Raw genomic sequence first — 51,300 nt, forward strand, 5'->3', positions numbered from 1 at the left:
CAGAAGAAGAGATCAAGAAAAGGTGGCAAGAATATATGGAAGACCTGTATAGGAAGGATAAAAATATCAGGGATAGCTTTGACAGTGTGGTCAGTGAGTTAGACCCAGACATCCTTAAGAGTGAGGTTCAATGGGCCTTGAGAAGCATTGCTAATAACAAGGCAGCAGGAGACAATGGTATCCCAGCTGAATTGTTCAAAATCTTGCAAGATGATGCTGTCAAGGTAATGCATGCTATATGCCAGCAAATTTGGAAAACACAAGAATGGCCATCAGATTGGAAAAAATCAACTTATATCCCCATACCAAAAAAGGGAAACACTAAAGAATGTTCAAACTATCGAGCAGTGGCACTCATTTCACATGCCAGTAAGGTAATGCTCAAGATCCTGCAAGGTAGACTTCAGCAATTCATGGAGCGAGAATTGCCAGATGTACAAGCTGGGTTTAGAAAAGGCAGAGGAACTAGGGACCAAATTGCCAATATCCGCTGGATAATGGAAAAAGCCAGGGAGTTTCAGAAAAACATCTATTTCTGTTTTATTGACTATTCTAAAGCCTTTGACTGTGTGGACCACAACAAATTGTGGCAAGTTCTTAGCAGTATGGGGATACCAAGTCATCTTGTATGCCTCCTGAGGAATCTGTATAACGACCAAATAGCAATGGTAAGAACAGACCATGGAACAACAGACTGGTTTAAGATTGGGAAAGGAGTACGGCAGGGCTGTATACTCTCACCCTACCTATTCAACTTGTATGCAGAACACATCATGCGACAAGCTGGCCTTGAGGAATCCAAGGCTGGGGTTAAAATTGCTGGAAGAAACATTAACAATCTCAGATATGCAGATGATACTACTTTGATGGCTGAAAGCGAAGAGGAACTGAGGAGCCTTATGATGAAGGTGAAAGAAGAAAGTGCAAAAGCTGGCTTGCAGCTAAACCTCAAAAACCAAGATTATGGCAACCAGCTTGATTGATAACTGGCAAATAGAGGGAGAAAATGTAGAAGCAGTGAAAGACGTTGTATTTCTAGGTGCAAAGATTACTGCAGATGCTGACTGCAGCCAGGAAATCAGAAGATGTTTAATCCTTGGGAGAAGAGCAATGACAAATCTCAATAAAATAGTTAAGAGCAGAGACATCACGCCGACAACAAATGTCCGCATAGTTAAAGCAATGGTATTCCCAGTAGTAACATATGGCTGCGAGAGCTGGACCATAAGGAAGGCTGAGAGAAGGAAGATAGATGCTTTTGGACTGTGGTGTTGGAGGAAAATTCTGAGTGCCTTGGACTGCAAGAAGATCAAACCAGTCCATCCTCCAGGAAATAAAGCTAGATTGCTCACTTGAGGGAATGATATTAAAGGCCAAACTGAAATACTTTGGCCACATAATGAGAAGACAGGACACCCTGGAGAAGATGCTGATGCTAGGGAGAGTGGAAGGCAAAAGGAAGAGGGGCCGACCAAGGGCAAGATGGATAGATGATATTCTAGAGGTGATGGACTCATCCCTGGGGGAGCTGGGGGTGTTGACGACCGACAGGAAGCTCTGGCGTGGGCTGGTCCATGAAGTCATGAAGAGTCGGAAGCGACTGAACAAATAAACAACATTTTCATAAAAATATTTTATGTAGTATCTATTTTTACATGAGTCAATAAATAAATACTCTATGACTGCATCAATTTTAATTTTTAATATGGTAAACATCAATAAATACAACCCATACAAACAACAGCTCTTTTGTGGTCCTCCATAATTTTTAAAAGTGGGAAGAGGTCCTGAGAGCAGAAAGTTTAGGAAACACTGTTCTACAGTTTTCTGTGTTGATCAGGCTCTTGTGTATTGTTTCCAGTTCTGGACACCACACTTTTAGTCAGATTCAGACCAAGAATAAGAAGTTCAGAGTTGTCTGAGAGAGGATATGTTGATCTGTTCCCACTGCTTCTTTAGAACTTAGAATCAAAACTGATGATTAAGGATGAAATATTGATAAATTTTCAATGGGTCAAGTAGTGCAAACAGTCCAAAGTATAAAAATTGTAAATCTGTTCCTAACTTTGTCATCTGTATGGGGGTAATGGTGGAATGCAATTTATTATTAAATATTTAGGCCATATTGACTACAATATTTTGGATTAGAATGAGGGTGGCCTTCAATTCAACCCTGATATAATGACCCTAAGGTACATTAATTATCAGCAGTTTGGAAGTGATGTCATGTTCGCCGTTTCAATGTCTTTGATACATCGTAACGTTTCGCATGTCATTAGCTGGATGCGTGTTTCATCTTTCTCGGGAGGATGGGAGTAGTTATCTTTTGGCTTTGCTTTGGAATGTATTTACATTATCTACTGCGCTCAAGGTTACTTTCCCAGGCTAGCAACTCTGACGATTGCTAGCACCTGTGCCGGGCGGGGCTGTTACGAGGGAGGCGGGATACGTTTGCACCAAGGGTTTAAGTTTGTATTTGGCGCGCTTTTGCTCATTCTCAGCTTTCTCTGTATTTGCCTTTAGTTCCTTAATAAATCAGATTTCATAAAGCAGCCTCTTGTGAGTCTGAGTATTTGGGCTAGGGCAATCATTACATAAAGCTGAGAATCTAAGATCCTAACTCCGCTGGCCCCTGTCCAGGAAAAGACAAGTTGTCTAACCCTGTGAGGGAGAGCGCCAGCGATGACCGAACCCGACATCGTGAGGATGGAAGAAGGGGAACCGGACTCGACCGTGAGGCGGCCCGACCGACCGCCCCAGGGAGGGGAGCTGTCCGCCATCCTAGAAGAGGCGAGCTCCGAGTCGGAGGGTGAAGCCGAGGGTCTGAAAACCGCCCCGGAGACTACCGTAAATTCTCCGGGCGAACCGGTCACCTGGGATGAGACCCAAGGGGATGCCACGGTGGCGGGGGGCCCATCCTGGAGGCAGAGATACCCATTATCCCCCAACGTGGTGCAGGTGCAGCCAACGGAGGGCTCCCCCACCCCGGATTGGATCCGAGTGCTGGAGTCAAAAATGGACTCGTTAGAAGCTATACTGAAACAGCTGAGCTTAGATGTGACCTCGTTGCGGGAAGTCCGGGAAGAATCAAGCCAACGGTATTCAACCCCTTCGTCCCATGTGCAGTCCCCGGAGCAGCGACGGCCGGTGCGGAGGCGTGAAGGGGACCAGTCGGTCCAGATGGAAATCGCGGCATCGCCAGGGCGACCGCCCCGGGGCCCCGCGCCGCCGCGAGCCAGGGAAGCACAAACCCCTGCAGCACCGGCGGCGGGGCGCAGCCCGGCTGGAGGCGGGATGAGAGACTTCCCGGTCAAGTTTGATGGGGACCCGACCAAACTCTCATTTTTCTTGACGAATGCTAAAGCCTACATGGAGGAATGGGGGTCGCTTTTCCAATCGGAAAAGGCAAAGATCATTACCATTGCCACCAAACTGAAGGGGAAGGCGGCAGACTGGTATGTCCAGATGTGCCAGTCGGAAGCGCCGGAACTGGGAAAATTCGATGAGTTCCTCTGGGCATTGAAACAACACTTCGAGGATCCTTTGGCGAAAGAGAGGGCAAAGCGAGCCCTGAAGGAACTTAAGCAGGGGTTCAGATCCGTGGCGGATTATGCTTTGGAGTTTAAAGCGCTGGCTGGGAAGGTGGATGACTGGTCCCAAGCCACCATTATCGAGCTATTCAAGGATGGCCTGAATACAGAGGTGCTGCGCTGGTCCTTGGGGAGGGACGACCCATATACGCTGTACGAATGGATCCTGCTAGCGGGGAGGGCTGAACATGCCCATGAGATCTTCGCCCATCGAAAGACCGCCAAATCGGGGCGGGAGGTGAAGCCCAGCCGCCCATCGAGCACCGGGGGAAAACCAGGACAACGACCCTGGGACGAGGAGCGAGAGAAGCGGTATGCGAAAGGCCTGTGCCTAAGATGTGGTAAAGAGGGGCATTGAGTGGCGGCGTGCCCGAAGGCAAAGGGGGAGGAACGGCTCGGAAAACCGCCGGCGAAGTCCCCTGCCTTGCCGAGGAAGCAGAAAGCCGCGGTGGCTGAAACCGAGGGAGACGATGCGATGTTCTACGAGGAGGAGGGTGAGCCCGAAATCCTGCAGCCGGCGGGAAACGCCAGCCACCTGCTTTAAAGGGCGCCGCAGGGCAGGTGGTGGAAGAAGGGTGCGAGCCTTCATCGGTGAGTGGTAGTTACCGCATTCTCACGGTGAAATTGAAGTTGGGCTCCCAAACCAAGACTGTAGAAGTATGGGCCATGATTGATTCGGGGTGTTCCCGGTGTCTAATGCACCCCGATGTGGTAGCGGCTTTGGAGCTACCTACTTTCCCTTTACAGCGACCCATCGCCTTTACACAGCTGGATGGGTCCATGGCAGGGGGCAAACCGGTCACCCATTTCACAGGGCGGGTAGCCTTGCAGCTGGGCAGCCATCGGGAAGGTTTGTCCTTCGTCGTGGCTCCAGTAGGGGGTCCCTTGGTGGTGTTGGGGGTGCCCTGGTTGGTGCAGCAAAACCCCCAAATCAACTGGGTTTACCGGACTATCACGTTTAGGGATGGCTTCTACCAAGCGACTGAGGGGAAGGGTGCCCCAGAGGAGATGGTGGGGGTTGCGGCAGCTGCGACTCCGCATTGCCCGGCCCCTCCTCTGGAAGGCTTGCCGGCGGATTACAGGATGTTTGCTGATGTGTTCGGCGAAAAGGAAGCCGACCAGCTGCCTCCCCATAGAAAGACGGACTGTGCCATCGAACTGCTTCCCAACACCCAATTGCCCAAGCCAAAGATTTATTCCATGACACAGAAGGAGTTGACTTTGTTGAGAGACTTTGTGGACAAAAATTTGGCGCGCGGATTCATCGAGCCGGCGAATTCACCGGTGGGGGCGCCAGTTCTCTTTCGCCCAAAAAAGGATGGGACATTGAGACTTTGTACCGATTTCCGCGGATTAAATGCCGTCTCAATTTCCAACAAATATCCCTTGCCATTGATAAAAGACATGTTGTCACATCTGGCTAAGGGAAAGATCTTTTCTAAACTTGATTTAAGAGAAGCATACTATCGTGTACGAATCAAGGAGGGGGATGAGTGGAAAACTGCATTCAATTGCCCGTTGGGAGCCTTCCAGTATAAAGTGTTACCTTTTGGGTTGGCTGGGGCCCCTGGGGTATTTATGCAATTGATCAATGAAGTACTGCATGAACATCTGTTTAAAGGGGTCTTGGTGTATTTGGATGATGTATTGATTTATACTGAAACCATGGAAGAGCATGTGGCTCTGGTAAAAAGAGTACTGAGTAAACTCAGATCAGCAGAATTGTATGCCAAACTGTCTAAATGTGCATTTCACCAGACCCAAATTGACTACTTGGGGTATAGAATTTCAGATAAAGGCATAGAAATGGACCCTGCCAAGGTGCAGGCTATCATGGACTGGGAAAGTCCCCGCACCCGCAGGCAACTTCAAAGTTTCCTGGGGTTCAGCAACTACTACAGATTATTCATAAGGGGGTTCGCTGAAATTGCCTTGCCACTCACCGAACTGCTTCGAACCAAGGGTGTGGGAGATACTCGGAGAGTAAAGAATCCAGGGGCGCTGTTGCGCTGGACGCCTGCTTGTCAAACGGCGTTTGAGCGGCTAAAAGCAGCTTTTGTCAAAGAGCCCATTTTACAACATCCTGATCCCTCAAAACCTTTTGTGGTGCAGGCGGATGCCTCAGATTATTCCATTGGGGCATTGTTGATGCAACAAGACGGGACAGGGTGCCTCAAGCCATGTGCCTACTTGTCCCGCAAGTTCTCCGAGACTGAGAGACATTGGCATGTATGGGAAAAGGAGGCATTTGCAGTAAAAGCCGCATTAGAAGCCTGGCGGCATCTGTTGGAGGGGGCGAATCATCCCTTTGAAGTATGGACTGATCACAAAAACTTAGAGGCTCTTAGCACCCCTCGAAAACTGAGCCCCAAACAGGTTCGGTGGGCTCAATTTTTCAATCGATTCAATTTTCAGTTGAAATTTATTCCGGGGAAAAGGAATTTCTTGGCTGATGCGTTGTCCAGGCAACCTCAGGACTCCGGGGCAGCGCCAGAAGTGGTCAGCACCCTGTGGACAGTGCCCCAATTGGGTATGCAGGCTGTGACGCGTAGCCAAACATGCGCGCAGCAGCCTCCCACTGCGGACGCCGCCCAGCCGAACGCTTTGTCAATTCCCTCCCAGATGCAACAAAAGTTTCTAAAAGAACTGAAAACGGATACTTGGTTACTTGCTAATAAAAACAATGTTACTTTTGACCGAGGCTTCGCTTGGAAATCTAATCGCCTCTATGTCCCTGAAAGCCTCAGAAAAGACGTGTTACTACGTTCACACGATGACAAACTGGCAGGTCACTTCGGGTTTGTAAAAACCCTGCACCTGGTTCGGAGACAGTTTTGGTGGCCCACATTACGTAAGGATGTTAAAGACTACATTGCCTCCTGCACTGTTTGTGCCATGTCTAAACGCAAGGTGGGCAAGCCCCAGGGACTGCTGCAGCCGGTGGCTGCCCCCTCTTGCCCCTGGGATGAAATCTCCATGGACTTTATTGTTGAGCTACCACCCAGTCAACGCAAAACGGTCATTTGGGTGGTCAAAGACTATTTCTCAAAACAAGCCCACTTCATCCCTTGCATGTCCATTCCGTCGGCACGTCAGTTGGCCCGCCTATTTCTGGTACACGTGTACAGGCTACACGGATGTCCCTCACGTTTGATTTCGGACAGGGGCACACAATTTACTTCACAATTTTGGCGTGCGTTCCTTAAATTGTTAGGCACGAAGCAAGCCCTGTCCGCGGCTTGGCATCCCCAAACGGACGGGGCCACAGAGGCTTTAAATTCTACTCTGGAGCAATACCTCCGAGCTTTTGTGAATTACCAGCAGGACAACTGGGTAGACCTCCTCCCTTTTGCTGAAGTAGCGTACAACAATGCAGTGCATCAAAGCACTGGCCAAACCCCATTTCGTGTGGCCCAAGGCAGAGACTTTGTCCCTATCCCTGATCTACCGCAACCTACCGGCGGATCGGCCACTCCGGATAATCGGGCAACGCAACTGGCAGACTCCTGGCCAATGATTCAAAAGGCACTAGCTGATGCACAATTGGATTATAAACAGTACGCTGATCGGAAGTGGGCCCCTCAGCCGGCATTTCAAGTAGGGGACTCGGTTTACCTTTCCACCAAGTTCATAAAGTCCTCACAACCTTCCAAGAAACTGGCTCCTAAATTTGTGGGTCCTTTCCCAATTACCGCTCAAATTAACCCTGTGACTTTTAAACTTGACTTGCCTCATAACCTCAAACGCTTACACCCTGTTTTTCATTGCAGTTTGCTCAAACCGACTATTCCTTCTGACCGCTGGCACCGCCAACCTCCACCTCCAACCCCCATCATGATTGACGGTCAGCAACACTTTGAAGTTAAAGAAATTTTGGACTCTAGACGCCTTCGCAATACTCTGCAATACTTAGTTCGCTGGAAACATTTCCCTCATCCAGAGTGGGTCACTGCACCAGATGTGGCTTCCCCTGTTTTAGTTGCCCGTTTCCACTCAGCTTATCCCACTAAACCGGGTCCCTAAGGGTATTTTTAGGGGGGCGGTATGTCATGTTCGCCGTTTCAATGTCTTTGATACATCGTAATGTTTCGCATGTCATTAGCTGGATGCGTGTTTCATCTTTCTCGGGAGGATGGGAGTAGTTATCTTTTGGCTTTGCTTTGGAATGTATTTACATTATCTACTGCGCTCAAGGTTACTTTCCCAGGCTAGCAACTCTGACGATTGCTAGCACCTGTGCCGGGCGGGGCTGTTACGAGGGAGGCGGGATACGTTTGCACCAAGGGTTTAAGTTTGTATTTGGCGTGCTTTTGCTCATTCTCAGCTTTCTCTGTATTTGCCTTTAGTTCCTTAATAAATCAGATTTCATAAAGCAGCCTCTTGTGAGTCTGAGTATTTGGGCTAGGGCAATCATTACATGTATCACTCCAAATATGCAACCAAATACAATATATTCTGGAAAGCTGTGGCACTAACTACACTAGAAATAAAAGCATAAATGTATGAACTACAAAGGAAACAATAACTTGGGGTCAAGAATCCTTGCTCTACTATTACTCAGGAGGAAAAGAAGTAAAATATTTGATTGAGCTTATAACCTTTTGGATAATTTGAAGACTGTATTATGAATGGAGTATGTATTATTATGTATTATTATTGTTTACATTAGGTTTGTAAAATAACAGGTTAGGTCTCACATCCATTCTGTGATTATATTTTAGTCTGAAGAAGGCCCTGTAGAATACAGATGATAATTTGCCCCAGCCTAAACAGGATTCAGTTAGCGATAGCGTTGTTCTAGTGGCACATTCCAAGAAATACATACCTTTTGATGAAGCAATTACCATAGTGCTTAAGAAAAGGAGTGCTACAGGCAAAGTACAATATCAAATCAACCTTTGGGCTCTTCAAGAGTGCCAGTCTTGAATTAGTGGCATTCATATTTGCAGAATCCTTATATCCTCCATGACTACTGATTTTCTGTTTCTTTGCCAATTGGCCTACAGAAGTATTATCATTTTTATTAATGGGATTGGTGAGGATGTAACAGGAGTCATACAAAGCTGACCGCTTTACACTTTACCCAAATAAGAAGTCAGGGGAAGGTTAGGAGAAGAATTAAAGTCCTAGTATCCACACACATATTGTCATGTCCCCCGTTGCAATGTATACATACATGCCGACAGCCGGGGCGAGGAAGGAGATGGCAGGAGGCTGAGGCAGCACCGGGCAGAATTCACCTTGCGGAATCCGCCAGGAGGTCATCTTCCCCCCCTCCCACCCTGGGGACGCGACCGCTGGGAAGAGGCTGGAGTCGGCACGAAACGGAGGCAACGCCGCCCGGAGTCCGGCTTGAGGAATCCCCACACCAAGACCGGAGAACCCCAGCAGCCCGAGGTACGCCCAGACGACCAGAAGGGGTTTGGAGCCCACCGGGAGCGGGGGTGAAAGACTTCGAGGTCAAGTTCGACGGGGACCCAGCAACATTATCCTTCTTCCTGACAAACGCAAGGAACTACATGGAAGAATTTGGGCCATATTTCCGCTCTGAAAAGGGCAAAATTAATGCCATTGCGAACAAACTTAAAAGAAGGGCGGCTCACTGGTATGTGCAGCTATGCCACGCAGATGCCCCAGAGCTCGATAACTTCGATGAGTTCCTCTGGGCACTAGATCTGCACTTCAGAGACCCCTTGGAAAAGGAGAGAGCGAAGAGATCCCTAAGGGGAATCAGCCAAGGGCAACGATCCATTGCAGATTATGCCATGGACTTTAAAGCACTGGCTGGAAAGGTGGTGGACTGGTCGCAGTCTACCCTAATTGAACGTTTCAAAGAGGTCCTGAACTTGAACGTTCTGAGATGGGCATTATCCAGAGATGACCCAAACACTCTACATGAGTGGATACTGCTGGCCGGTAAGGCGGAAAATGCCCAGGAAACCTTCCTACAAGCCAAGAGGGTGGCACAACAAGAGGCAACGGTAAAGGGACCCCGAACCGCTGCAGGACTGGTGAGGACAACATCCCAACCCTGGAGAGAGGAGAGGGAGAGACGCTTCGCTAGGGGGTAATGCCTCTGGTGCGGGAAAGAGGACCACAAAGCAGCGGCGTGCCCGAAAACAAAGGTAGCTGACAGACCAGGAAGAACGCCGGGCAAACCACCCGCAGCGCCCAAAAAGAAGCCAGCGGCCAGGGGAGAGATCGGAGCAAAAGAACTACCTTACTCCAGTGATGAGGAGGAGAACGACCAAATAGAACCAGCGGGAAACGCCAGCCACCTGTCCTAAGAAGCACCAGAGGGCAGGTGGAGGAGGAGAATGGGCGCAGCGACATCTGGGTGAGTGCCAACTGTCCCACCCTGTACATAAAAGTTAAGTTCCAACGACAAGTCGGTCGAAGTCTGGGCCCTAATAGACTCGGGCTGTTCTAGGTGCCTAATGCACCCGGACGTGGTTGCCGATTTAAATCTCCCGTGCTTTCCACTTCAGCACCACATAGTTTTTATGCAATTGGACGGCTCGGCAGCAGGAGGGGGCCCGGTCACCCAATTCACCGGAGAATTGGCTCTACAGTTAGGCAGCCACCAGGAGAGACTGAAATTTGTTGTGGCACCGGTGGGCCACCCTCTAATCATCTTAGGCATTCCGTGGCTGGTACGAAGGAACCCATACATAAATTGGGAAACCAGGACGATCACTTTTGCAGACGGCTTCTACCAAGCACCTACAGGGGACTGAATTCCCCGTGCTGCAGTGGGGAGGGCGGCGTCTACAACCACACACCTGGCTGCAGCGGCCCTGGAGGGCTTGCCAGACAGGTACGCGGAGTTTGCAGATGTGTTTGGGGAGAAAGAAGCAGACAAACTCCCACCCCACAGAAAGACGGACTGTGCGATAGAACTGGTCCCCAACACACCCTTGCCAAAGCCCAAAATTTACACGATGACCCAGAGAGAACTGGCAGCATTGCAGGAGTTTGTGGACAAGAATTTAGCAGGAGGCTTCATCAAGCCCGCAAACTCGCCAGTTGGAGCCCCAGTGCTGTTCAGAGAAAAAAAGGATGGGACATTAAGACTCTGTATGGACTACTGCGGATTGAATGCAGCTTCCATATCCAACAAATATCCTTTGCCCCTAATCAAAGACATATTAGCACATCTGGCAAAGGGGAAAATATTCTCTAAACTGGACTTGCGAGAAGCCTATTTTCGCATACGCATACGGGAGGGGGATGAGTGGAAGACGGCTTTCAATTGCCCACTGGGATCATTCCAATATAAAGTGTTACCGTTTGGTTTGGCAGGGGCACCAGGGGTATTTATGCAATTAACGAGATCTTGCACAAACACTTGTTCAAGGGGGTCCTTGTGTATCTAGACGATGTATTGATATATTCTGAGACTGAAGAGGAGCATGAACGCTTGGTTAAGCAGGTGTTCAGGAAACTCCGCAAAGCCGAGCTATTTGCCAAGCTTTCTAAGTGCGAGTTTCATAAATCTCAGATAGATTATCTGGGCTATAGAATCTCCGAGAGGGGCATCGAAATGGACCCTGGGAAGGTCCAGGCCATCCTGGCATGGGAACGCCCATGCACTAGAAGGCAACTACAAAGTTTCCTGGGATTTACTAATTTTTACAGGGGGTTCATCAAGGGACTAGCGGAAATCGTTTTGCCCCTAACTAATTTACTCCGCACCAAGGGTTTAGGAGACACGCGCAAAGCACGAAACCCAGGAGCGCTACTTAACTGGACACCTGAATGCCAAAGGGCTTTTGATCACCTCAAAAGCCTGTTCACAGCTGAACTGGTTCTACAACACCCCGACCCCACCAAGCCCTTTGTAGTCCAAGTGGACGCCTCCGATTTCTCAATTGGGGCACTCCTGCTTCAGAGGGATTTAAATGATCAGCTGAAGCCTTGCGCGTACCTCTCCCGCAAGTTCTCCGAAACAGAACGGAGATGGCATGTATGGGAGAAAGAGGCTTTTGCTGTCAAAGCCGCCTTAGAGGCATGGCGACACCTACTGGAAGGGACCACTTGCCCCTTTGAGGTCTGGACAGACCACAAAAACCTGGAAGCGCTCAGTACCCCGAAACGCCTCAGCCCCAAGCAGGTTTGCTGGGCTCAGTTTTTCAGCCGCTTTAACTTTAAGCTGAAGTTCATACCAGGAAGAAAGAACTTCTTAGCTGATGCTCTCTCTAGGCGGCCCCAGGATGCCAGTCAGGCATCTGACATTATAGGGACTGTGTGGACTGACACACAGCTGGGTTGCCAAGCTGTCACGCGCAGCCAAAATGGAACGCAGCGGGCTCCAGCACAACTGCTCACAAGGGGAGGGAGACGCAGGTCAATTTCATCGCAATTGCAACAGCACTTCATACAAGACTTAAAAACGGATACATGGTTACAAACCAATAAAAACAATGTTTCTTTTGAAAACAATTTGGCCTGGAAACAAAATAACCTGTACGTGCCGGAGCAATTGCGAGCAGAGGTTCTGAGACGTTCTTACGATGACAAAATGGCAGGGCATTTTGGCTTTGTGAAAACGTTACATCTGGTAAGGCGACAATTCTGGTGGCCTACATTTAGGAGGGATGTGAAAGATTATGTCGCTGCTTGCCCTACATGTGCTATGGCCAAGCGAAAAGTGGGGAAGCCCCAGGGACTATTGCAGCAGGTGGCAAGCCCTTCCCACCCTTGGGAGGAAATCTCGATGGATTTCATAGTAGACTTGCCACCCAGCCAGCGGAAAACGGTCATCTGGGTGGTTAAAGACTATTTTTCGAAACAGGCACATTTTATTCCATGCGTCTCCATTCCCTCCGCGCAACAGCTGGCACGCCTCTTTTTAAACCACATCTACAAATTACACGGTACCCCCTCCCGCTTGGTCACAGATAGGGGTACACAATTTACCTCACAATTCTGGAAAGCATTTTTGAAGTTGATTGGCACCAAGCAGGCATTGTCCACTGCTTGGCACCCCCACACGGACGGCTCTATGGAGATCCTTAACTCCACCCTGGAGCAATTTTTGCGCTCCTTCATAAGCTACCAGCAAGATGACTGGGTAGACTTACTCCCCTTTGCTGAGGTAGCATATAACAATGCAGTGCACCAGAGCATGGGCTACACCCCCTTCCGGGTAGTCTATGGTCGAGACTTCGTTCCAATCCCGGAGTTACCACAGCCAACTGCCCCGCCTTGTTCCCCAGATGACTGGGCGGCTCAGCTAGCCAACGTTTGGCCAATCAGCTGGCTCTCTCCGAAGCCCAAGCAACGTACAAGCGTTATGCAGACAACCACAGGGCTGCGCAGCCAGACTTCAAAGTAGGAGATAAGGTCTACCTCTCCACTAAGTTCATTAAGTCGCCGCAGCCCTCAAAGAAGTTAGCCCCCAAGTTCATTGGTCCTTTTCCAATAGTGGAAATAATCAACCCGGTAACTTTTAAGTTGGATTTGCCACACAACTTGAAACGCATACACCCGGTGTTCCATTGTGCCTTACTAAAACAGGTGACCTCTTCAAAGTGGCATAACGAAACCCCCCCGCCTCCTCCCATCATGATCGATGGGCAACAGCACTTTGAAATAAAGGAGGTTCTAGATTCCCGAAGGCTACGGGGCACCCTTCAGTACCTGGTCCGCTGGAGACATTTCCCCCACCCTGAGTGGGTGCATGCCCGGGATGTCTCAGCGCAACGGCTTGTCAAACGCTTCCATGCAGCGTATCCTTCCAAACCGGCGCCTTGACGGTTTTTCTGGGGAGGCAGTATGTCATGTCCCCCGTTGCAATGTATACATACATCACAATGGGGAACATGCCTTCCCGGGGAAGGGGAGGAAGGAGGAAGGAATCAGTGAAAATCTTATAAGCACTGAAAGTCAAATGCAAATAAAGGACAAAGGAGATATACCTTTGCCCTGACCTGAAAAGCCATCATCCTATCTCCCTGACATCTCTGCATTACCACAGGGGACACACCTGCTCCAGACACAGGAAGAGGACAGAGGCAATCAGCGCTAATCCCCCTGATCGCCCATCAAGACTCCGGAATCGCCCCGATCGCCCATCAAGACTCCAGATCAGGACTCTGGGACAATAGGGGGTGGGGAAGGATCAGGTCCGCACCGCGGGTATTTACCGGCTACCTCGCACGCCATGTACTCATTCCTGTCTTTTTCCATGTATGCATTCTATTCCTAATAAACCAGAAATCCTTAGCCTTAAGTGAGTCTGCATCTCTTTGGGAATAAGGCAACCATCACACATATTCACATGCAATCCCTGTACTCAAGGAACAGAAGCAGGTTCTCCAAGTTGGCAAAGTTATTTAATACTCGGTTTGTCAGCAGAACATCATGACAAGGGCTGACTAGCTGATTTTAGCTTCAGTTGGAGATAGTATCACAACCTCACTGTCATTATTACATGATGATTCATTAACCACTTTTAGGTACAAATGTGAGCTCAATAGCTAAAAAAAAAATCCTCTTCCATTTTCTATTTTTTAATCGGCTGAAACTATCCATATTCTATGAAGTTATTACCATATTTCATTCCATATTACTATTACCCCCAAAAAAGGTACAAGTGCAACACATAAAATGCTGCCAAACAGTCTGAAACAATTTAATTAGATGAACACAAGGAAAAAAAAGATGACCAGAATCCAAAGCTAATTAAAACCACTCCTTCTGACATAAAGGCTCTGCCTTCTTAATCACTGCTAGAAACTAGGAACCCTGTTGTTATTCAGTGGTGAGGCATATGTACATGATCACAGACAGATTCCTTTATTTTTCTTTACATATTTCAGATAAGCCTTGTGAGCACGTGCACACACAGTTTAGAAGTCTCGAGAACTCTAGTTCAAGCAATAGCTATGTCTGTTCTTTTCTTATGCTTCTTCTTTTACCCTTCTGCTTATGCCACAATAGATACATAAAGTCTTCACATATCACAGGGCTCATTTAACCCAACTCATTTATTGTGTGGAATAAGCAAAGAAAAAGAGTTTAAACATACCCCTTTGGAATTTCCACCCCTTTGGAATTTTTCTCCGTCTGGACTTCCTCAATATCAGCATTATTTATGATGAACAGCAGTGCTTTGGGGCTAGAAAAGAAAACTAGTATAATTGTGACTACTTGCTAAGAAAGGAGACTTGAATCTGAATACTTTGTTGGTATTTTTTCCTGTATGGGCTTTTCTGATACTCAGCTCTTATTTTCAGGAATGCTGGTTATCCTAACAAAAATAAGTATCAGCTCAGTCAGCATCTTGGACAAGCTTTTCCATTACAGTGTAAAACAGGCACTTATCAAAATTTTGGATAAAGGCATTGCTTTCTGCTAATTCTGACTGGCTAGCTCCTTTTTTAAGGAAAAAATGTAGTTCAGGAAAATCAGTGGCTTATCAGATCGATCTCTTGGGGGAAAGGATAGGATAAAAGCATAAACAAGATTGTGGTTACTTTCATATAGAAAAGAAAATCTCTGTTGATTTCTTCTGGAAGACAGAAAGTCAAAACATAGTGTTAATAGTGTTAAACTTGGGACTTCATTCTAGGTTATTTTAGATCCCAGGAAAAATGTGAGAGATGTGCCTCTGTATGTTTAAGGAGGTTCCCTCTCCTGGGATGGGAAAATTGCAAGCTCTTGCCTTGAAAAATATGATAGCATTGGCAGGAGCCATTCAGGCCATCAGTCTAGTTCCCTGCTCAGTACAAAAATTCACATTAAAACATCCTTATAGAATCATATATAGCTTTTCTCTGATATCTGAAGCACATCAATTTTTTTCAATAGCTATGTATGTTATCTATAACAAGGTTAGGGAAATATGTTTTCATCTCTCCTCTGACAGAATTATAACATTTTACTTTAGATCAGCTAATAAATGGATAGTCATTGTTCTTACAACTTCTAGTCACAGTACAGATTAGTAACTACACTCCACATGAAAAGATACATTGGAAGAGTAAAAGAAAACCTATCCTCTGGCATTCTTTATCTATCCTGTGTGCTGTTAAAGAAAAGGATGGTGAACTATTTTATTAAGGAAGCAATTAGAAAAATATAAGTGATGTGCCATTTTGGGAGTTTATCCCCCAGATAAGATACCAAAGTTGCATGAAACAATTTAATAACTTAAAAAAAAGAGATTTTACACACATGTACACATATTCTTGAATGGTAATTATTCTGGATTAACATGAAGAAGCACTAAATTACAAAAAACAATTGTTAAAAGAATGCTTTCCTGCCTTTTCAACACTTGTTCTAGTTACTGTAGATTTTGAATTATTTTCCTATGTAGTGATATTGAACAGAGAACTTTGATGGTAATATTTTTAGCTAAAAATGGGCTTCATGATAAAGGTTATTACCGATTAGCCTGTGTGTGTGTACATGCACAAGTACATATGTGCAGTACACTATATGCAATTTCCTTTCCTCCTATAATCTCTGCCTGCAAAAGCAGAAGTAGGGACTAGAATGTTCTACATGCAGTGTTAGCTCCCACACTACAGTTATTGCTCAATAATTTTCACTTTTCCATAGTAAAGAATGGGATAAAAGGACAAGCACCTTTAGAGGTCTGTGAAAAATAGCAATCCTCACTATTGTATCACTTCCTTTCTCTCTGCATCATTTTGGGATTAGCCAGATTTTGAAATGGTTGAAAGGGAACCAACCTTCTCTTCCGGAACCATAGCACATAGGAAATGTGGTGGTGGTGGTGGTGACTATTATCTCCTGTAAGGTGGCCTACAAAAATGTTACATGCAGAACAAGGGAAGCCATCACATAAAATAGAATGAGCATTAAAGCATAAATAGGACATTATTGGTTCTTCTCATCTGTGGCAGATAGCTCGAAAAGAATAAAGACAAATACATTCTGAACAATCTTATGTACTGTTATTGCAATGGGCCTTGGTTTCAAGTTTGCATTCAATAGTAATCTTACTGCATAATTTACTGATATATTCATCTAACAAGTTCAGTGAAATTTAAATTCCAAAATAGTGTGCATCAAATTGCAGCCTTAAATGCCCTACTCCTAACATTAACAAAAAGTAAAATATTGATTGTTTCTAGCATGTTTACTAATTCTTTACACTAGTACCCTGCACACCTTGTAGAGGGGAAAGGGCCAGATATCTTAAAAATAAATGTGGGCCACACAGAAATAGCTGGTGTGCTGATCAACTATTTGATCTTCCATGATGGCAGCAACCTTTGGTGGCAGTGGATTTTTTCAAAAAACGCTGAAGGGCCACAGAAGACTGCTTGGCAGGCCCCATGCAGCCCATAGACCGCATATTGTGCAGGCCTGCTTTACACTGTAAAGCAGTGTACATGACATTCTAAAAACATCTATGACTGTAAGTCCAATATTATACATATTTACCTGGTGGTAATTTCCAGAGAACTCATTTTTGAGTGTAAGATTATATTATTTAACTTTATTCTCAGGTATATGCGTATGTCAGAAGCCAATGTTATCTATAAGCCGGCTTGGTGACCTTGGGCCAGTCACTCTCTCTCAGCCCAACCCACCTCACAGGGTTGTTGTTGTGGGGAAAATAGGAGGAGGAAAGAGTATTAGGTACATTTACCGCCTTGATTTATTTATAAAAAATAATAAAGGTGGGATAGAAAATAAGTAAGTAAATAATAAATATATAAAATTCCCTAAAGATGTCTTCTATAGAATATTAGGCTATTAAGAATACCACATCAAAAACGAAAGATAGAACCACAGTTCAGATTGCACTAACAGATCAATAATTGGCAATGATTTATCTGGTTAGTTTCTGGTGCAACACTTTAATCAGGGGTGAATTTAGCAAGGTTATAGGAACTGCCTGCCATAGCTGTAGACCAAATATGATGACCTAACAGGACTATTTATTTTCTAAGAAAAAATTACTCCATCATTATGCTAAATGGCTGTTGTTGAGGCCAACAGGCATTTTGGCACCAACCTTCCTATTCCACTTGACTTAAAAGGCATTGGCATATTGCAAAATGAAATGTGAACCTGGCATAGTGTTTATTTCCAAGAATGTTTCAGAACCCCGTAAGATTTTTAAAGGAATAAAAATGGGTAATTGCAGGCCAGTGCTTTGTTTGGAAAAGTGCCCAAATACCCTGAAAAAGGACAATGATAAACAAGAGGGACTATAGAGGGGTGGAAAGCATTCAAGTGAATGTGCTCTGTAAATGTTCTTGTCAGCCGTTTTGTGAATCCTCCACCCATTTTTAGGAAAGCACCAGGATATGTTCACAAAATTTCACACCACCTCCAAGAGATTTGGCACTCCTATATTAAAATACAGAATTTACCATTTATTCTTAAATATATCCAAAACAGATTTGTCTGCATCTTGCTATATACCTTTCTTCTTTTCCATCGAATCTGAAAGGGCATTTCTGACAGGCCCGAATTTAAAATGACCGGAGGTGGAAAGGGAAAACCAAATGCACATCAGAGTATAACTAAAATCACTTTTATAAATTATACATTTTAATTAATACGTTAAAACCCAGACCAAGCCACTTTTGTGGATCTACAAGGGTTCCTCTCCTATCATGGAAGTGCAACAGGTGTTTGTTGCAGCCAGAGACAAATAAGGGACCAACACTAGATTCGGTGACAGGTGCAGCGGGAAAAAAAAACAATGAAGAAAGCTGCGTGGAGTTTGAGCTTCCGCCACAGGGACACCCCCAGAGACAGAGCCTTTACTGCGATGGCGCGCCAATCCCTGGCGCCTCCTTAAGTCTCAGCCCAGCCTCTCGCCGCTTCCCCGCCCTCGGCCCTCCTTCCCCGCCAATTCGCCAAAGTCCTAGAATAAAGTTTGCTGTTAGCGGGGCGGGTAGACTTTTAGCAAAGAAAGGAAGCAAGCCTCGCAGCGGCGGCGGCGCGGCTGCAGGACGCGCTCATCCTTCTCAGACCATGGCCTCGGCCGAACTGGCCCAAAAGCTGCAGAGACGCCTGCTTCGAGACGGCAGCACCTCGGAGGCGCCTCCTGCAGAAGAGGATGACTGTCTCGCCCCTGAACCGGCAGGGTCCGAAACGAACCCCGAGGACCCGGCCGAGGACCGCGGCGCGCTAAACGCCGCTGCTGACCCGGAGCTGAGCGCCAAGCTGAGTCGCAGGCAGGACATCAACGCGGGCGCGGCACAGCCCCGCCTCGCCCAGGTCTTCAATCCCTACACGGAGTTTAAAGAGTTCACTCGCCGGCAGATCAAGGATATGGAGCGCTTATTTAGACTGTAAGCATCGCCTTAGTCCTAAGTATCCCTTTAACCGTTCCTTTTCTAATTTTCGATTTTGGTGAACGTGGAAATGGCTGAGTAGTTTTCAGTGGTATTTATTTCCAAATTCTTCACGGATTCGAGCCTCCACGTGTTTTTAAAATAAACCACCCGTGCAGCTCGGCTCCAAGAGTGCTTTCTTAGTAACAATGAAGTCTATGGAATTGTTGACGTTTAAAGGTTCCAATCTTTAATGAGGAAGTTCAAGATTCTTGCCATTACCCGATCATGTGGTAGTAGAGGAAGGGCTTGAAAAAGTTGCTTATAGCTGCACTGACTGAGGTCAGGGTTTAATGAGAGTATGACTGACTCCAGAACAGAGTGGAGGAGTGCATGATACCTAGTGTGCAATCCTCTTTACGTTTTCCTGGAGAAAGTTTTGTTGATTGAAGTAGTAGAGTTGAGTTTACAGAACTGCTCTGTGTATCACATTTTTCCTATTGCTCTGGTGAATTGAAAGGTAATGGTAATCTTCTTGTGCTTGTCTGGTCACAATAAAACTGGCTGGATTCAGTGGAATTCATATTTAAATTAGTGTGCACAGGATTGCAGACTAAAATTAGGAGCAAATTCTGCAGATCCAGTAGCCAGGTTTCTCACATTGTAGCTCTTTTCAAAATGAATTGTAGGTGGGGTTGTTCCCTTTTTTACTTCTGTATTATCATTTCCTCAGGTGTATTATTTAATCTTCAAATTTCCAGTTCATTCTTTTGTTATTTTTCTTGCAGTGGGAAGCTGTAGTGTTTCTTTCTGCCAACTCTCTGTGTTGTGGAAAAATAAATTAAAAAGGTCTTCAGTTTGCAGAACTGAAAGGGCCAAGTCTCAGCTCACCACTGTTAAGCTTAGTGGTCTTATCTCTGTGGTGGAGGATTGGAGCAGTTTATATTTGGCCATAAAAGTCACACTGCAACAAAAAAACGTGACCTTCCCCATGCCTGCAAAGTCAACCATGGTTATATTTAGCTTGTGCTTTTAAAGTCATAAAAGATGTACTATTTGTCACTTGTTCCAATTATGTTGCTAAAACAGCAGTTGGAAAGGACTTTGGCCTGATTTGCCTTCCATTTTTTGATTGCTATTCCAACTTAATTGTATTAACAATGTAGTCATATAGCTGCTAGTAATAAAGCAAATCCTAGTATTCAATGTATGTTTAATGGAATAGCAACCTAAATGAGTACTGTAGTTCTGTGCTCCATGGAATTTAATGGGATTGGCTTCTGAATAAAGAATGCTGGGCCGTTTCTCCTTGTTCCTAACCATAATGCAAACATGCCTTGGTAACATCTTTTTTTCTATGATGTCCCTGGGATGTCTTCATCCCCTCCCCACCCCATGAGTGAGACAGGCTTAAGTTGTTGTGAGCAAGATGTAGTAACAGTAGGCAAGAGCATCCAGTGGAAGCCACAAGGTGTGTGAAATCTGTTCTGCTTTGCCACCCATTATGTCAGAGATAAGAGTCACATGACCAGTAGCAGGTGGAATTAGAGAGGTGCTTATTGCCTGTTTCGGGCTGTTGTGGCTTGTCCTTTTCCCTTCATTTTGCAGTCCACTTGTCTGCTGTCAGTCTGCTGAACACAGTGGTGCATGAAATATAGAAAAAAAAATTGCCAGGGCTTAAAATGGTATAAGGGTGAAGTGCCATAACAGGCTGAAATAACGTAATACTATAGAGCAGTGTTTCTCAACCTTGGCCATTTTAAGATGTGTGGACTTCAACTCCCAGAATTCCCCAGCCAGCAAGGCTGGCTGGGGAATTCTGGGAGTTGAAGTCTACACATCTTAAAGTGGCCAAGGTTGAGAAACACTGCTATAGAGAAATGATGGTGTTCCTGCCTCTTCCCTTCTATTGCTTCCTGATCAGAGCATTGAGGAAGTTGGTATTGGTCAACTGTATAAAGAAAGAAAAGAGACATCTTAAGTGAAAGTCCCTGTGACTTAGCTACTTTTATGATTGATTTTTTAACTTTATTCAGAATGGGGTATAGGAGGAGAGGCAGAAGGAGGAGACAGACCTGCCCCATTCCTCTTGCAGCACTGTGATTGGTGGATATTTTCCCTGCAGCCAGGTGATAGGCAGAAGAGGGAGAACAGCAAACCTGGAGGAATGAACCAATCATTCTGCTGATCACGTATGCACAAAATTAGGACAGCAACTTTCTGTAGTGAGTCAGAACAGAGGCTGTAGTGGCAGGATATGATCAGCAATGGGGGCAGCAAATTTCAGGTTTTGAGTCTGAGTAATTTTTTGCTGACTCAAAGATAGATGGCTAGATTTTAGCAGTGGGAAAAGGATTTATGATATATTGAATGTCATACTGGCATTGGGAAAACCCTGGTTCAGTTACCTACTCAGTCACTGAGATACTTTGGGCTGCTCCCTGACTGAGCTTACACACTGTGCTATGCCATGGCTTGTTGAATAAATGATCTACAGTGACTGATTTCAGATAATATACTATGCTAAACCTGTTTACATATCACATTAAACTATAATGTGTCCTGGCTGTTGATGGATTACCATGATGTGTTAACCCAGTCACTGTTTCCACTATCACCTAGCCTGACCTATTTCATAAGATTGTTGCAAGGATAACATTGTAGAGAAAGTATTTATTTAGTTGACTTATATGGCCACCTAATTGACAGACATGTGACTCAGGGCGGAATACAGCAATGCAAACTATTATAGTAAAATAAAAACCAACAAGAAGCATAGCAACACGGTCAAGACACACCAACATGTATTACGCTTCATGGGACAAATTTATCTAAAATCCTGACCCCAATGCCTGAAGGATCAACTGGCTCTTGTGGGGAGATCATTCCATAGGGTAGGCATCATCACAGAGAAGGCATGTATGTTCCCTTAAGGCTGTGGAGGAGAAATGGGATATAAATACAACATTTTTTAAATAAAAAGTGTGAAATCCTTGGGTGAAATTATAGGTGTACTTCTTACAGAATAATTGCTGTCTTAATGAACTCAACAGGAAATAGCAATTAAAATCTTAGGGAGGCATCAGTCATTCTTAAAGTTTTTCAAATTTTATTTAACATTATCCAAATTTGCTTGATGTAGTTACAGGAACAGTGATTCCCAGAAGAGAAAATGAAATGAAACAACTTATGAGGTTGAAGAATCAATGCCTTTATGGCATGTGGTATGACAGCTGGAATAATACAGAGATTCCTCTCCAACATGCATCTCATAGGAGATGTTTCTTTTGAGCTAGGAGTTAAATTCATACCTTTGAGATAGACATCTAGACGCACAAAGAACATTCCTTGCTTAAGGAAGGAAAATTGTGCAATCTATGCTACTAATGGGGAAAAAAAGAATCCTTGTCAGCTCAGCTCTCCTGTAGACAAGGAACTGAAACTGATTTTTTCCCCTACCTTCCAAATCCTTCAGCAGCAATACATTTTTTCTTAAAAGCTACTGAATCTTGGGTGAGAGATTAAAAAAACCTTTATTGGCTAGGTTCTCATATTATGTAAAGTAATATATATACACTGTTCTAAATTTCAGTCAATTGTTTATTTTGTAAGCCATAGTTAAAAGAAATGATGGCTCTGTGTGATGTATGAATCCAGTCACTGATTATGTTTGCATGACATGTTCAATAAACAACCTCAATCAGCGAGCATGCACCTAGCATCTGGGTTAAAGGAATCCAATATAGTGGCTGTTCAGGGTATGAATGCTACATTGATTCTAAAATCAGAGTTAAGACCTGCTTGTAGTTGGTTAAAAATGACGCCGTACGTAGCCTTGCTAACTGAAGTTTCTGATTGAGCATATGATGTGAACAAGATATTTGTGTCTGTAGATCACAACTGGGTATGGACAAGTGCTCAAGGATGTTCTTTCTTGTCTCTGCTTTCTAATTTGCACTGTTTTTGGAAAGTTACCTTAACAATGCATTTATTTCAATGCCTTTATTTCATCCAGACCTGTAAATAGATGCTTGCTAGCTCTTTGAGGTTGGCAAACTCAAAAAACAAGAACCACCTGGATTTCTGGAATGATTTGTATTATTAGTAGGATAATGTAACAGAATCTTGAAAGCCTGTGAAACCAGGTCAACGTATACCTAGTGTAATTCAGGTAGAGTTACACTGAGTGTTTAACCTCCTGGACGAAAAACACCTTTTTTGTAATGATCCTGCTCTGTCCATCTTCCCAGAGTCTGCTAGATTCTCCATCACATTTACTTACCTGTGGTAAGAAAACTTCACACTTGGTTGACCAAGAAGAGACATTTATATGGAAGAAAAATGTTAGTCTGTTGTTTTTTCTTTCCAGTTATTGATGTACAATAGTTATTTATAATACTAAAATATTATTGGCTGTCATTTATATTTTTGTGAAATCAACTTGTAAAACTGGTTTTGTGCAGCATGCTGATGAAATACTCAATTTAATGAAGCAGAATATATGCAGAAACAATGAACAAATGATTACTTATTGCTGAATATCCATTCTGTAGTCAGAAGCTATTCTATATACTTTCCACCATAGTCAAGGTATTCTGAAAAGATTTCAAAATTACTGAAAATACTGAAAGTTTCTAAAAGCACATTTAAAAGCCCACAAAACAAAACAATCACTAAAATGCAATAAATAAATTATATAAGATACATAAAAACTACTATTCCAGTATACATAAAATGAGACTGACAAAATTGTTGGTTTTAAGAATGTAAAGCAAATTAGATGTACTAAATAATTTACAAACGTTCATTTATATATACATAAAATGGATGCATCAGTAAAGTTGGAGATGGGTATGTGAGGGAAGTTAAATACTTCCCCATCCTCTCTTTTATTTCCATACTCTCCTTTAACAGAACTGAATGATAAGCACTGGAATCAGCATAAAATGGGCAAGGAGGTAGGAAAGGGTGAAAATTTATCCTTATCTTTGAACACCATTTATTTAGCTAGCTAGCTACCTAGCAAATTTATATAGCCACCCATCTCACAAAACCCAGTCACTCTCTCTCAGCCCAACTCACCTCACAGGGTTGTTGTGGGGAAAATAGGAGGAGAAAGGAGTAATAGGTATGTTCCCCGCCTTGAGTTATTTATAAAAATAATAATAAAGGTGGGACAATAAATAAATAAATAAAAACCATAAAACACTCAAACATAAATAAAAAGCAGAAAAACATAAAACATAAAAACCTAAAATACTGAGAGAACAACCGTCACTTCACATCACACAACCACCTTGCCAGCTCACCATGGGATCCCCAGGGTTGATGGAAGAACCATGTTTTGAGGGCTTTCTGGAAGGCAAGCAGGGATGGGGCCAAGCTCGCCTCATGGGGAATGATGTTCCAGAGGGTGGGGGCCACAGCAGAAAAGGCATGCCATCTGGGTCCCGCCAGATGGAACTCTGTAGTAGACCCACAGCATACCCCTCCTGCTCGACCTGATGGGGCAGGTAGATATAACCGGGAAGAGGCAGTCCCTCAAATTACTTGGTCCCATGTCGTGTAGGGCTTTAAAGGTCAAAACCAGCACCTTGAATTGCACCCAGAAGCAAACTGGCAGCCAATGCAGCTCATTGCAGGAACAGAGGTGTAACATGTGCCATCCTAGGGGTGCACATAACTGTCCACACAGCCACATTCTGCTGTGTGGACTGAAGCTGAAGCTTTCGGATACTCTTCAAGGGCAGCCCCATGTACAGTGCATTACAGTAATCCATTCCAGAAGTGACCAGGGCGTGAATAACTATGATTAGAGCCTCATGGTCCAGGAAAGGGCACAACTGGTGCACAAAACAGTTGTGCAAAGGCCCTCCTAGCCACGACTGCCACCTGCTCTTTGAGCAGGAGTCTTGAGTCTAGAAGGATCCCCAGGTTGGGCACAGGGTCTGTCTAGGGCAGTGCCACTCCATTCAGCACCAGTGACGGTAGACCTGGATCCAGAAGGGCCAAAAACCCAGAGCCATTCAGTCTTACCAGGATTCAGCTGAAGCCTGTTCCAGACCCCCACAGCCTCCAGCACTGGGACAGGACAATTTCAATTTCTTTTGATGTAGAAATTGGAGCTTTTTCTTACTTTATTTGTAAAAGGGATAGATATTAAATAATAAACACAACCGCCAACACTCTGTCAACTAAAAAGCTAAGGTGCCAATTTGGTTGATATTTGGAGGTACAAGAAGAGTAAGCATCTGAATGGAGACTTACTTGAAACATACTGTGGAGGTCTTTTTATGCAGAAAGCTGCTGATGCAACTTTCTTTGTTTCACCCTAATTAAGCATAAATAACCTTTGCTCCTAGTCACCCTTACCTTAGAATAAAAAGACTTTTCAGATAGGAAAACATATAGTTACTAATTAAACTTAATCATGGCCTGGAGACAAGCTGGGAAGAGAAGATAAATAATTCCAAGAGAGAAGAATGGTAATAAGTCTCTTCCAGATGAAATAACATGGGGCAAAACAAAGAAATTATTATTCAGCATGGGAATTCTACAAAAGAGTTTTAGTCAGTTTGAGTAGGAAAATTTGACAAATGCACATAGCTGGAATTTTAGCCAAAACCTGGGTTAAACTTTCACCAGCTACTCCAGGTTTTTTAAAATGATAGCTAAACACTTTTTAAAATGATGGTTTACCTTAAACATACATTTATGTAACCAGAATGTTGGTCTATAAAGCCTAGCATCTTCTCTGTGACAGTAATTCCTCATGACAGCCTAAGCTTCTTGTCCCCTCTGCTGCTCCTAGCTGCTCCTAAGCTGATTTAAAAAATTCCAATCTGGATTGTACTGGTTTGGCCGTGAGGCTGAGTTGATGTACAGACAGGATGGCAGCCACAGTAGGCCCAGACTGGTAGTTCTCTTGCTTCTTGCCCTTCCAATCTGTGTAGGAAAGTCAATCCTTGCTAGCTGCCTTCTGTGTGGATGTGTCTCTCAAGGTCAGCCTTTTCCTTCCAGCAGTTGTTCCCTCCTTAGTGGTCTCTGTGCCTTTTCTTTGTTTTCCCAGTTCTTTGCACACCTGGATGCCTTCATACCCTCTTCTCATGTTTTCTTCTGTGAAACTAACACAGACCCTTTCTTTCCCCATCCCATATTGTTCAGTCATTGCTTTGATGGTACAATGATTGAAGCAAAAACAACATGTTCCTTCATTTCACTGTGCATGTGTGGAAACCTTGTGGTAATGAAGTATTGACAGTTCAAGTCCATAAAAGAAAAGACCTAGAATTTTTGAAATTTTATAGCTTTATTCCAACATCCCTATGTTGCAGCTTAAAGGTGGTTGCTGTTGTTTATTTTTTTTAAAAAGGAAAGTACAGTGGGTAGAAACCAAAAGGGTGCCCTCTTGGAGATGTTAAGGGTGGAATGGAGGTATGCTGGCAGAAGAACTGGAGAAAACATGGTGGCTGGAAACGTTATTGGACTCTGTGGTCTTTATGGGCCTTCACTGGATTAACTGGAAGAAGGAAAAAGGAAACTGTTGACCAGCTGGGAACATAGCAGCCCAAGATGGAATGGCCATATAGGGCAGTTACCAGCTGCTGGAGGGGAGGGAACATGCCAGGCACTTTTCCTGGTCAGAGTGGGAGATTTTGCTCAATTGGAATAAAGCACAATAGATTAATTGCACAAAAGGCAAAAGATGGAAAACAGTATTTTTGAAGCAGAGCTTCAACATATGCGTGGGGAGGTGAATTTGTGGTGGGTATAGGGCAGCATCCATTTCTGCACTCAAGAAATGGTGATGGGTTAGAGCTGCATTTTCAGCTTGCCTATGTTTAACAACCTGATCAGCTTAGAAGAAATGACTGACAACAGAGGCCTGTAACTGGAGCACTCTAGTCCCTGGAAATACTCATCAGGATTATTTTCATCAGTGAATGTCTAAGTGTCTAATAATCTAATAATCATCAATATTTAACATTAATCCATGTTTACTTAACAATAACAACAACTTCTTTACTGTACTATAACTCACAAATTTTTGCACAGATTGGGCTCTAGGTCACAGCATAGTGATGATTTCTCCATTAGTCATACTATCTGATGAATTTATCAGAATGCTGAGAGTTTGCTTTAGTGTTTTTTTTAAACATTAGTAGCTCTTGTAGATTCACAGGAAAGATTTCTGTTCTTATGAAAATGGGCTTTATTCACTGTAATATTCCTTATAATTTTTTAAGGTCCATTGTCATTTATGCATGCTGCTTCTAGTGCTTTACATGTCCTGGCATATTTTCCCTTCTACTTTTTTTCTGCTGGAATAATTCCATAAAATTTATATTTAAAACTTTTATTTTCTGTTCCATAAATAGGTTCTTGGTGGGCAAACTGTTTTAATTATTTTGAATAACAGAATTGGTACTTATGGCAGAGTGAAGGAATTATAAGAACATATTTAATAAATAGCCATTTGGTTGTTCTGCTTCTTCTCAAGTGTGACAAGCAGGAAAAGAGTTTGAATGACTAGCACTTCTTCCATAACTTGCATTCTGGGAAAAATATGCTTCAGTGGTATTGAACTAGGCTGCATAGCAGGTCCATGACTGAATGTAGGAATGCTTCAGTCATACAGAAACTGTGATTGTGACTGAATATAGCATTTTTATCTTTAAATAAGGGCTATGCATTTGAATTGCTGTAATCTATTTGCAGTATATTATATCTTTTAAAAATGTTTTTCTTGTTTTTGATGTGTTTATTTGAAAAAGTAGGAAGTGTCATGAGTACTGATGGTGAGCAGGAGGGGGCCCCTATCCAGGGGGGAAAACGCATGCGTAGTACTGAGGAGTTAAGCAGCCATTCAAAGAGACACAGATCAGACCTGCCTTGACTTTTGGGGTTTATCTGTCTGGGTTTTTCCCACGCTTCTTCAGTTTGTTAGGATTTTCTGTCTAATGTAGCAGTGATAAAACACTAGAGACCTGTTCCTTGTCTCAGCGTGGTTCCTGACTGTTAGGACAGGAAGTGATGAAACACTAAGGGATAAACAGGGTTATGAGGAAGTTTGCTCAATCTAATACCACTAAAAAAAGCATGCAGTATCATCATGTAAGTAGTTTCATATTTATTTCTCCAAATGCTCGTGTGGGGAAGCTTTATTCTTCATTTTGCCCAAAGGTTCCTCATGTGCCATGTCAGAATTTGGGAATATGAATGTGCATAATCTTGGTGAAATCCAGATCCCTTGGATTGGTCATGAGGGTGACTAATAAGTAATCACTAATACAGTCCCAGTAATAGTTCTCAGTATGAACAGTTTGATTAGCTTCAGGCCTTTTGCCAAAGAAAATTAGCCTCTTCTTTAATGGGAATAAAAACAAAGGAGCAACAAGAACTTACTGCTCATTTGAAAGGAACACTGGGATTTCCTGGCCAAAGCCAAGTGAAATAAATTCTGTCTTTGGGATCTGATACAAAATTCTAGTGCAGCGTTTACAGAATTTTATAGCAGTCAGTAAGACCTGCTTTCTGGCAGCAGTAGTTTCTCTTGTATCTGATATATAGCCAACATACACACCCACTTCAGGGAGTGAGTTAGATGGGAACTTTGATACGGATTTTGTTTTCCATGCAGTTGCATTACTGCATAGTTTTGGAGTGGAGCAACACTTCGTCTTTTTATTTTCCTTTTGGCTATGATCCAATCTCTTCTGCTGTAGCTTGTCTCTCTTCTCTGTCTTTGTGCTCTTTCAGTCAGCTAGTCTCTGTGGTATGAAGTTCTTTCTTGTTAATCTAGTAAGAAACATGAAAAACAGATCCTCAAGCAAAAAGGGAACTGGATCTTCCATTAGTCTTCTTTATTCACAGCTACCAACAGTCTGGCGTATGTAGTAGTCAAAAATAATCTATTTGTACAAAGATGCTTCTGCTGTGAATTGGTTGAGATGTTAATTATTGTTATGGTGTGCCTTGCAGGTTCCTTCAATCAAAATCTATATTAAGAGAGAAAGTATTAATGTATGAGAAAAGGAAATGTATATAAACAAGTCTTTATGTTACTACTGCCCCCTAACCTTTTTGTTTTGATGAAATAGATCTCTTTAATTATATATGGAATGTGTTAGATCTACAGACCCAAAATCTAAATAGTTTGAGCTCTACTTCAGGCCAGGAAAAGGACAATAGTATGACTTCGTAATCCTATCCATTACCTCAACTGACCTGTTGAAGAAAAGAGTATTTTAACTGAAACTTCAAATACATATTAAAGTTCTGCACTGATACCACCACCCCTGCCCTCACGCAGGAATTTCAGTTTGTGCATTACAATTCTTTAAATAATGAATATCGTCCAGTGAAGAATTTGGGCAACTTGAAAGCCTGCTCTAAAATCTTTTGGTTAGCCATAATAAAGATGTCTTTTTATGGATTTTAGATCTTTTCTCTTCAGGATCCATAGGCCTACCTCAGCTTCTTGCAATTCTTTTCATGTTAGTTTCTCATATCCTGATTAGATTTTAAAATTTGCTTTGCATAAAATAAATTTCCCTTAAAGCTATGCACATACTCACCTGTTTACTATTGCATAAAACTGCCTGCCCCAAACCTTGTGCCCTCCAGCAACTCCCTGTATTTCCAATTAGCTCGTGCCATTTGTAGAGTGGCCAAAATTTTCTGGGTTTTTTTCCCCCTCTCATGGATTTGGAAGGAGCCAATTTAGGCCATCATATCCAACTCTTGCTCAGGGCAGATATGCAAAGTGAAGCATTAACCTCTGCTGTCTAACCTCTGCGTGAACTCTTCCAGTGAAGGAGAATTAAATCCACAATTTTCTAACATACATCAGCATCTGCCTTCTAACCTAAATCCATTATTCTGTGTCCGACCCAGGTCTTGACTTTCTTCTGAGACATCTGCCATGTGTTTGAAGAGTGGTGTGATAGTGCCAGTTTGGTATAGTGGCTAAGATGCTGGGCTAGAAACCAGGAGACTGAATTTTAGTCCTTCATTAGCTATGAAAGCCAGATGGGTGACTTGCAGCTGGTTACTCTCTCTTCAGCCCAACCCACCTCAGAGGGTGGTTGTTGTGGGGAAAATAGGAGACGGGAGCGTTAGGTATGTATGCTACCTTGAGTTGACCAAAAATAGAGATGGCATAAAAATCTAATAATGAATAGGAAAATGTTCCTCCTCAGTCTTCTCAAGGTTAAACATTTTCAGTTTCTATGAAGCCTTTAAAAGGATTGTCTGTGGAGCTTCCCATCCCTGATGATCACCCTTTATTCCATTTAGACATGACACTTCATGCTGTTGGCTCAAGCGCTACAGCTTGCTGTCTGAGATATTTCAATGCATACTTCCTTACTCTCCTCACTCCTTTTTGTTAAAAAATTGGTTGTTTGGCAGCTAATTCGTATATGCTAATTGTGCTTTAGTTACCTTTGATAATTTTGGACCAACCTTTTTGCTAAGCTAAGCTGTTAAAAAATTCTTGTCTTCTTTGTTATTGCTATCAATAAAAAGTAAGCTGGCAAAACGATTTCCTGAATAGAAACAGGTCCCTAATTTCTTTCTTCCTAGAGTTCAGGTTACTCACTTAATAGGCAGCAATTGGAAAGGGGTTCGTTATATTGGCTTGTATTGATCTATACTATATAAAACTCACCATATACACAAATTACTAACACTATCCATTTTGTACATGGCATACCATTTTTATGCAGTGGCTTGAAATATGCGGCAATATAAAGTATGCTAATAGTATCATATTTCCTGGAGCACCCCATGGTTTAACTTGGAATTCTGGATATAAAGCAGCAGAAATGATGCCTTGAGCTATGTGTCAGAAGATGAAGAATAAATACAACTATATGCAGGTACAAGCCCAGCTTTGAACCTATACTATGATGAGAATAGCAAAGTATTAGTAGATCTCTCTCACTGCCTTGACTGAATATAGTCCAGTGGCAGCTTTTAAAATGCCTCATACCCTTTTAAGGAAGGATGGATAGGATAATATATCTTGAGTTTGCTGGGACATGTTTACAAGACATTTTGTTGACACAATTTATTGTGTTTGCTCTGACTTAGATCCTACTTTAGCAGAAACGAGTTGGATAACTGGGGCAGTGTTTTGTAGGGTTATTTTGGTTCTTTCCAACTGAGAATGTACAGGTTTCTTGAGCATGAGCTCTGCTATCTGTGGAATGGATCTATGTCTGTACTGGCTCTTTCAGGAAGTTGGGTGAATCATATACATTTGGATTAGAGATAGTAAATGCTCATTTGAAAGGGGGTGGGTGGTCAGGTTATACGCCGCTTTTGAAGAGGCCATCTTCTGATTCAACCAGGTTGGATAGCTTCCATTCAGTATCCAGCCTTCTTGGAAAATGTTGTGGAGAAGATGGTAAGACTACAACTACAAAGAATCTTGAATGAAGCAAATTATGTAGATCGGTTTCAGTAGGGTTTCATACCCCAGAATGGGACTGAAATTCCGTAGGCTACTTACTCTTGGAGAACTTGAGTAGGGAAGGTGCAGTCCTCCTAGTCCTATTAGATCTCTCAGTAGCATTCAGTGCCACATGATAACCTTTTGAACCATCTCCAAGGGAGTGGGAGTACTGTTTTACAATGTTATGTTCCTACTTAAGTGGGTAGACTCAGTCAGTGGTAATGGGGGAAGAGCAGTTGAGCCCCCGGTCAGTCCTGTGTATAGTCCCACAGGGCTCAATTTTTTTTTCTGTGTTTTAACTTCTACATGAAACTTCTTCACAAATGACTTACTCTTTCAAATCTCTTGCCTTTATTATTTATGTCATTATGTCAAGATCTCATATATCCTTAGACTAAACATCTTATAGCTGAAGTAAACTATTTTTTGTTTCAATTAGACTAAGTAAATTTAAACTTCCTTCTTAACAGCAGCTTCCTTTTAAAGATTATATTTTCCAGTAAGAGTAAGAGCCAGTTTGGTGTAGTGGTTAAGGCACCAGGCTTGAAACTGGGAGACCATGAGTTCGAGTCCTGCCTTAGGCATGAAATCAGCTGAGTGACCAGTCAGTGGGCCAGTCACTCTCTCTCAGCCCTAGGAAGCAGGCAATGGCAAACCACTTCCAAAATCTTGCCAAGGAACTGCAGGGACCTGTCCAGGCAGTTGCCAGGAGTCAAAAAACTGATTCGAGGGAACAAAAAAAAAAAGAGAGGGATTACAATGAAGCAAGTCTGTCTACTGGCTTGTCTCTTTTCACCACTCTTAGAAACCATATGTAACATTGAACAAAGGTGGAGGGTTTTTGTTGAACTGTTGGAGGTTGTTGAACTGCGATAATTGTAATTTTGTTTTCATATTTTATTTCATAATCCAACTTATATGTTTTTTATTTCATATTGACACCAGCTTCCTCCAACACAGTAAGTTTATTGTTCTACTTTTTTCCCCAAAATGACTTTTTGTCTAAATTCTTAGAGGGCAAATGGATTTTTAAGTATTATCAGTTAGAGCACTTGATATTTTTTAACTTGGCGTGGGTCAACTAGAATGAGTTTTTTGGATTGTGAGTGATACCAAGGAGGAGCTAACATCCCAAACACATTACATTTTATTTGATTGCAATTTATTTCATCTATGGAATTCATAGCCAGCTTTATCGAAGCTCAAAGAGGCATTAACTTTTATGTGGCTTCAGTCATACAGACAATACAGCTTCCTGTACTAAGGATAATGAATGAGTTTGTTGTTTCAAATAATTTCATAGGCAATTTAGGTTAAAATAAAAGAAGAAAATACAGTAAAAAGCAAGCAAGACAGCCATTTATATATTTATTTGATTTATGTCCTGCCTTATGTATATTAAAGGTATAGTATGAAAAGAAGTGTAAAATTACTAACAGAAGTAAAATAATACTTTAGATTAAAAGGCAAGAGAAAACTTTTTAAAAGACAAGTTGTTTCTAGATCCTGAAAGTTGTTGCAGCAGGCAAACCTCCGTAGGGAAATAGGTCCCACCACAGAAGTAGACTCCCTTGCAGGCTGAATGGCAAGGCTAGGGAAAAGCCTTCTGGGAAGAACTTGATGTACAGGCTGGAAATGTGGGAGGTAGCCTGTTCCTGAGTGGTAAAAGGCTTTGAAGGTTGAAATCGGCATTCCGATTTGATTCTTGAAATGGTCCAGGAGTTAGTACTGTCAGTGACGCTTTGTACATAGTTCTGTCTAACCCTGAATGGCTGAATATGGAATGCTGCTGCCCAGGCATTATGAAATCTTCACCCTTTACATAGGTTACCACTGAGCTCTTTCTCATCTGGAAAAACAAGTTTCTCTTCCTTGCTCCACATGGTCACTGGCTAGATTTGTATTTTTTTAAAATAGTCTCAGCTGGAAAAAAAAGTCCCCTTAATTTGTATTTGTATTGCTGAGCTGTTTCATCTATTGCCTGGCTCTTGCTGAATTGAGAACAGATTGAATATTCTGTAGCCACTTTGCTTTTTGAGGCAGTGTAACTTTGGGAAGCTGTGCTTTGAAGGCAAGATCTGGCACAGCATACTGAACACCTATTGTAATGCTATGATAGAGCACTGCTTTGCCATCTCAGCCCACTGCTGGCAAGACCCAGTTTCTCACAATCCTTGCTTTGTGTTGTTTCTGTGCTGGAATGACGGATATGAGAGACTGCTACCATGGCTGTGGATCCTGAGTAAGTTAACCCTTTGGAGCTATTGCTGTTCTTGCGAAACTGCCTTACAATTCATGCAGCTCCCATAAAACCTCTTTTTCAGAGTGGCAGGATGCCAGACTTCGCTTTCTTAGTTTTTGTTTGTGAAAGTAATTTTGATTTGGGCAGTAACTGAATAGGTGGAGAGAGAATGAGAATGAGATTTCCTGGGATTGTAATGATTACTTCTGTGTTACAGCCAGTCTGAATGTAGGAAATGCCTTACTTCAGTTCCTCCATCATTGTAAGTGCATCGTCATTATCAGAAAAATCCTATTTTTCTACGTGTTCTGCAAGCATTAGGGCTATTTGTGTGCTCCCTTTACAGAGCTTGGTATGGCTGACATTCTTATCTAATAGCACCTGAGATTTGTATTTGCTAACTATCTTTTGGACAGAATGTAGCCCATTATCTTTACTGGAATTATTCATGTGTGGGTTTTTGCTTTTGGACTGGAAGCATCATCTTAGAAAGTAACAATAAACTCTAACCGTTTCTTGCATCCCTGCTATGGGATTATTTGCTATCCTGGCTTTAGAATCTAAACTATGAACTAAGTGATGACAATCCTCAAAAGCTATAGAAAAAGCTAACCTGGCAAGTTTTGAAAAACAGTTACAGTGCGCACACACACAAAGTATAACATGGGGAGGGGGTACACTGCACCATCTGGCTGGCTGTTTGCTTCCTTTGAAAAGGGCTTCAAGGATCAGACTTTTGATTGTGTGCTTCTGGCAGAGGTCACCTGTGCAGGATTAAACCAGGTTCCCAGATCTGGGGCTTAAAAGGAATGCTCCTCTAGAGATGCAAAATTATTGCTGAAAATACAGTTTTAAAGGATGTTTGCCACTTGTAGATCATCTTAGGAAGACTTGGGCTGTGGGCATCCCAATTTTATTTTTGTACATTTATGTGGAATCTAGGAAAGGGTGGAAGGACAGGGAAATTGAACTGTAGTTTGGTTTGACCAGCAGAAGGTCCTGAAGGAAGCAGATTATCTGGATCCTTTTCAGTTGGGCTTTAGGCCTGGATACAGCACAGAGACAGCATTGACTATGCTTACGGATGATCTCTGGCAGGCCTGGGATAGGGTTGGTATGATAATACTTATCCTGCTTGATCTTTCAGCAGCATCAATCATATATCCTTTTGGACTGTTTCTGGAAGGTTGGAAGTGGGGGGCACTATATTGCAGTGATTTTCTTCCTTTCTCCAACACTGGTCTCAGTTGGTATTGATAGATAGGTGAGATTCAGCATGAGCCCTTGCTATGCAGAGTTTCTCAGGGCTCAACACACTCCCCACTTCTATTCAATCTACATGAGGCCAGAAATTGTTCTGGTCATATGATGAATAACCTGTGCTAGAAACTAGATGGGAGAGTTGGTTGGTTTTCCTCTTGATGGCAGTTGTTTCTTATCAATGCTAAGTAAGCAATCCATACTCTTGCACATTGCCTCAGTATGGTAACGTGTTGGGAGAGCAAACAGTACAACAAATTTGTAAATAAAATTCTGATTTTGGAGTTTGAGGTTCAGCCAGTTTTGGATGGGGTTGTACTCTCCCTGAAAGAACAGGTTCACAGTCTGGGAGTGCTCCTTGATTTTCAGTTGTAATTGGATCCATTGGTAGCAAATGTGGCAGAGAGTGGTTTTAGAGAAAAGTGTCTCTAAGTTGCGGTTGGTGGCAACTAGGTTGCTTACTGCTGCGAGGTACAAGGATCATACACCTTTGTTGATGTAGGATCTGCATTGATTACCACTTGCTGACTGGGCACAATTTCAGGAGTGGAGTATTGACTTTAAAAGCTTTCAGTGGCTTAGGTCATGACTGATAAAGGATCACCTCTCCCATTTTTAAAATGCCTAGCTGTTAAGTTCTGCAGAGGAGGCCTTTTTGAAAATGTTCCTGCTGTCAGAGACCTGTCCTTGTAGCAATTGGAAGAAAGTCTCCTTTGGCATTGCTGCCAGGCTATGAAGTACTCTCCTGTGTTGTATTTGGCTCCTGCTCTCTCAGCACTTAGAAAATCTGTTTTTAAAAGAGTTGCATATCTTTTGCCAGGTTTTTAACTGATTTTAGTATCTGTTTTGGGGTTTATTTTAGATTGTTTTTCTCTCTCTCTTTACATTAAAAAATGTATTAGCTGCCTTAATAAATCAAGGGATTTAAGTCAAATAAATAATGAAATTCCTATTAACCATAATTAGAGCTCTGAAAAAGGAAGTAGTATTGGCTTTTCTACAGCTACATTAATTATGGGGTTCCCCCCCCCTCCTGAAATGTATTGCTGTAGCAAGCATCTGAAGGACTAAGAACAGACCTGACTTCCCAGTCAGGATTCTTTTTATTATGACTCCTAGAGTGTTTGTCCCCAGGCCCTGTCTCATCTGTGCACATTATCTGTGTTTCCTAATTGTTCCCTGATCCATTTGGCTCTTTTTTATTTCTTGTGAATCAGCCCTTCTTATCTACAAAACTAGTTTTTCTCTTTGTAGATTCATTTTTTTAAGTAACAGGAAGTGGGGGTGGGTAGCTAAGGGGACTTTCAGGCTAAAGAGGAACAATGAAAATTTAGCAATGATTCAACTTCTTTTTGCTCCCAGTGACAAGGAATTTTATGTATGTGAAGTGCTCTTGTGTTGCAAAACTTTATACCATCCAATTTTAGATTTCACTTCCTCTAGAAACCAATAAGCTAATCTGTGTGCAAGTGCTAATTATATTGTAGGCATAGGATTCTTTGTTAACATTTTAAATCAGGAAGCCAAAGTGATTTCATTAATAAGAAACATATTTTTTTTCAATTTTAGGAACTTTATTGAAGTTTCAAAATACAGTTAAAATACAAAGTATAGAAAAGCTTGAGGAAAGAGCTAAAAAAAAGAGAAACTAAAAAGTGCAAGAATAGCTAGGAAAAGATACAAAGAAAGTGACTTCCGACCTTTTTCAACACAGATATAAATGCATATTATAATACCTTAATCTCTTACTCTTAACTAAACCTTAACAAACATTATTTCTACAAAAGATAACAGTTTAATCATCAAAGCCCAAAATCAAAACTTCATTTTTTTCAGATACAAACAAATCCAGAAGTGGTCACACAGGATATTTTTAAGCAGAAATGATAACAAAAACTACTATGGTGCCCCTTTCAGAAATAAATGTCTGGTTTTTTTTAAGGTTAATTTTTTTTTGAATGGTCATTTTCTAAAACTCTTTATGTATATCTGGATTATTTTTTGTCACCCTTGCACAGATCTTTAGCTTTTGTCTCTCAGAGGATGAATAAGGACAGTAATTAATCCAGACACTTATCTCATGTGGTATGCTTAATAATGTTTCAAATATCCCAACCTTCTACTCTATTTTTCATTTTTCTTTCTTCATAGAAAGCAAAATAATGACAGATTTGAGTCATATGAAGTGGTTAGCTTCAAGTCTGATCCCGCTAAGGTAACACCATGGGGTGGGAGAGATAGATAAAAGCAGGAATTGTTGGCTGAACAATGCAGGAAGTTGGCCCTGGTTGGAGGGTGGCATTTGGACTTCGATTTTGACAGTAAAATATTTGGGATCTACTCTGGTTAGTTTGAACTGTTTTATGCATTGAGTGCCCTTCACCCTGTCAGCCAGGCAGCACAACAATGTCCCTTTAATCGTTCTTTTTCTGCTTAGGTATGACTCTGGGAAGGATGGATACATTGACCTTATGGAATTGAAGCTGATGATGGAGAAACTTGGTGCACCTCAGACACATTTGGGTCTGAAGAATATGATCAAGGAAGTGGATGAAGACTTTGACGGCAAGCTCAGTTTCCGTGAGGTATGTGCTAGAAGAAATGCAATGCAATAAGAATGTGGAACTTGGTTACTACTTCTGCTTTTCAGCTTTTGGATAAAACTAGATAAAATACTTAAGAATAAGATTCAGTATCCTATTTAGAGTAACACAAGAGGATATTCAAGGACATAATTTCCCAGTGGAATTCCAAAGAATTAGCATTTGCTATTTATACATCTCCCCTATCTACCCCAGAATTTAAAATGTGGAAGCCTTGTGCTTTAAAGATATTGAAATCCAAATTCTGCAATATGACCTGATTTGTATATCATGTTAAGTCATGTTTATTTGTCAGTAGTCTACTTATTTATTAGATTTATATTCTGCCTTTATTTTGTGTAATTCGGGGTGGAGTACATAATGCTCCTATTCATATTTTCCCTACAATGAGAACTCTGTGAGTTGGATTGAGCTGAAAGAAAGTGATCCAAAGTCACCCAGCTGGCTTCCATGCTTAAGGGAGGATTAAAATGTAGTTCAAGTGCTGGGAGTACACATTGCACTAAGCCAGGCAGTAAACAATGGCACATAGAACATAATGGTTCTGTTCTTAGTAAACACTAAGACATGATCTAATTTGGTTTTGACTCAGCATGTTGTGTAAACCTGGCCAGTAAGAACCACGGTTGGGCTATAGGGAACATGCCTTAGATTTATAGGCCTCTTATTCTCCCCTTCCTCCCCTCCCCCCTTGTATGCTCCAGTCACTCAGCCATTTCCTGCTTTGAGCAAACTAGGGATTGCTGTAATATCCAAATCAGAATTGGAAGACAGTTCAAAGGATGTTTTCCAAACAATGTTTTGCACATAAATAATATTTTATCCATATCAGATCCATTCATTTGTTGAAATTAAGAGTAAATGGGTGAATATTTTTTTAATTTATTTTCTATCCTGCCTCTATTATTTTTATAAATAACTTGTATGTAAGTAGAGAGCCAGGGAAGGGGCCTTGAAGCAAATATTCAGAAACCATGATCAGAAAGGACAAAAGTGTTCCTTAAGTCCTTGGAACAGAGATAGTGTTAAGAAGAGATTCAGGTTGGCCCCTCCATGACTCCCTAGAGTATGAGAGGGAAGGAAGGAAAAGCACAGACTTGCAAGGTTTTGTTATTATAGCCTACCAATAAAGTATAGTTCTAGTCTTCCCATGGAGTTGATTTTTGGGTCTGATCTACTTCATGGGGCTGACAGTGCATGAGGTGAGCAGCAAACATGTAAGTGGAGACCCTGTTCATAAGGTTGAGCAGGGGTTTGGCCTTCTTGACATCTGAGTCAGGTTAATAGTTAGGGGGACAGGAAGAGCCCTTTATCGCCCTACGAAAGTAGGTGATAATTCAGTTGCTGGGTACTACCTAAAAACATCCAAATAATGGTTCTCCAACTTCAGATGCTGTGGCATGGTACAAAGGGGATAGTCCTGGACAAAGCAAGTACCTCTTTCTTTCAGATATCCTATGTACACTGTGAAAACCATTCTTTACGGAACAAAAGTTTAAGATCATCATCCACTTTAAATTTTTTATCCTATATTTTCTTTTTATAGATACTGTATGTGGGAAAGAAGGAGAGTACCTTCTTTTTCAGCTTGCAAGAAGAAAAGAACCTTTACTCAGAAGCCTTCTGGAATCATGCATTAAAAATTAGCAACAGGCTGACATTAGTTATATTATTGCATAAACTTGCACCTCCTATAATGGTTTTAATTGTTTAATACTTGTGATATAAACTGGCTGCCACATTAATAGTCAGATGTGCATAAGAGACTGCTTGACACATCCCAGAGAGCCAAGAAGTCTTGTAAAATGCTGTGAGGTACAAGGTTTTTGTTATGTAATTAAGGAGAAATGCTTTGTGAAGATGACCAAAGCATGTTCACATGGTTAGTTCTTATGTGCATGCTGTTTGGATCTCCCTAAATATCAAAGCCAGAGAAATATGTACAAATTGTTTAATTTTGTCCAGTTGCAAATAATACACTCAGGTGATCACTAAATGGAAATATGCAATTGCTGGGCTACCACTTGCTCAATATCTTCTCAAAAGTAGGCTGGAGATGGATCTAAAGTTGTTCAAAATAGCCTGTAGTAAGTTTGGGGCAAGGGCAGATTGGCATCAATAAATCCCCTCACTCTAGGAGTAGAATTCAAATATGGGGAGGCCCACAGTCACCATCTCAATTAGTAAGAATCTTATTTGTCATCAGATTTTTCAGGGAACGAAGTGCTGATTTGGAGTGCCCTTTTCCAACTTTGATAGTGTAGAAAGAATTACGTCCTCTGTTATTCATTTTCTAGTAATGTATATGTTTAATGTTTATAATTCTACATGGAACTGTTTTTGAAAGGTTTTGAGAACCCTCAGCTGATGTAGAATATTGCATGAGGCTACTGAACTGTAACTTGCCAGATGAAAAAAAAGCTTCACTGGATTTTAGTTTGTTGCTGGGAATACTTCATATACTGGCTTTGATCAGTAAAATCCTGAATGGTTTAAGAGTAGAATATCTAAATGCATATATATATATATATATATATATATGCCTGTTGTCCTATGTAAATTCTCCTAAGAAATTCTCCTTAGAAATTGCAGGAATGTTCTCTGTGTTTTCTGCAGAGGGCCTTTTTTTTTTTTATCCGTTCAGTTGTGTCTGATTTAAAGGCAGTAGACTTTTGGACAAGTCTGCCTGGACAAGTCCCTGCAGTTTTCTTGGCAAGGTTTTTCAGAAGTGGTTTGCCACTGCCTCCTTCCTAGGGCTGAGAGAAAGTGACTGAGCCAAGTCACCCAGCTGGCTTTGTGCCTAAGGTGAGACTAGAACTCACGGTTTCCCGGTTTCTAGCCTGATGCCTTAACCACTACACCAAACTGGCTCTCCTGCAGAGGTTAGGTAAGTATTAAAAAGTTGTGGAGAGAGGACAGATTCCTGGGCGTCCTTAGAGTAGAAGTCTCCAGACAGGTTTCTCTCTTCCCACCATTACCAACTGGAACTGTTCTTTCATGAGGGAAGAAAACAATGCTGAACAGTGGCCCCCCATTCCAGTCCTTCAGTGATGGTCCAGAAGGATACCTGACAGCCCTTTGACGTAGATCAGGTCAGGAAACAGACACCACACTAGAGCTCTATTCTACTGATACAGGCTATAATAACAGAATCTTGAAAGCCTATCAGAGTTTCTCTTTCCCTCCCTCTAATACCCAGGAGAGTAAAGGGAGAACTAGAACCTTGAATTTCTTTCTTTTGCTCCCTCCTGTCTTTCTGGGCTGTGTTGATGTTTTTATAATGGCTGCTGCATGCTTTCTTCCAGGCTAGCTCTGTGCTGCTTTACAATACCATAGTTGATCGTATTGAAGGTAGCTGAGCTCCAGAAGTCATCCACAAGTGTGACCAATGCATTTTCCATGCTGTATCCAAGCCTGAAACCTGACTGCCAAGACTCCAAATAATGCATTTCCTCTAGGATGCTTTGCAATTGCTGGGCTACCACTTGCTCCATACCTTCCCAAAAGAGGTTGGTTGGAGATGGATCTAAAGTTGTTCAGAATAGTCAGATTGAGAGAAGACTTCTTGAGCATGAAGCACACCATGAACTCCTTTAAGGTGCTGGGAACACTCCTTCGCTCAAAGATATGTTGATTACAAATCCAACTTTCTTAACCAACCATGAGGGATAAGGGTCCATCTGAGAAATGGCAAAACTGACCCTGAAGAACCCTCTATCTGCTTCCTCAATGACTCACAGAGTCAAAATGATATCCCAGTTATCTCCACTGCCACTGTCCACTTGGAGTACAGCGCCTCTTGAATCTGAGCATTTGGCAGACAAATGCTGTGAGAATTCTTCACAGTGGCCCTTGGGAAATATCCTTCTGTAGAAGGGAATAGATTGCTTTTAAAATGACTGCTGGGTGACATTTGGCAGATAACACTAAGGGGAGCAAAACAGCTTCTTTTTGCTGCTTGACTCACCACTGTGTAGCCTCAAATGTGAGCTTGTACCAGCATCTGGTCAGACTCAAAACAGCAGCTCCCCAGGCATCTCCTCTGCTGCTTCATCTCCCTGAGCTCCTGAGTAAATCAAGGAGCTACAGTGGATCTGCAAGTGTGTAGAGGCTGCTCCAGTGCAATCCAGTCCAGAGCCCTAGATGCCCCTTTATTTTAGTGAGTGATCAGAATGTCTGTTGAACTGCCTACCAGAGCCTCAGGAAATCCCCTAGTAGCCCTGTTAAAACCTGCAAGATCCATCGACTCCTGGGGCAAACTGATCTAATAGGTCCTTCCCTATTGCAAAGATGTAGAGGAGTATAGAGATAATCTTGAAGAAGGAATCCAGGACCAGTTAAGTAAATGCCAGCTTAGCCCTAAAAAAAGGGGGGGAGAAAATCAAGATTATCCTGCCTTGATTCTCTTTGGTTTAAGAGTGGGGACAGAGACACTGCTAGGCATTCAATATTCTATTATTATACCCTATAACAATAGCGTTCCAGTGATTCTAGGAACCAGTTTCTTGACTTGGCCTATCTTGAAGGGCTGACAGGAAGGGAGTTGCTCCCCAAAACTGCACAGCAATCAGAGAGTGATCTGTCCATAACGTTAGGTATGGTTCAGTACTCCCCACTTTCAGATCACGTTTCATCTCCCCTGAGAAAAAATAGATCTAGCATGTGATCGCTATATGTATCCAACCTTCAATAAGTTGGGTTAGATCCATAATTGTTATGATGGCCATGAGCTCCTAGATGACTCAGACTCCTCACCAAGGGGAGATAGATTAAAATCTCCCAACACTACTAGCAAGGTGTAGAGGGAATGATCTTGAAGGACAGGAGGAAGCTACCAAGACGATGGTCACATGAAAGGAGGTAAAGGGAGGGAGGGGGGGAAGCACATTCAGATTTGCAAGTTTCTGTTACTATAGCTTTGCAATAAAAGTAGTACTGACCTACATAACACTGGATTCCTACTCTGATCTACCTTGAAGGCCAGACGCAAAGGGAATTCTTACCACCCCAGCAATCTGGTTGAGTAGCCCTAGCATAGATATTGTGCAGCAGGGGAATGGTACAGTAAAAGGATAGTTCATTTCTTAAAGTGGCTCCATCAGAGTTAATGTGGAACAAATAAATAGGCTGGTCAACTGGATTGTGGCCTAACCTGAAAATTTCTTTCTCGCCTTGTGCATTAATTCATAAATGGCTAATTTGATAGGTAATAGTCAAGGAAATTTAACTACTTTAGAAGAGGTCAAAGTTGTGACTTTGTGCTGATGTGTTACTATAATAATAAGTCGTCTGTAAAGCCTTTCAGTGGGCTCAGTTAAAGCATTATTCCCTTGATCTTGAGTGAACACTAAACTGTAGTGGCAGTACTACACTGCATTACTACCCTGTCCTGCTTTCCTCCTGTGGTGGAGTCCTGATTTTGGGTGTGCAGAGCAGGTTAGGTAAAACCACTTTGCTTTGCTCCCCTCCCTGTTTATAATTGTCACCAGCCTTGGGGAGAATATTTGCCAATCACAACATTACTGTGATTGGTGGATGTTTTGACAGATGACAGGACCTGAAGGTTTGCATAGGTACAGAGTGGACTTAAAACTGGTGCAATTTTGAAAGAACACTAAGCTCCTATGGAAGGGTAGACAAAGCTTGCACGACTTTAGCATCAAAACACCTAAGGGCAACTTGGGGGTATCTCAGATGTGGGTTAGGGATGAGATGAAAGCAGCGTTATTGAGACAGGGAAGAACAAAGAAATTGCATCTTGTATATTAGCAAGCATTGTATATTTCACCAGCGTTGAAAGTGTTTTACTGTTGACCGTTGGTAGCTGTACCATAGAACAATTTTATAGTTGCCTGATTTTTAGGCTGAATCTTGCTATTTTCAGCCTACTGCTACAGGGGAAAAAGGCATGAAAATTCTCGAGGTTGTTGTGTTCTATACTTCTGGACTTTGTAATGATAACTTATTCCAGTCTATTTTTACATGGGGTGTTTAATAAAGTTAATTTCTACTTCTCCCAATTATCACTCTATCAATGTGTAACTAATTACTGCATGCCATTCCAGATCAGGTCTCAAAGTGAATAAAGTGCATTTAAATCAACAGACTTGCTACAAGTAATTTATTTCATCAGAAATGATGACTACCTTTCTATGCCTATTTTTGTTGTTAGCAACTTTGTTCTATGGTTCAAATATGGGTAGAATGTCTACTTTTGCTGTGAAATGTTCAATTTGATTTGTTCTTTAGGCTTCCTTTTTCTTTTTTTCCTTAAAAGGTTGTCACTATACCTAGGGCTACTAGATCTGGGCTATAGATATTAGATGGTTGCAGATACTGAAAATTTTGGTCTTTTGCCACCACCTAGTGGTGATCCTCATTTTTCCAGTCTAAAACATGGTAACCTTGATAGCAGATAGCAAAATGGGATCTGTATCAGTAACCTCAGTAATATATAGATTTGCAAATGCAAGCTGCTCTTAGATTCCTTCAAGAGGAATTCATTCATGTCAGAGGTTTCTGGGAAAACAGTTGTATTCCTGACAATTCTAAAAGGTATCTGCCTTTAAGCACTAGAATATGATGTGCTTTGATTTAAGACTTAGCTACCTATGGAAAAATGTGTTGCTTTCTGAAAAGTGATTTGATTTGGTATGTGAACATACATGAGTTGTATGAATTATATCCATAAACTCTGGTTAATATTGTGAAGAGTCTAAGAAGTCATGTGAATGTGAACATTCTGAAATTACTAGCTACTTATCCAGAGAGCATGTCTTCTATCCCTGTACATAGAGATGATCTGGATTTGGCAGCTCCCATCTGTGACCTCTTCCCAGCTGTTTGGATGAGTCATTCCCATGTGCCTCTGTTTTTTTTTTGCTCTGTCAGCTGGTACCACAATGTATTTCTCTATTCTTATAGCCAAATGGGGGAATCTGCCTGGTAATCCTGAGAACTATAGTTCCCCTACAAACAGTGATGTCAGTATACATACTGGGCTAAATTGGTATTCTGTGAACTAGAGTGTCATTGAATTTGAAGAGCTTCTTTTTAGTAATAGATATATAAGGAAGCTTTTTTTGTGAAGGTGTTAATATTAATTCAAGGAACTGGTAGTGTCCAGTTCATGATGATCTGTGCTGTATTGCAGTCCTAGCTCACATTTAGTTCTAACAGATCATCTTGCATAATGTGTTGATGTATTTGTATTTGAAAGAAAGGTATACATAATTTAACTGGAATGCTTTCCCAGTTAGCTAGGTTCTATATATCTTTGTTAGTAAAACATTATTGACACAAGGTTGCCAGCATGGACAAGCTGCTAAACTTTATCTTTGTACCAGCTTCCTTGCAGTGCAGTTCTGTTTGTTCATGAATAAGATAGACCAGTGAAATGGAGAAAATCCATTAACTCAGGGGTAATGAACATGATTTACATGCAGAAACTGGCAAATTTCCTTTAATTTGGCCAACTACTTACCCCCTTCTTCAGCCAAAGTGTTCCAGAAGCTGGTCTACATGTTTAAAATGTTCCATGTCTTGACAACAGCTTCACATTGCTTATCCAGGCAATTCTTGTACATATGAGTGCAGTTCTGCCAATTCTAACTTGTTTCTTACGCAGGGCAGTTTCTTGTTCTCCTTATATCAAGAAATAAATCATACTGTTCTATCTGTATGGGCTTGCCATGGTTGCTTCCTGAAATGGCAACTATGGCAGAAACTCCCACAGTCAAGAACATCTTTGTCATGCTAAGATGATTACAACAATCTGAAACAATGGTTGAGATGATGACAGTCAGTGGCTTTGTGGTTGTCAGCCATCAACTTCAAAACTCCCTTTCTCCAAATATTGAGCTTGTATTGATACCACACCAAGATTCCAGGTGTGTACAACTGCTAGAAATTACCTTCCCAGCTCGGCCACTCTAGGTCTCAGTAATGATACTATGCTCAGTTCTCATTAAAAGGATAATAGAAGGATTACAGTAATCTGGCTAAGGTTTCTGACTTTGTTTGGCTATTGCCAACCAGAGTACAGTGGGCTTTTCCACACTTGCATCTAGCCATGGTATGAATATGTTCTGACAACCTCTTTATTCTGCCATGTTCCCCTGACTTTGCCTTCATCACATCCCCAGCCCATGAGTGAGACTGGCTTAAGTCATCCTTAGCTGCTCTGGTTTATAGTAGTATTTTCTCCATTAAGCCAGCAGCAACCCATGACAGTGTCATGGTGAGTATATTCTGACAGACTTTACTGACTATTCCTTTGGCTCTGGGCAGTTTCCTCTGCTGCCATTCTTCTTTCCTCCTTCAGAAAGAAACTCCACAGTTTTGAAAGAGTGCAAAACTTACTGTTAAAAGAACCTGTCATTTGATTGATGGGGTGAGTGAGTTGCCCAATAAAGCAAGAGAGGTTGTACTGGGCAGCTCTGACAATCAGCTGCCAGATGGGCCTACTTTGTTAGCAGAAACAAGCTCACTCAGCGGCTAATTGCCCGAGTTGCTTAAAAGGCGGGAGATTGGCAATTTGAGAAGCTTGTTTTGAGGCAGACTGAGCCCGCTTAAAAAAAACCAAACCTGGGGTCAAAACAAACCTGCTGCACAGCTTATTGTCACACTGGGGGAGGTGCCTAACAAGGTTAGAGAGTCTGTCCCACTTTACTGAGTAGTCCATTCACTCCACTGATCACTGTTCAGTGGCTTGGGAAGTACCAAATTTTGACAGATGATTCAGCCATCTAGGCATTTATCAGTCATCCATCAATCTCAGTAGTCTTGTGATTGGCAGAGAGTTTCCTGCCAGCTGATGATGTTCAGAAAGGGTTCGACCAATGAGATACCCACAGTGGAAGACTGGATTATAGAATTGATGGATGTCACAGAAATGGCAAAGCTAACAAGTTTGGTCAGGGAAAAAGTGATACTTTTTAAAAGACTGGAAGCCTTATATGGAGTTTTTGTTGAAAGAAGTAAAGATTAAATTGATGATTTATGGATTTGGGGATTAAAAAGTGTCAGAGAGGTAGGGAAAGAATAAGATGGCAATTACTTGATAGAAAGAAAGGCAGAAGTCATAATCCTTTATTTTTTCTTTTTTCATGTCATTTATTTCATGTCATTTTTCATTTTTCTTATTTTCTATATATTATTTCTTAATCTTCTTTTAATTTTGTATACTTTTATTGTACTGAAAAATTCTACTTATATATATATATATATATATATATATATGAATATGAATATGAGAAAGGATTCAACCAATGGCTTTCCATAACATGTTATGCACAACTGAAATTAGGGCATCACCATCTGGCAGTAAGCCCGAACAGATGCTATAAAGGCAGAATAGATATTGCCAGTAGAGACAACACATTTTATGCAGATTTAATTTTCTGACAGCTCAGAAATGGGTAGATTGTACTTTAACCAAACCATGGAGGAAGGCCCAATATTAAGATAGGGTGTGTCATGATTTGTCTTGAAATAAGACACGGGAAGAAATTTGATGTCCTCCAGATGTTATGGAAAACAAGTCCAAAATACTCAAGGGATCAAATTGCCAACTTCCTACAATAAGACATCTTCATAGTTGTTTATGTTTTTCCCACTGCGTGGAAGCTTCTGTAGGTTGCTTCTGTCTAATATTAGGAGCAAAATAATCTGAGAGGAGAATCCAGAGATTGTATGTGTTAGCAGCTCAGGCCTTCCATCCTACTTTAGCCTTCAGCCTCTGTATTGTAGTGAGTAATGACTTCATCATCATGGCAAAGTCTTTGTTTATAGGCATGTTGAGCCAGAGAATGTGACTCACTGAGGAATTGTTAAGTACTGTCCCAGCAAATAGTGCTAAATGGTTGGGTGAATACACCCATTCTAACTATGGCCTGAAACAGTTCAGCAGTTTTGTAATCTTCTCCCACCCATCCCTGGGGCATTTAGGGAGTTTTTAATTTTTTATTTGAAATGCTATATTAGTAAGCTGCTGGGAAAAGAAGATAAAAGCTTGGGAACAAACAGTTCTGCCAGATGCCTGATTTCCTGATTTAAAAAAAAATGGGTGTAGTTATTGGAATCATTAGATTCTACTGTCCCCTAGTGAAAAAATATGAGGTTTGCACAGAATAAAAGTAAAATCAGTACTAATTATGTATAGGAAAAGTTGTAGCCAGAATTATTTATCTATAGAACTTGGTAAATTATTGTGTAGTTTATCTGCTGAAGGTTTATAATCTGTCCATATGTAAAATGGCAAGAATCCATTGAAATTTGGAATATGGTCAAACTAGAAGCAATAACTTTTAATAAAATGATACCAGTCTAAAAATTAGTAGTGTCTTTGTGCCCTTGGTCTTCTCTCAAATGTCATCTTGGGGTTCTCATCAGAATAAGGGAGATAAAAATATATATTCTTCATTCTTCTCCCATAAACTATTTACTTTTAATAACCTTCCTTAGAGAAGCCATGGTTTACTTCTTCCTCTTAATTGTTTGTGGGGGAGTTTGGACAAAACATCTTTCTGATGGGCCTCCTCTGTCAGTAGGTCCTAGTGGACTTACCAGACTATAGTGGCAATGTTTCAGCAGAATCTTTTTAATTCCATTACTGTCTTACAGCAATGTTACTGTGAAGGCATTAATGGGAACTATTTTACGGTGCGGGCTATATCACAGCTATCTGATGCTGCTTGGAGTACTAAGCAGCTGCTCAAAGATACCAATTGCTGCTGCCAACATTTGGGGTCGGAGAAGTAAAGGAAATGACATGGGGGAAAGATGTTAACCTAGTCTTCCCCATTGTAGTGTCCTCCTGTATAGTCTACAGTTACTATAGTTGTGAGAGCTTTTAGGTAAACGTTTAAATATGTGGTGATCCAGCCACAAATCTTCTATCTTTTATCTACTTGAACCCAAAACAAGTATACTCTCTGAATAAATACAGAACTTTACTTTTGAATCTGTAATCTTAGCTTAGACTTTAATTTTATCCATTTGTTTTTTTCTAAATAATTTCCCATTGTCTTTTTTTCCCCCCTAGTTTCTGCTGATTTTCCATAAAGCTGCAGCTGGAGAACTTGAAGAAGACAGTGGATTGATGGCTTTAGCAAAGCTCTCTGAAATAGATGTGGCCCTTGAGGGAGTAAAAGGAGCCAAAAACTTTTTTGAAGCAAAGGTAAAAAAAATGTGTAGGGTCTCCAGGGTTTTCCAAAGTTGCTACATATTGTTAAATGTGTAGCAAATAATGATACAAAGTTAATTTCTTTAACTTAGCTTCAATCAAATTGAATAGTTGTCCTGGCCCTGGAATGTGTCCCTTACAATGCTACTCACAGACTTAGTGCAATCTTGGTCCCTGCAAAAGCTGTGTACCTCTATAATGAGATAAGCTCCATTGGATACAGTGTGATTTACTTATAAATAACAACATTACCATTCTATTCCTGAATTTTAGGTTCAAGCTTTGTCTTCAGCAAGCAAATTTGAAGCAGAAATAAAAGCAGAACAAGATGAGCGAAAACGTGAGGAAGAGGAAAGACGGCATCGCAGAGCAGCCTTCCGAGAACTCAAGTCAGCATTCAGTCAGTAATTGAAACAACCTGTCACCAGAAATTAGTGTACATTCTTACAAGCTTTGTCTGTGATTAGGCATCCACCTAGACACCTAGATGGAAACAAGTGATATGAAGCCCCGCCTCCCTTTTTGAAGTTCCTGTTTAGGTGCTGGAGGATATGCCACCAATGGTGGCGTTCAGAAGTTTGCAAATGCTAGATGTGATTCAAATAGGCTTTATGCTCTAATAATAATTGCTTAGAAGAATTAGACATCCTAATAATGAAGTCCCATTGGCAGAAGATTGATGCTCCTGATAAATAAATTGAATACTGGCAATTTCCTTCTTCGTCATTCTGAACAACCCTGCTTCAACAGTTATAAAATGTTCTTCAGAATTTCTTTCTATGTAATGCTTGGCTCTGCTTTATTTTCACAAAAAGACCTTGCTTCTCAGATAAACTGGAATGCCCTGATCCCTGATTTCCTTCTAAGTGCTCTGTTTTTTTTAGAAAACAAGCTTCTGGGTGATACTAGGGGAGGATGGGATAAAGGGAGTTTCCCCCTTGTTAGATTTGGGCTGGGATCCAAATATATTCTTACCTGAATGGCAGCCACGTCTTTTGATTCTGCTGCTTCAACCTTTTCCCCAGCTTAGACCGTAAGTACCTTTCCATTTTTCCATGACTGTCATGAGAAAATGTTCAAGGGACACCAGAGGCTGCAGCTGGAAAGAAGAGACGGGAAATCCATACTGCACAAGTGGAATTCGATATGTACTTTTCTGGATCGAAGCTGCTATTGAAAAATGCTGAATACATATCAAGGGCACAACATTCATCATGCAGTTTTTCCTCCTTTCCCTGTAACAGAGCGAGGAACATCTCTGATCTTAAGCCTTCTGCCTGTACTTTTGCGGTCACATTCCTTTGTATTACCTGCAAGGGACCATAGCCCTTTTTTTCCTTTTTCTTTCTGTGTATTTTAAGTCATTGAGTTTTAAGAAGTAATGAAACTTCTATCAATAAGAGATGAAGGGAACAGTGTAGTTCAGGGCATGTTAGCTTTCCACTCTGGAAATCCCTATGCTACTTGTGGATCCTTGTTGAGAATTAAACTCCTTTTTGCAGAGTTACCACTTTCAAAAGATGTTGAAACTATTTGCCAGTTCCAACAGTTTGTTTGCAAGAAAAATACATATTTCAAAGCAGAACCTGTAATATAGTTCAGCAAGCTTGTACTGTATACAGATTTACACCTGTATATAAGTCTGCATACATAGAGAAGAAAAAATGTTTGCTGCTTTACTAATCTTGTCATCAGATTGCAAATGAACATTTCATCTGTTTCTTTGTTTTCACTTCTCATGTAGCTTTTTACACCATGATACTAAACTGTGACTGCAGAATAATAAAAAGCAGCCTGTTGAATATACAATAGTGGGTAAAAGAATTGCTAGCAATTAAAACTGTATTTGCAAGTCCACAGCTTATATTTGATAAAAATTGCATGTTTTAGCTAAAAATATTTATAATAAATGTTTTTATACATTTACAAACTTTGGATTTTTTTGTGTTTCATATGTAAATAAAACTTGAAAAAACTGATAGAGGCTAAATTTGAAATCCTGTATCAAAATAAAGTTCGCCTCCTCAAGGAAGGTGGGTTTATATTTATGCTCTGAAGAATATGGATCAGTACTTAGTACCAAGATCAAAACTAAAGTATAATTCTGGAATTCCCATTGTTGTTTTGTCAATAACATAGAATTATTGCTATGACCACATGAATATTTCTCTTTTGAGCCCCAGAAAGGATACTCCTTTAATACTCATGAGCCCAAGACTGAGCTGTTCTCATTTGCTTTTGAGGTGTTCTATCATCTAGTATCTGACTGTAGTGGCATTGATCCAATTGTTTCCACTGTTTATAAAATTGGTCTGACATGATCTGAATTAGTATGTACTAGTACAACCATTCAGAAGCTTCTGTTTAATGAAAGAGCCTGTAATTAGCCTTCTTGATTTGGTCCACTTCAGAGATAGCAGCCATCAAAGCTTCAGAGATCCCTTTCTAGCGAAGTTAACAAAGCTTTTTTAGATATCCTTCTTTTAAACTCTGTGATAGGTCCTTGTTTACTGCAAGTGCCTTTGAGAAAATGGGGACAGGAAGGCAGTCTGAGGAAATGTAAGTGGTAAATTATAGCACAGTTCATTGAAAGATGCTTGAACTGCTTTTCTTTGAGCTCCACCTAGTGGATTGTCTTTGAACTCAGCATTAATGTTTGAGTTGCAAGTGTTATTCCATGTAGAAATT

The 51,300-nt window shown here is 41.8% G+C and overlaps 1 protein-coding gene across 1 annotated transcript; it reads left to right on the forward strand.

Annotated features, from left to right (window-relative positions):
- Positions 1–18,456: 18,456 nt before the first annotated feature.
- Positions 18,457–50,535, forward strand: EFHD1 (EF-hand domain family member D1). Its single transcript, XM_063306881.1, has 4 exons — positions 18,457–18,880; positions 37,262–37,409; positions 48,472–48,606; positions 48,886–50,535. Exons 1-4 carry the CDS (start codon positions 18,561–18,563, stop codon positions 49,018–49,020), a joined length of 738 nt encoding a protein of 245 aa, XP_063162951.1. The 5' UTR covers positions 18,457–18,560; the 3' UTR covers positions 49,021–50,535.
- The last annotated feature ends 765 nt before the right edge of the window (positions 50,536–51,300 follow it).

This window comes from Candoia aspera, chromosome 6 (genome assembly GCF_035149785.1).
Source record: "Candoia aspera isolate rCanAsp1 chromosome 6, rCanAsp1.hap2, whole genome shotgun sequence".
NCBI lineage: Eukaryota > Metazoa > Chordata > Lepidosauria > Squamata > Boidae > Candoia > Candoia aspera.

Bases quoted from the DNA above. Each gene is read 5' to 3' on its own strand.
- EFHD1 (XM_063306881.1), top strand. From the start codon at position 18,561: ATGGCCTCGGCCGAACTGGCCCAAAAGCTGCAGAGACGCCTGCTTCGA. The intron at 18,881-37,261 runs GTAAGCATCGCC...TTTTCTGCTTAG, and splicing joins ATGGAGCGCTTATTTAGACT to GTATGACTCTGGGAAGGATG. The intron at 37,410-48,471 runs GTATGTGCTAGA...TTTCCCCCCTAG, and splicing joins GCAAGCTCAGTTTCCGTGAG to TTTCTGCTGATTTTCCATAA.